This window comes from Fringilla coelebs (assembly GCF_963513975.1).
Source record: "Fringilla coelebs genome assembly, chromosome: 5".
Classification (NCBI taxonomy): Eukaryota; Metazoa; Chordata; class Aves; order Passeriformes; family Fringillidae; genus Fringilla; species Fringilla coelebs.
In genome coordinates, this window is record NC_140033.1 from 25,895,377 (window position 1) to 25,967,465 (window position 72,089).

At 38.3% G+C, this 72,089-nt stretch overlaps 1 protein-coding gene across 1 annotated transcript; it reads left to right on the top strand.

Annotated features, from left to right (window-relative positions):
* Window positions 1-33,282: 33,282 nt before the first annotated feature.
* On the top strand, window positions 33,283-59,525 carry PPP1R3A (protein phosphatase 1 regulatory subunit 3A; the record flags this gene model as incomplete). Its single annotated transcript, XM_084206655.1, has 4 exons — window positions 33,283-34,076; window positions 54,528-54,586; window positions 54,693-54,829; window positions 57,042-59,525. 4 exons carry the CDS (start codon window positions 33,283-33,285, stop codon window positions 59,523-59,525), a joined length of 3,474 nt encoding a protein of 1,157 aa, XP_084062781.1.
* Window positions 59,526-72,089: the final 12,564 nt, after the last annotated feature.

The following is a 72,089-nucleotide window of genomic DNA, read 5'->3' on the forward strand; positions in this document are numbered from 1 at the left end:
AAATTGCAAACAAACACTAAAGCATGAATGTCCTAGTGGAGCAACAGGGGTTGTCCACTGCAGAATATCAAATCATACTATTTGGCAGTACTTTAAGTACTACATCTGTAGCAATGGAGGGAGAATAATTGTTTTAAAACTAGGAAGATCAATACAAGCATAACAAAATAGCACTCACCACTGCCCTTTCCAACAAATGCAATAGAATTTAAAGGGAAATTTATTCTTACCAGAAATAATTTTTTAACTTAGACAGTTTTATCCACTGCAAGATAGAGTTAGGGGACAGCGTCATGTATGGAAAATGTGATCACAAAATTAAAAATATAAAGCAGAATGATTTGATCACAGCACATGATGAATAAACAACTTTCAATTTTACAGCAATAGAAGAGGACAATAAACAGCAGCTACAAAAGCTAGAGATTTTTAAATAAATAGACACAGATAACTGATATTCAAGAGACTTAGAAGAGTTGGATGAGGTTTTGCTTTAACACGAATATAGATTTCCAATAAATCTAAGAAAACAAATGAAGTTCTAAAAGAATGGGAGAATGCAAAATCTCTAACTGTATTTCTAAGTGGTAAACAGGACAGCATAGACAGGCTCGTCAATCTGATATCAGTACCAAACAATGAATGAAATACAGGCTTAAGTGATACATGGGAAAAAAGAAATGCAAAATGTGGAGAGGATATTTGCTGGAAGGGAATGGGTGTGAGACAAAAAACCTGTGTTGGAAAAGACCCAGCATTTTTAAAAACACACAGGGATCAGGATAGATAATCAACAAAACAAAATTCTTGCTCAGGCATCAGTGCTAGCTGTGATCAGAAGGAATGTGTGTCTGCTGTTGTAGAGAGATGGTTAAAACTTAGAAAAGGCTAATAGAAGGGTAATAAGAATTCAAATAAATTTCATAAACCTTTGTCGCAATATCTGCAATATGTGTTGCTAATAGTGGGGTCTTCACTGTAGCAGACAACCTGTAAGATATTCCAAAGGATGGCATCTGCAGTGAGACAAATCCAGACTAAAGCCAAGAGGAACAATTTTAACTGCAAGATTATTCTGGACAGTGAGAATATTCTGGAATTATTTCTTACATTCTGTCAGGGGCTCCCCATCATAATCAATTTTTAAAGCAAGCATGGATATTTTCCTAGGAATATACTAATATAAAATGAAAAAAATAATTCAGAAAAAAATGCATAGCCTAGGTGGTGCAGGTGTTAAGGCTCCATGATCACAAAAGCCAGGTCTGACTTTCCAGTCTATGAGCAGTGTTGAGTTAGAATTGTCATCAAAAGGTACTTATTGCCCCATGAAGATAAACGGGACCATACATGATATTCCTTATGGCTGCTCTTTAAGGCAGTTTAAAAATTCAGGAACACGGCTGTATTTTATTTCATAAAGGAAGATAAAGTGTGTTGTTGTTGTTGTTATTATGAATATTTAAGGTGTCTAAGTCAATAGCAGTTAACACTTGCAAGCTGAGAACTCTGTTGTACCACTCACTGCAAAAAGCCTATTTCAGTTGTTTCCAATGGATCTTATAACACAGTAAGACAACAGTAATCTGTAGCCAGGTAAAAGATATAGTCATAGCTGTTGAAGGTACACATCCTAGTACTTGGAAACTCTTCACTAATTCATGTGGCATGTCACTTTACTACAGCATGAAAAAATTCTGGGTTCAAAGCTTAGCTGGATTCAGTTTTGTAATTATTCTCTATCTTTTAATAATGTGCTGAAGTGAGTAGGAAAACACAAACATGAAATTACTGACAGCACATTTGCAAGTATTCAGTGGTTCATTTTGTTAAACAATAGTTTAAGACATACAATTTACAGGGTTTGGTAGTCCACAAAATATCTCTGTAGCAGTAGTAATGTTGGTTTTGCATTTGACATCTCTGTAATATTGCAGATGAGAGGAAAATTTTGCAATGAAACAAAGGATCTAACCTCTCAGGTAAAACAACAAAGGGATGTTCCTCACAGACTAAGATTCCAGGTATTAAAGAAATTTACAATTATTTCATCCCCCCACCCCCCCATTTCCCATTCCCTTATCAATTTAGCGTGAAGACTTGAGGGCTGAGTGCAAAAAGCTTCATTTGAACTAGCCTGAGCAACTTCTGTGTTCATCATTTTCTTAATTGCTTTTCACTGTCTTGTCCAAGGAAGACTTTGCAAAGCATAGCTGCATGGGCTATGATGTAATGAGATCTTATTAGTTAAACAAGACCAGACCTCAAGCTTAAGCAAAATAAATTCAGATAAAGTCTCTGCCCCTTGACCCAGCTATTTTGCAGTCTTTGAACAGTAAAGAAACTTGGAATCTGGTCACAGATGCCAGTGTGAAAATTCCCCTGGCTGAAGGGAGACTGTCAAACGGTGTAAAACCAGAGGAGCTAGTTCCCACTGCTTCCTGCCTTGTCCTGAAAAGCTTCTTAAGGGAGAAAAAAAGCTGAGAAATTCAAAGGGAAGATGAACTGTATCTTTATTGTGGTGATTTCTGGCCAGAATATGGTCCCGTAGGAGGCCAAAACCAGCATCATAAATTACAATCATATAGAGCTAACAAACTTACTCTATATTGTAACTTCAGCTGAGGGGGAAAACAAGACAGGATAGAGCAGACTATGAAAGAAGAAACTGTAACTAGTTCTGAAAAATCATCCAGCATATCCTCTCAGCACATTTTTGAAGAGGAACAAATATGCCCGTCTACAAAGCTTTTTTGCAAAATCCACTTTGTTTTTCCCCAGAAAAACCACAATAATAAATATATTTACATATATATGCATTATACAAATTGCAAATATGCAATTTGTATAAATTAAAATGCAAATAAAAATGAAAATATACATAACAACACATATATCATAAATATATCTGAATAACACCAAAGAAAATAAGGATTACAAAATAGAAAGAAAGCATCACATATCATGTATACAGTATTTTTAGTAAGAAGTACAATTAACCCATCCTCCTCTGCCTGCTGAAGGTTTCTTTCTCTTCTCGTTACCTAATGCTTTATTTGAGACAAGTTGGAGGGATAATGAATCAGTGATGTCTTGAGATTGTACACAGTCTCCTTACTTTAAAGATGGGACAGGATATTCCTACTCAGTATATTTGTAAAATCTGTAATTTTGCTCACAACTAGTTCAAATAGCATCTTTGGCTAAATACCAAATCTTACAGCTTAAGTAGTTTTTTAACAGAACTGTAAATTCTACATCTACTTTTCAAGTAAAACTCATCATATTATTAACTACTTTAACTAAGATGTGAGAAAGGTTGTTCTAACCAATAGCTGGGATTCAGGAGGACTAATCCTTGACACTGTGTCTTTGCAACCTACTTTGCAGAAGAAAATATAGTCCGAGGAGATTTAATTGGAATTTTTAGAATTGCAAAGATAATTTAAAGCTATTTAACCCAGTCATTGTATATGTTCTCATAATACATGTATTATTACAGTATCAGTGATGGGTTAATGAAGAACAGAGGAAAAACAATTCATTTTCACATAGCCAGTTTTTGAACTGTGGCATTCAATACCAGAATTATATTGACTACCTTTACTTTGAAAGGTCTTATCAACAGCAATGTGCAAATTTATAACTGGTGGAAGGAAGGTGACCACCTTCCTTACTTATCCCTGTGGTATTCAGATGTGCATCTTGCCAAGTTGTTCCTGAGAATTGTATCATTCTTATGGGAATATGTTTTGAAAGAATCTTCCTCCATGGACTGAAAATTAGGGCCCAGGTGATTCACCAGAGCTGGGCTATCAGTGCTCATATTTGACAACAAAACAGTGACTGAAGAAATGGTCATTACCCACATCAGGTAATCAAATCCCTTGTAAACAGTACCGAGCTTACTCTGGAAAATATATTTAACATAACTAAATATCTGAGAACTAGCATTTCAGCCTGTAATTAAGAGAGTTCTGGGAACCAGTACTTCTCAAAAAGAGTAGAGGATCGGAGTTCATAGCCATCTGGGTATAATTTCCCAATGTGACATGGTGCACAAAATGTCTAATATGAGCTTAATAAATAGGTATCAGAGGAATAATGAATGAAGATAGGTGTCGAAAGTTATTATGTTACTGTTGTATTTAGCACTGATGAAATCATTACTGTAATATTTTGTCCAGAGCTGGGGTCCATGGTTCAGGAATATTGTTGAAGAAGTTCAGAGAGGAGTCACAAGCCTGACTTGGCGACTGTTAATCATGATTCAGGGTAAAAGATTCAAAGTGCTCAATCTGCTTAGTTTATCAGCTGAGAATACTAAAGATTGATTTGGACCTAACCTCTAAGCTGTTACCATGGGGAATTATACAGATTTGATTATGGACTCTTAAATCTATCAAAACCATGAAATTAGCAATATAAGGAGGTAAAATAGAAAGAAAATCTGGACAAAACCATTTTAGAAATGAAGATGCATATTTTGCAAACTGAAGTGAGCAACTTCCTATGGTCTATGGCAGATAACCTTCTCAATAGAAATCTTTCAATATTTTTCTAAAAGATAGTTTGTAGCTCAAATAAGAATTAATGTAGACAGCTCTATCAGCTTGCTTTTTACAACAGCACTTCTGGTTTTATCATCTGCAAAATTTTGAAAAGACCAGGTTGAAATACTGAGCTTTGGGACCTCACAGCCATCAAAATAGATGCCTTCAAATGTATTTGCACAAAACCTGTGAGTCTAAGGAAGAAAAAGTGTTCTCACTGGTAGCATATTGTTCTCAGAACAAGATTTTAAGGAGATACTACTCTATTATTATTAAGGAAAAAAAAACTAAAAAAAAAAAAAAAAACCAAACCAAAACAAAAAAACCAAAAAAAACCCAAAAAACCAAAAAAAACCCCACCAAAACCAGAAAAATTCCAAGAAACTATAAAGTTATAGGTATGGCACTGGAAACTGTTTTACAAACATTAGAATAGTTTGTTAAGTGTATACTACTGTATAAATTATTAATAACTCTGTAAGTAAAATGTTGGACTTTCATATTACTTACCAGCAAAAACACCTCATAGACAACAACTAATGAGTCACATCATTCAGAAATCCTGAGAATTAGGAACTTTTATTATTTGTGCTATATAGAGAACAAATTGAAGAAGAAAGAGTGATAAAGGTTGAAGAGGAATTCTGGAAAGGAAACAGAAAAATGGTCTCAGAAAAATGTTTCTGCGACCTCTTCCTGGGCTTTTTTTTTTTTCCTCTTCTTTTTTTTTACTAGGCAAGCTGTAAAGATGCTGGCAGGTGATATTCCTGTTCATGTGTCAGTATCAAGCCAGTGCTGCTGTGTCCAGTGCAAGAAGACACACTGATGTTGAAAGTAGCATCTCTTTCCAACAACATACATAAAGTAAAGTCCTGAGCATTTATTCTGTAATTTATCCTTACTGCACTCATCTAAGGGAGAGGTAATATTGACCTTGGTGTCTTTTCAAAATGCCAGTTTAGGGCATTAGTTTTTTTTTACTTAAACTCCTTGAATTTCTCTATTGATTACACTTTTCATAAACCTTCTCACAGAAAAAAAAAGATCTGTAGTATTACAGATATTGAACAGAAAAGTTTGTAGTATTAAATGAACTAAACTGCAGAACAATATAATGTACTTTCAACTTTATATGATTTTTGTAAAGATGTCTGCAGGAAATCAATTAATGGTGCATTGGTGATTTGAAAAGGGTACAAATAAAATAAAATATTAAATTATATTTTTATGCCAGGTTGTTATGTGCCTGCAAATCTAAAATACATTTTTGTTCCTTTTCTTAGAAAATTTAGGAATTGCCTTCATGTTATCAAATGTCCATTCTTATGGTTATTTCATGGTTGGAAGACAAATTTAAAGATAAATTATGAAAATGACACAACAAATTAAGCAACAATCAGCTTCCTGCACTTAAAGCAGTTTTTCTTTACAAGAAAAAACTGAAGTCCCATAAGTTAGTAGCATTGAACAAAATCAACATAAAATGAACCAACAGTATTTTGGCCTTTGATCTCTTGGATGCTTTATGACAGAGGTCATAAAGAATGTAATTATTATTTGATATCAAGACAGCTTGAACTAACCTCATATTCCTAAGGCAGTCAGAGCCTTCATCGCAAGTCAAAATCTGCTTGTGTGGAATAAATAACCCTGCCGATGGAAACAAATCCCTTTTCTCTCAGTTTAATCTGGGCTTTTGAAAAGTTCTTAGTAGCTCAGAAATGGAAAACATCATACTGAAATTCACCACATCACAGGCACTATCGTTTGTTTCTGAAAGTTGCAGTTATGATTTGTAAATCACATCATCACTTAGGTTGCACTGCTTTTAATTGTAGAGTTCTTCATTCCTTTTGTTCCTCTTCATCAATGGAGGTCAGCTCAAGATGGCTCTATGTTTCGCTGCTAAGGCTCGGGAAAATTTGTAAGGCCTGTAATTCTGACATTTCATTCCTGACATTGATATGAAACAGCCTACATTTGATGAGCTTCAGAAAACACAGAAGAGAAAAGTACACACTTGGATTTTCTTTTCTCCAATAGGCAGTATTGAATAAGACCAGGCTTTGGTTTTTTACCTCCTTGAACAGAAAATTTCCAGGAATATCAGTGCTTCCTTTTTTTCTTTTAAACATTTTAAAAGTTTTTACTGTAAATTGCCCAGCAGGAATGATGGGCACATCATGATTAAAACACCTTATTTTTATGTATACAGCAGACAATCATTTGCAGCAGGCACCGTACATATATATTGTGAAAAACAGGCACACAATAGAAGTTCCTTCACAAAAGAAATGTACTTTTCCAAAAGAGTGATGTACCTGAAATACCATGTAACAAAAATATAGCAGCTAGACTAAGAACGTCAGAACCAGGTCACATAGAACCATGACCAATAATTCAGCATTTTGAGTACAAGAACAAGAAAAGAAGACAATACATAAGCTTCATAATGAAAAACAGAGCAGAATAAACAGAGAAGATTCTTTAACTGGCAACACTTGGAGCTGAAAGGCAGCTCAAAGGGAGATGGGCCGGGTTTTGTGCATGCCCTCACAGGATCAGGTACCTTATAGAATGGTCTGTGTCTGAAAAAGTTATGTGTAACTGCTGCCCAGGGAAGATGGCAGGTCCTGTTTTCAGGCAGCCCTTGCACTGGTTTCCCCAGCACTGAAATGAAAAACTAACAATAAACAAAAATTTGGTAATCAGGAGGTTTTTTTTCTAGTAACATGCTACTTTTACTCTGATCAGTGTCTTCATTTTAGATTTAACCTCTGTTACTATCCAATGTGGCCAAACACTTCTTTGCTGAATTCCACTTCCTGTTCTATTTATCACTATGCCTTAATGGTTCAATGATTATTTCTCTGCTTTTTAAATTTTGGACTTAAAATAATAAAGACGACTGTTCATATTTCTGAGTCCTTAGCCAGAATTTTACAGACAGATATTGCATTAGATATTCCCACAATGAGCACAGTCAGCTCCATGGCCTTGTGTCCAGCTGGATGCTACAAACTAGACCTGGAGCTCGAGGCAGCATGTGAGTTGTGCAGTGAGTTTCCACACGGACCAGAGCCTTGAGCCAACAGGGCAGCACAGGTGTACCCAGAAGCCAAGGTGCAGTGAAGTCAGGGCTACACTGAAACAACCCTTCTGTTTTCTGCAAATTCTGAATTTGTCAACACCTTGGCATTTGAAAGACATTCTTAGGATCTGAGAAAGTTTTTGATTGCTCTTTTGTTCTGCGTACATGCACAAAGTATAGGGACAGGCCCATCTAGTTCACAAAAATCCAGCCTACAAGGCACCAACTGTGAGCCATCTAATAATTTGTCCAGTGCATGGGCAATAAAGTCCTACACAAGTGAGCAAGCAAAGTTCAGCATTTTCATAACTGAGACAGCAAAAAGTTAGGAGATTTTCTGAAATATCGAAAGCTTAGTTCCACTGATTTGAACAGATAATTCTGGTGCTGGGGCCATCATCACTACTTCATGACTCAGTGTTCCTTCTTCATAACAAAGAAAGGGAAAGACAATGTACAGTACAGCAGAGGATCAGGTATCAATCTCATGCAGAGCTATGAAATTATGAATGAAATTACATAATTGGATATATATATATTTCATTATGTAATGAAATTATATGGTCAAGCTATGCAAATTATGGCATATTATAAAGTTTATTATAACCAGAAGGAATAAAAAAAGGACAAAATTTCTGAAAAAATTTACCATCACTATTACCTAGCTAAGACAGCTCTCCTTTAAACAAAGTCCTCCTTTGGCACACTAGTATAAATTAGGGTGAAAGCCCCTGAAAATATTAGACATACTATTAAAATCTGATGCAAAACACAGCAAAATATGACTTACAGTCATGGGACAATGTAGCAATAGCAGTTCTTTGATATATATTACATATTCTGAGCAGGCTAACATGAATTGATGCAACTTCTTGAGTTCCCACAAATCTTCAGAGGGGTGTTTGACAGTTCCTTATTCTGCTATGCAAGCTATGATAGAAAAGAAAAATGATAGTAAGAAATGTGTACACAATCTGCATTTGAGTCTGTGTAATGGTAGTTTCCCATGTGGAGTGTGTGTGATACACGAGAAGCACATGGCTTTATGCCAGATTTATCTTCTCCTGGAATTGGGGTTGACCTGAACATCAAGTTAAAATAACTTGTCCTTTATGCAAGTTGCATTTGGTCTAGCTACAAGTAAAAATGAAACTAAGGGAAGCATTGCTTTCTGCAGAAAATATGCTGGGCTCATCTTTATCTATTTCCTCAATAAATATTTTTTTGTAATCTAAGTTGCAAATATCTGAGAATGTCAGATGACCTCAGGCTTCTTTAAAGAGGTAATCCTGGGGTAGGCAATGTCTCATGATTAGAATGATTAATCACCAGAAAAAACAATGTAAAATCCCTAGAAATCAAAAGAAATCTATTGACTTCAGTGAATTTTAGTTCAGACTCTGGAATAACTTGGGGATTTAACTCCTCTTGCACATCACTTCATCCATCTGCTCAGCAACTACAACTACCTATACATTTTGTGACAAGTGAGAGTCAGTCAAGTAACTCCCACAGCATTTTCCCCTTTCATCCTGTAAACTCCTTCATTAGTGATAAGCCTCTGTGCCCTGGCATCCATGTACCAGCTGAAGGGAGGAACCTGTTTGTAAACCAGATTCTTTGACATAGTTGGAACTTGGAAGGGAGGGAGCAGTACTTGGCAAACAAACTTGTAATAAGTGCACTTTGCTTGAGATGTTTATAATTTGTTCTTGAAAAATATGCTGAGAAGATGGGCACTAGACATCCTGCTCAACTTTGAAGTTCAAGATTGAAGGTGGGGATCCTGAATACCTCCCAAAGAACATTTGAAAAAAAAAAAACAGCCTGGTGCTCTATAAAGTAAAGAATGTGCTTGAGGAGAGGGGGCAGAGAATGATACTAAGTCCCACTGCCATGCTGTCTGCAGAGAAATTACCAAGGTCCAGAGAAAGGCAGCTTCATTTATGAAGAAACAGGTTCATATGAAACTCTCTGAATTTGCTGGTAGATCCTTAATAGGAAGCACATAGGTATACCAAATGTCCCTTCCAATCCATGCGAATACTTTCAAGCTAGCAACACACTCAAAATTTAGGCAAATTTGTAAGCCAAAAAGGAGTCTCATTTTCTGCCTCTTGCTCTCTTGAAATTGGACATGTAAAGAAGGAGTTACTTTGCTTAGCTGAGATGTATGTGAGCATATATCTGAGATGCCTACTTATGATCCCCAAAGTGCAATTACCAAGGAAGATCAGCCTCTGGAGGTCCTCCAGGACACTGCCTAATCAAGAAGGAAAAAACCCTCAGGTGTTTAAAATGTGAAGATCTGAAGGTTTCTTCTCTTTGACGGTACCATTGTTCTGTGGACAGAGAAGAACAGCAGGTATGGAGGGTAACCTGAAAAATTTTCTGAAATCGGGCTCAGCAGACTTACTGACATGTAGAATTTGGCTAAATAAAAAGGGGGAAAGGCGTGGTACTTTCATAGCTTTTATCTTTATGAACAAAGGAATTCAGCTCAATGCAGATCTCAAGCTAGTAGGAGATGCTACCATATGAAGGGGAGTTGAGGGAAGTTCAAAACCCTCAGGAATATTGCATCCAGTTCATTCTCCATCCAGTTCCATCCATCCATCCACCTCCTATCAACTCCATCTCTTTTCCCTCTGTACCTACCTTTACTGCTTTGCACTCTTTTAATGACAGATCTCCTGCCTTTCCTGTAAGTCTGTAACAACCAGTGTGAGCCAGAAAGGAGAGAGAGACATGGAGCTTGCATAGCAAGTGGCTATCAAGACAGGAGATACCTCCTCAACAAGAAAGGTGGTTGGCTGAGCAGGGATTTGTCTTTGAAGATGCTGTGAAGCTCTGGAGGCAGGTGGAAGGCAGGAACCTGGCAGGCGCAAGGCGAGTTGGATGAGGCTGACTTGGTGGGCAAAGCAATAAAGGGGTCCAGAGGGCTTCTCTTGTAAGGTAACTGGCAGGATGTGGGGTAGGGCCAGGCTGGAAGGCTGGACTGAGGCATGTTAGCTGGACCTTGAACTGAATTTCATCAAGGAGAAACAGACTTTTGTACTCCAGGCATGGTCAGTGTGGCTGAAGGTTAGGGACCTAAAATCCCACAGAAAAAATAAAGAACTAAACGGCAGTGACCCAGGAATCACTGCCTTAGAGTCTAAGTCAAAAGATAGATAAGATGCAAAGAGCCAAGGAAAAGGATACCTGGGGATTAGCAGTTGCATAAAAAGCAAAATAATAATATCACAAAAAATTTCTGTGTTAAATTAGGCATGTGGCTAGTTTAAGTGATACCTAGTGGGACTGCATGAGTAAAAATAAATACACAAGATAGAAACCTAAAATAGGAAATGGAGCATAAAACTAGGAAGAACTAATACAGACTAGAAAGGGCTGAAGAAAACAAAATTGGAGAGACAAAAGAGAAGAGAAAACACAATTTTTAAAGGAAAAAAATTAGATGCAGGAAAAAAACCCCAAAACAACACTTTATTGATTAATTTCTGTTGATGGTTTAAATATACAAAAACATAAAGGCTCAACTTAGAATATATTAAAGAAAGTATATTCAGCTTCTTTGGATTAGTAAACCAGCAAGATTTGCATTTAAAATAAGTGTCCAGATCGTGCACCCTCTCAGGCAGGGTTAAACCAAACCAGAAAAAATGGCAGGGTCAGGGCCAAGGCAGCTGCCTGCACGCCTGTTATGTCTGTCATTGTTTGTTTTGTCTTTCTGGACTTGTAAGCCCTTCAGGCCTGGAGCACTCCCCATGGGGCCTGGCCAACCTCCACTGCCTTTGGTGGGCACCGAGGAAGGCTTTGTTTGTCCAGCATTTGGCTCAGGGGAGTCAGGGCCTGGCTGAGACTTGTAAATTATACATGTAATAGCAGCAAAATATCATATACATTCACTGAGATACGGCTGTGCTCGAATGCTTTTTCTGATATTGGGACTCCGTGCAGGCATGGAGTTGCATTCATGTAGAGCAAGACAGTATTGGGATCTTTGACGCCATTATGATTGGCTTGATTGCAATTTCACCCAGGACAAGTGAAAAGGCAGTTTAATATCTGCTTTTAAAAGCATGTACGTTTATTTTCTCTCAGTTATGGTGACAGGAGCTCTGCTGGCACTGGCACCATGGAGCAGCACTCAGAGGAGGAGGTTGTCCGGCGACTCCTTTGGTGGATACACAGATATATTGCTGTCCTGTTTCCACGTGCTAAGAACAAGTGCTACAAAGGCAGAGAAGAGCTATAAAAGCTGCTAGAGAAACTCTGCCAACACCCACACTCACACCCCGCCGCTGGGAAACGCTCCATTCACACGGGAAGGCGCAGTAAATGCGTCCCACCCGCGGCACCCTTCAGACAGCTCTTCCCTTCCTTCAATGACCTGCTGACGGGTTAGGGTTAAGGTGGAGCGCGGATGCGACCCGCGACCACCGTGCCCTCAGTGCTGCGCCGCATCCCGCTCGGCCGGGCCCTCAGCGCTCGGCCGGGCCCTCAGAGCGCCGCCGGGCCCTCAGCGCGGGCAGCACGGCGCTCTGGTGCCCCCGCGTGGCCGGCGGCGGAGCAGGGCGGGCGAGAGCCGCCCGGGCCCTTGCCCGCGTAGGTTGCTCCGCGCCCTGTCAGCGCGGCGCGGGGAGGTATCCAGGGTGGGCCTCTGAGGGGCATGCAGTTCAACAGCACTGAACAGAAGACCTCTAATTTGGCTTTGTGTAGTTTCGGTTTGGGTTCGAGCTGCTGCTGTTGTCTGTCTGTGCGGACTAACAGTGACCCTAAGGGCGGGGCTCGCAGGCACGCTGCTGCCCGGGGCGGTGGCGGTGCCGCGGTGCGGTCCTCGCGCCCGGCACCCCCGGACATAGGCACAGTGTCGGGTGGAGGGGGCTCGGGACAGCCCGCGGTGCCTGGAGTGCAGCAGGCCGAACTCAGCTTCTTTGTCTACTCTTGTTTTGTTTGGTTTGTTTTTTTTCAAACTTTGTATTCTCAGGACGTATCTTTTAGAGCCATTGGGTGCAACATTTCTTCTAGCGTCGTGCCAGAGATCAGGAATTGCTTCTAAAATGTTACAAATCTAGAGATTAAATCTCAAGGTAAATTTTTACTTCTGGAATTGGAAGAGTCTTGATGTGAATCAGGTCTGTGCCACCTTATTGGGTGTTTCATCTAGAAGCCTTGGACATAACGTGGGCAGTTTTTATTCTGTTTATCGGAGTAAACAGTGTCTGAATAAAGTCTGTCAGAGAAACTAGGAGTAAGCACAATGCTTGCTGGAAGGGTGACCTGTTATTTTATGATGCATCTGCAGAAAGAGTAGCAAAATCTGCTCATAGTGCAGCCATTTACCTTTTTGGCCCAGCTTTCCCCCTTCTTTTGTGGCAATTACCACATGAGGAGCAGTATCCACCTCCTTTTCAGTTAGGGCATGCAGAAAATCCTGTGGACAGCTGGTTAAAGGACCAGAGGGCCCAGAATAGTCTTCATTGCAGTCTCTATTCTTGGACCTTTAGAGTTGAAACTTAAAGTCTGAGTTCCTACTGCTGGAAGTATATTTCAAGTTTTACTCCCTGTGTGCAAATATGTATAATGTTAAGTGTAATTCAAGGCTGCCTTTACTGGGATTTTTTTTAGGCTTTTTTCCCCTCTTTTTTTTTTTTTAATTTTTATTGTAATTTTTCTACTTCTAAGGTGTACTTTGTGGCTGTCCTTTAAATTTATGCTCTGAATTTAAGAAAGCACACTGCAATGCTAGAACTAACAGTACAAAGTACTGCTGAGCATTTGAGCAATGCTCTCAGGCACTTAGTGTGATTCTTGGGGTGCCCTGCATGGGGGCAGGAGTTGGACTCGATCCTGATGTATCCCTTCCAACTCAGCATGTTCTACGATTCTATGAAAATTAAACTTCTGTGAGTTCAGTGATAAATTTCCTCTGCACCCAAGAAATTCAGATCCCATTGAAGGCAATGGCAGAAATTCCAGTGTTTTCAAGAGTGCAAGAAATTTGTGCTATCCTTTGCTTATACAAAATTGTTCAGAGGGAGTGACAAACATTGCAGAGTTTTAGAGCTGTTCTTGGAAATAAATTGTTCAGAAACCCACAGGTATTTTTTGTGGTCCTCTGTATTATTTCAACTAATGAATCAGCTTTGGGACTGCAGAAAAAGGCTAAAGGCTTGATCCTAAGGTTAAAGTCAATGTATAGTAGTATAAAGGCCATATCTAATCCATATATACATCTCATTTATGAACAAAGCCACTTTCTCAGAGAAATGGAAAAATGCATAAGTTTCATATTGGAAAAAGTTCAACCGTTGCAAGCTAAGAGAGAAAGAACTAATACTATGTATTGTCTTCAAGTGGAAGACTAGGACCTGTCACATTCTGGAAATTAGTGATGACCTATCTTGCATATCTGAACATCTCCACACTACTTAGAGCTGGCATTAGCTGAGTCACTTGCTACTTTCAGTTATAACTCCCTCACAGAGAAGGTATATTAGAAAAATCAATAGAGAAATCAATACATTTTACCCAAGTTATCAGATCTGCTCCGGATGCTTAAGTTGCTAAATAGTATTTGATTCAAATAAAACGGATCTCACATCCTTTCTATTAAACTGAAAGCTGGCATATATTTTTCTTCCCTCCCTTCACCATTCCCAGTTGAGAAGCATTTGCACTCTGGCACCAATTTATGTGGAATTTCAATGTGGTTTTGAAACAAAATTGATTAACATTTTCTCTTCTGAATAACTGTCTTAACATCATCCCAAAAATTATGGGAAATTAGATTGTGTAAAAAAATGCTTTTAGTTTATTTCCCAAATTAAGTAATAATGCAGCATAATGAGGGGTTGCGCAAGGGATCTCTAGGAGTACTTGGAAAAAGCAACAGTCAGTGAAGTAGAAAAATGAGGGAACAAAGACTGGATTTCACAGCAAACTGTTTCCATTGGATTTCATCTCTAGATATTACACTGATAGTTTATGTGCATACAAATTATGTTCCATGGGAACACTGTGGGGTAAATTAACAGTGTATTGCACATGGATTTAAGCATGCAAATGACAAAAATGGGAGATAAGTATGAAGAAATTGTGTCCCTAAACCACCATGTACTTAATTCACTGACAAACAGGAACATCAGGAAAGAATTTTTCGACATAGTACATTTTGCAGGAAGACACATAGCTTTAGCTAAAGGTGCTGGTGATGCTCTTATTTTTGGTAATGTCCTTAATCTTCAATTCTCTTACAACAGCATTAACCTTTAGTGTAAGGCTGATAAGCCTTTTCCTTTTTTTTTTTTTTTTTCTTTTTTTGGCAAACAAATTCTTATGGTAGATATATGAAAAAAGCTAAATCCAGTGACTGCATGGTTTCAGGGGTGGTAATGGGACAAAGTGCTTCTCATGTAGGTTACAATCACATCCTGGCACCCTATCAGTTAACTTCTAGTGAAATGGGAATTGCAGTTATTTCCAAAGCTTCATAACCATGTCACCAAAGAAACCCACTACTACAATTTGCAATGAAGACAACCCTTATAGACAGTGCTAAGCAAGTGCCCAATGTTTCAAGGAATGGAAGCACTGATGCTATGAAAATCTGGGGAAATGATGAGGTTATTATACTGCATGTGCAGTTCCTCCATGCAGTATGAATTGCATCTGTTTACACAGACTTGCAGGAGAGCTGGAGAAGAACTATTTACAAGGGCATGTAGTGACAGACCAAGGTGTTTCTGCTTTAAACTGAAAGAGGGTAGGTTTAGATTTGATATTAGGAAGAAATTCTTTACTATGACGATGGTGAGACACTGGAACAGGCTGCCCAGAGAAGTTGTGAATTCCCCATTCCTAGAAGCATTCAAGACCAGGTTGGATAGGACTTTGAGCAAGCTGGTCTAGTGTAAGGTATACCCTGCCCTGTCATGAATGTTGGAACTAAATGATCTTGAAGATTCCTTCCAAATCAAATAGTTCTATGATTCTGTAAGGTACTCGCAGAGTAACCTCTGAGTTAGACTGTTGTTGACACAGACTGCCAGCATAGCCCAGTATCTTGTTTCAGACACAGGCAATGCACAAAAGGGTTTCATCTTCCATCTCAGTCTCTTGTGTCAGTCTTGTCACTTGCCTCTGTGAAGACTGATATAAGGCACAATTTAGGATAGCAGGATCCTACTAATTCACTAGACCCGTCCAGAACCTCAGAAAGATTGACCCAGCATCCCCCCTTCTGACCCATTGCCAGCCAACCCTCTGCCTCTGAAAATATCTCATTTTGAGCTGAGTATTGCTGCTGAGAGGACTGAAAAGCATGATTGTACATGCTTTAATTAAAGGTCACAAGTCTGACAGGCTGTGATGTTATCTAATATATAGCTTTTTCTTTAGAGTGGCAGATCACCATTTTGTGAGGCTGTACATTTTCTGAGTTCTGAGCGCTGCTTGCAGTTCACTCATTCACACCGTTGACGGATCCAAAACAGTGATGAAACTTTGTGAGAATGCAGTAGCTCAGCTCCTGCTTGTGCCTGGTCACTGCCACTCTTCTTTTTTTACATTTTCTTCTGACTGAACCAGGTTTTTGAGAGGCAGTGGAGTTTGTGATAAGCCAGAGTGAGCAATCTCTCTGATTCAGGAATGAACAGACTTTATGCCAGAGCCTATCCCTCTCCACCCCACTGTCTGTCTTCTCCGCTTTGAACAAGTGGCCCTGTCCCTTCCACATACTTGGTTGGTGACTTCATCTAATTGAAGATAAGACTCACTAATGATAAGTCATAGGTAACATATAGATAAATTAAATAAATCACTCTTGTGGTGCCTCTTTATTTTTCGGAGATCCTGTTGGTTCCCACAATTCCCCTTACACTGGTGTGCAAACTGCAAAATATTAGAAAAACAACAAACAGTAGAAGCCTTGTGGAGCCTTCCAAATCCAAGTCCAAAGTAAAGAGAATTCTCAGATAGTAATTCAGAGGGCACAGAAGAAACAGGAAGGGCTCTTCACCTTCTCAGGGCCTCTTTCTGGGCAGGTAGCTGCCAGAGAAAGCATGCAGGACTGGAGTCCTGCCATGACACAGGAAAATGCCACAAAAGGCCAGAAAGATTTTAAGTCAGATGATGAGATAAAATAGAGGAAAACTTTAGAGAGGAACATGTACTGACATGCTGCTGTTGTCTTCTCCATCTCTTCACTTCAGCATCCCTTGAAAGTCACATTAACCTCGGCCCTCACTGGCTCCCATTCTACAAATTTGGGAGCATTTCTTTTGTTATCAGCCTTCAATAGTCATGCTGTTCTTACTTCTCTTTCCCTCATAACATGTATCCTTTTGACTCCTCCAATCAATCAGTGTCATTTTGATGCTATTAAAAGATTCTGACCTGCTCTGAAATACCTGTAAGAGGCTGGAATAATAGACAACTGTTCGATGATCCACACTGAACCAGGGCTAACACATTTTGAATTCTTCTTTTATTCAAAAATATGGTATTGGCATTTTTAGGAACATGGAGATGATTTGTTTCACTTATCAAATGAAATATTTGTCAAAAAGCCAGGTGTATTAGATGTGCTGGATAAATTTCTGCCACTTAATTAAGAAAATAGGCAGTTTGACATAGCAGGTACAGAAAACCCTGCATTTAGTCTCTCTCTCTTGTAAGCCACAGAACATAAAAATTCATAAAAGTATATTTGAGGCTGTTGTCTTCACTCATATAGGCGCAGAGAGCCTATTTTTTGTCCATAGTGGCTTACACTTTTCAGTAAATTCTGGAAGCTATTATTTCACAATAGATGTACATAGGTACTTTGCCTGAAAGAGCCAATCGCTAATGTGGAAGTCTTAAGTATTTTGTTAAGATACTACAGAGAAGTTTACCATTCTGCAGACAAAAGGGTAGTTTGGTTTTCAGAGTAGTTGCTGTAATAGTTTTCTGGAAAAAAGTTACTTTTTAAAAAATTCTGCTTTCCAATAGAATTAAAATTTTGTTTCTTTTTTCAACACTTGTTTCTTGTAGAGTACTGTTTAAATCACAGCCTAAATTCACAGTAACATCCACTGGCCATGTTTCTTCATTGGTCTTTTAAGTGACAGTGTTCTGTTGAAGTGCAGTTAGAAAAATTAGCCATTCTAGCTGCTTTTCATGTGCATACATCAAACTGCCATTCTAGGAAACAATTCACTGGCATGCTGGATGGATGCTGGAAACTTGAGTCTGCTTTTGTTTGCTAATAGATTACTTTATTAATTCCAAAGGTTTAGCAAGCACCTTCATTTTTTCCCAGCAAAATTTAATTAATCTGTTCTTGTTCTATATAAATTGATGTTTTCTGGTCACTGAAACATAGGACTATGCTTTCACATTCATTCCCCATACTAATTATTTGAAATTATTGAATTATTTGATACCCCAAATGTACAAACTGTCATTGGTCTCTGTGGAGTTTGTCAGATTGCACACTGATGGTAGATTTTAAAAAAAATTTGGGCATGTTCTGGGTCTGTAAAACAATGTATTTATTCACTGTTACACAGTGTGCCTGTTTTCTGACACCTTTCACAGTCACTTACATTGGCACAAAAGGTATAGATGACTTCCATAAGTTAAGAATCACGCTATTAGGGAAAAATATAAGCCAAAATATGAATCTGACAAATGAAATTTCAGGTTGTAGTCTCAGAGTTATGATGAAAGTGGTTTTTTTCTTGCCTTTTTTTTTAAATTTTTCTATTGTTTGGAGTCTTTTCTTAACAAGCCACAGTGCTACTAACGCTCAAACATTGAGAAGTTGGATGCCTAGAGGATCAAAAGATTGTCCTGAATTTGATTATATTCTGAAACAAAGAGGAAAGAAAGTTGGAGAAAGAAGGAGTGAGAGTCTGTATTTGTGAGTGTCTTTATAAAAACCCATTTGAGAGGCAGAGGAAGATCTCTTATCTGGCCCCTGCCATACCATGCATTTGGAGTGAATAGAGAAGGATGTGCTGCAGCAGAGACTGCATTTTCAGACATCCCTCCTTGCAGGAAGCTGCCCTGTCTACTGGACTGTGGGAACATAAAACATCCAGTTTAATTTTCACTGACTGTGAGTTCCAAACCTTTGCAGAGGGAACAGCTTCTGCAGGAAGATCAGCGTGCCTGGGAAATATCCCATGACCTGTTGGGTGGTGCATCTTCCTTAAACTGAGGTTCAAATATTTTGGATATAATAGAAATACAGTTAAATGCTCTGAAATTGCTGGAAAACAGATTTTGATTTTTAGTTTAAATATATACACACCAAAGAATAGCACTGTTTTTTTATCTAACCTTAAGGAACAACAGGTTTACCAAGGTCTTAATGTCCCTATGCTTTTGATGCACAGTAGTCATCAAGCCAGCTGCTAAATTATTTCCTTATAAGATCATTTAACTTCAAAACTTCATATTATACAGGTCACGTGCTCTGGTGATATTCAGAAGGGAATTGTCACTTTCAGACAACTAATATCAGTCATTCTTCTATCTATATTTGGATTGCAGGCTCAGGAAAGTGTGATGGCAGTTATTAACTGCTCTCAAGAAATCCACTTGCAAGATGGATTTATTTCTTGATTAATGATGGAGATTATTCAAGTATTAATTCCAGTTTTTTATATCGCAAACTTGATATCATCCTTGTTCTCTCCACCCTTAAAATTACTATGATTACTCTAATTGTTAGAAAGCTATTATTTGATTCAGATTTGCAAAGTAATTATCAGCTAGTAGCACATCTGCCATTTCTCACTAAATTTTGGTATGTATTGTTGTATCTCAATTAACAAAAGATCTACTAACTGAAGCATTGCTGTATGAATTCTAGTAAGGCTTTCAAGCATGACATAAATTTTGTCCTGATTGATTCTGACTCTTACTGTGTGCTCTTTAATTTGTTGCTTTGCATTTCAGAATTGTCTGTGAACCTGGTGCTTGATGTTTTAAACAATGATTTCTTCATCTGCAGCAATCAGATGTACATCTAGAGGTTTTAACTGATGGAGTATTCTTTATGACATTATTTCTACTTCTGCTCCATGAGTTGTATTCTCATTACCTTTTTTCTTTGATTGTGTCACAGGCTTCATGGATTAAACAGAATTACAGTTTTTAATCTCATCTTTGAGTTAGTACTACTGAGATGATGTGATAATCATCTGTACATATCTAGCTTTTCTGTGATGAATATGAGGAGCAGTGAAGGCAGCCAACACATCAGCTATTAATACTGGAGCATCATTGACGTGATTTTGACACCCACTGTACTTGCTATATAGATTTTTCAAGTTGTTGCATAGTTGTACCATTTAAAGATGAGATTTTGAGCACTCATAAATATGCACAAGTGCTTGTGGTCACAATCGAACACACATACTTCAAATGTCTGAAAACATTTCTGCATTAGATAAATAATCTCAACAGCCTTCTATTCATCTGCTTAAAATGTTTCTTGTACTGAAATATACTTAGCTCAGTTCATATGCAACATTACTTAGTTAATGCTGTAAACTCTTCTGGATTACCAAATTCAGTTGACATATGTTTTTTGTAAAAATACTCTCATGACCCTTTTTTAGAAACTATTATTGAGTCAAATTTACTATAGGTTGAGCTAAGAAATCTATCAGGCACACAGGAAAATTAGTGCAGTATGGTCTTATGATGGAAATAAAGTCTGGAAGCCTCAGTTTTACTCACTTTATGCTCTGTTGCTTCCAATGAAACTAGTTCTTTTTTCATTGCTTTTGAAAGAATCAGTATAAGTAGCTATAGCTTCTTTCTATATTGTTCTTTCAGGAGTTAAAGTCTTATTCCAGTAGGTTGGCATTAGCTCCATTTTGTCTGTGAACTGGGAATACTGGGGTCCAGGGTTCCTGTCTAGATGTTAGCTGAGCCATACATAAGAAGGTAGCAGAGTAGAGCCAAAGGAAAGCTTGAAAAGGGAAATTCAGATTGGAATGAAAGACAACAAAGGAACACAGAAACAGAAAGACAAGAGGAAATGCTGAAGGAGCACAAGGAGAATGAAAGGCTGGCATAATTAGTGCTGATGACCAGATCCTCAGTTGTACTGGGAACAGATGGAGTTGTTCAGGGAGATCATATCTAATGTCCTATTAATCATTTAGGACATTTTAGTCTGTGTAAATACAGACTAAAAGGCCTCAGGAGAGTTTGACCTCCAGCTTTTTTAGTCACATCATCGATGCCAACATATTACAGGGGCAAGGTGGTCCATGGCTTCTATGGTGGCTTTCAACCATTTCAGTAGCCTCTCCAAGGACATTTCTCACATGATGGTATGCACCTGGTCAGGAGTCAGTATTGACAAAAAGGTTCAAAACTTGGTCTGTGGTACAAAAATTGTCAGTTTAACTCATGTCTGCATGGTCCATTTGTCATTACACTACCCCTTACACAGAAAGAATTAAATTTGTAAGTGATTCTTGCTATTTTGTGTGTAGTATAAATAAGGAATACTCTTTACTTTTTTTCTTTTCATGTTTTAACGTAGACACATCAGATTATACCAACCTAGGATGATCCTAATTAAAATTACACTTCCAAGAAATTAAAAGAATTAGCTACAGGAGGGCATGCTTGAATAAACCAACCATATCTGTGTCCTTTATTGACCCCAAATAATTTCGGTGTGATTGGGACATTTTCATAATCTCGTTTCCAATTAGACCATCTCTTGAAGCTTTGAGTGTTTCCCTTTTTTTCTTTTTTTCCCTCATGGTGTCACTACAGGCCAAACCTGACAAATTCTTTATGTATCCATGTACATGAGCTTCAGCACGCTGGATGAGGCATTTCTGTTCTACTGCCTCCAAAGGTCAGCTTCTGTAGCCTGTTCAGGGGGTACAAGACATGGGTAACTGTTGGATGCGCATAAGTCAGTGTGCATAAGTGAGTGGCTAGTAAGTTTGTTGGCCTCTTTCCACAAAGCTTTCATTTGTGCTCCTGTACAGTGGCTATTTTCAATAGGAAAGAGGACAAGTCTCAGAGTCAGAAGTCTTGCTGGGCAGCAAATGTATCAGAAATTTAACTGTGTACAAAAATTCTGTGCTTATCAGGCAGATCTATCTTAAAACTTAAGTTTTAGAATAAATATTTGTAAAATCTGGTGAAGTTCAACTGCAAAGTTAGTGTTATTATCTGGCTTAAAATTGTTCCCTGTGTATTGTTACCTGAATTAAAGGTTCTCATGTTCAGGCCCAGTTCTCTTAGTGCTCCTCATTAAGACATAGTTTATTTAAAATGTTAGCAAATGTTCAAAATTTTGCTTAGTGCGAAAAGAAGATGAAAGCAATTGACAGTTTTTATTTGTGAGGGCATATTTGACCTCCATCCCAGCTATTTATGTCATTGCATTTGAGGACTCCTAAAGTAGATCTGCTGTAAAAAGATGACCTCTGTCTTATTTGTGTATATAACAGAGGATTATAGTCAAAATGCTACAATTCTGTCTTCCTGACATTTTTATCAACCTCAGTAATACATTTCAGCTGGAAAATGCTGAAGTTGTCAACATGCAGTTTTTAGATATTGTGTTCTAGTAGGTTTTTCTGTAATTCAGCATCTGTAACTGTTGGTTTTGCTTCTTAGGGAGTCTCTTACAGCATAAGTACTGCCTCATAAATTCCTGTACAAGCATGTAATTAATCTGTTTAATTTTCAAGAACATTTCTGTCTTCTCATTAAATGGTAATTTCCTGTATCAGAAATCCAATGTCCTCTCTAATTGGAGGGTTATATTTCAATATCAGAATGTTTTTTTCCTATGCTAAGTGTATTTGGGGGTTTAGAATTCAGGTAAAATACACAACTTGATTTTTTTTTTTCCAATTTCTTTGAAATTTCTACTTCAAGTTGTTTTCAAATTAGTACTTATACATTTTAATCACAAAATTACATACTAACCTTACTCCTTCAGCTGAAATTAAAAAAAAAATCATTATTAAGATCGCAATAAAGCTTTGTAAAGCTTTCAGACAGTAGGGCAGGGGAAAATGGCATGTTGTCTTAATAGTATATTCATAACTTGGCCCTTCCTTCAGCTGAAGGCATTAAATTATTGCCTGTAGTTGTATGAAAAATTCTGGTGTTTTGCCATATTTCATATTTTAAAGGTCCAAGGTGGACCTTTTTTCTGTATTAATTAAAATAATGCAATGAGGAAATTATGGGTGTTGTTTGTAAAATAACTTCAAATTCTATTGGGGTTTACAGGAAGAAATAGTGTTTTCTATTTTATAGTAGTTGCAGCTTGCCTTGGAGATATGGATTTGCCTCTTTCATCTGCTGCAGGACAAATTGTTGAAATCAAACTTATCAAGATGGTCACTTGTTTCCATGTTGCTTTGTGTCATGGGAGGCGTCTGCACACTCAAAGTGGAAAGCCAGGGCAATGGGAGCTCAGCTTCTGGGCTTTGAGAACAAAAAGTGCTACGCAGTGGTGTCACAAACCTGGGTCCAAAATGAATGTATACAGTTGACCTCTGACTTTTAGTTCTGTGCTTCGTGTTCCTCATCTCTCAGGTTATTTTGGAAATAAATTATATTATGGCTTCAAAGGATAATAATATAATAGTGATTGGGTAATTTTGTCTTCAGAGCAGTGTTTGAACTATGCACAGTTAGAAATCAATGGATACCCACTGACTGATGAGGATAAAAGAAACAGTTGCTTATTACTTGAAAAGAATCCTCCTCCTATGTGGCATGCAGTTGCTGTACAAACAAAAAGCTAAAACACATTGAATAAAAAAAAAAACATAAAAAAACATATGGACGGCTACATAATCATAGTGGAAATATCTAAGATGGGAGTTCTCATGCTGTGGTATGTGTATCACTAGTGGTATGAAAACTATTTCAAAGTGGTCTTCAAATAAAATCTGAGCATGTGAGCAGAAGAATGTCTCCTTCATATGATTTATTGTTATTGCATTCCCACAGGAAACTGGAAGAAAGATCTGCAAGCATAAGTAAGGACTGGTGCATGCCACATTTCCACCATCACCACTAATCTGGTAAAATACAATTCCTTTTTCCGAGCAAACTAAAATGGTTACTTCAGGCATAAAGGAAAACCTGGTAAGTGATAGGTCACAATAGCTCAAGCAGTGTGTCATGTTGTACACTATAATACCCTTCTCCAGCTCTTACTTAGCAGGAAAGATGAAGTTAAATGACATTGTGTCATTCTGGGAATATCCTCAGGTGTACTTCACAAGCTTTTGCCAGGTAAGGCCAGTGAGAACAAACTGGAATATATTGTTCTCTTGTGTAATTTTAAAGTAATTTGCTGACAGCTAAAGAACTATGAATATTAGACTTTATCCAATACATAAACTACAGCAGGCAGAGACTTTTCCCACATACTACTCATCAAACCTGCCCTGACTCTTATCCCTTGATTTCATTCTCATCTGTTTATAATTGCCTTGCATTCACAATGTGTGTTCCTTGGGCTTCTCACAGCTCCTTGATCAACATGTCTGAGCACTTTGTCCCAACTTCAGTTATCTCTCTTTCCTCTAGCCAGTCTCCCCATCCCACCTCCATCCCACCTTCCCCCCCTTTGTCCAGTTCTCTAGTTTTGTCCACGTGCAAGGGCATCTCATGACTGAGGCACTGCAGTGCCTTCATCTGCATTTTCTGTGAGCAAATGTGTCAAAGAAAGTTATTCTAGTTTTATAATTTAGCATAGCTGGGTTTTTTGACAATAATGCTTGTTACACTTCCCTGTGTGAAATTTCATAAGTTTCTGCTACTGTGAGGTTGCTGGATAGATACATACATTTTAAAAATATATATAAGTGAGCATTTTATATCATACACTCTGTAGCTATGTACATAAGTGTGACTATGTAAACTAAAAATATAGATATAAGCCTAAGCAATAGGTGAAAATATCTGAAAAATGAAAGTTTTTAAATGGATTATACCCTGCTAATGGGTAAATTCATGATTAGCCATGTTGCCTTTAAGTAATCATTTAAGCAGGTTAATAAGTATGTGGCCATGCATTTAAAAAGCAGATTTGAACTTAAAAACATATTTCAGAAAATATTGCAGTCCTATTTCACTTGGAATATTTATTAATCTGCACAGTTATTCAAACAAGTATACAACTTAACAGTTAAAGACATATAAATGTACAGAGATTTTTTTATCAATACAATGCATCAGAATTAATAGTGTTGATTGAGTACTAACCAATGTATAATATTAAATGAGTAGAAGAATAATTCAGTATTGCCAGCAGTATGGGAGGTGACAAGTATAATTTCAAAGACATTCTCAAATGACAAAGGAAAAATTTATTAATCCTTCCTATTCAATATAACATAAAAGTAAATATATGGTTGTACATATTTGAATATATAGTTATAAGTACACATACATGTGTATTAATTTGAATCCAATAGAGCGGTAGTATACAGTAATATGATTAATACAGAACAATTTAAAAATCATTTCACTGGGCAGCCAGTGTGAATGGATTTGCTTTTATACTGAAGTAATCTATGCCTAGCCATTGACTAGCAGAATTATTAAAAATTCATTTTTATGCTTTCAAAGCCAATACACTTAGGTAATATTCATGGATAATCAGTGGCCTGATAGTCAGTGGCAGAAAGAAAGCTTTTCTACTGTCTTTAAACATATACAAAAGTTAAAAATTGTGCAACATATATATTATATCTTGACAGAGTCCCAAGCTGCCTGTGAAGTTATTCAAGCACTTCAAATACTTTCTAGTACTTACAGATGGGTCTGAATGCTTCACTTTGGTGCTGTTTTTGAGAAAAAAATAAAAGGTGGTTAGGTAAACCTGGCTGAATATTTAGGAAAATATTCTGCTGCATAACTGAAGTGGCAGGAGATCCATAAAACCAGTCCCCAGAAGTGCTGTGGGGTTTATCTGTCTGTAATTGAGGAGGAAACTTCCCCATGATTGAGTGACTGTTTACATTCCACTTTTGGTATTCATGCACAAACTGCAGTCTGTCAGCATACAGAAGTTTCCACAGCGGATCCAGAAAATAATGCGTTTGGTGAAGCAAGTTTGGTGCTGGGCAGGAAGGATAGTGTCCCCATGGTGTGAAATCATTCACAGCAAGGCAGTGCCCTACCTCCTTTTGGTGCCCTCGCTTTCGTGACCTTCGATGTTGCCTGAAGTCCCCGTGAACAAAGTCATTTAAATTTGATGGGTGAATACTCCAGTAGTTTCCTTTGCCATCCTCACATCTTCCCACCTTGATGAAACAGTCATTTAGTGAAAGGTTGTGCCTTACACTGTTCCTCCAACCTCGACCTTTGTTCCTGTAAAAAGGAAAGTTATCTTCAATATATTTGTAGATAGCAGCTAAATTCAGTTTATTTGTGGGAGAAGAAAGTATCGCCTTTGCAATCAAAGCTATGTATGACAGAGGTGGTTTATCCAGAAATCTTCCTTCATCCACAGTCACAGGAAGACCCTTTTTGGCATGTATGTGAGAGCTGGGAATTCGGGGTGGAGTCACTTGAGCCTGTTTTCCTTCTTCTTCTCCTACTGTACAGATGTCTAGACTTCCTTCATTGTTTTCAGAAGAGTCTTCACTCATTTTAGCAGCCTAAACCCCAGCATTTATTTTAAGTGTTCTGATATTTTACTGCAAGTAGCCAGTTGAATAATTGCTCCACTGAATATAACCAGCAGGAGAAAAGAAAGTTGGTCTTCAAATGTGCTGCTCTCACGTACCCAGATTTCTATTTTATACTCTGTTAAGTCAACATCCTTAACAACGAAAACCGAACTGCCTATGTTTACAAAAGTCAAGGTGCAAGTCCTAGCTGAATGAGAAAAAAAACCCAAAATAATTATACTATGTTAAGTACAAAGATAAACAGACCATGACGTTAGCCTCTCATTTCATTATAATCTCAGAAAACACCCTTCAGTGTTCCCCATTGAAACATAATGATTAATGAGAAATTTATGGTGCCTAGATAGAATTGCGAAAGGATCAGACTTTCCAGTGATATGCAGAACAAACTGAAACCAACATGTTGGTTCCTGTGTTCTACACTTAGTCAAACATGTTGTATTTAGTACAACAAACATTTGTTTTACCTGGTAATAGAAAGTAGTGGGTGAAAGGAAACTACCTATCAAATTTTATAGCTGCAGTGCAGCTATTCTGGTGAAATTGAATTAAAGCAGGCAAAAACTCTCAAACACAACTTGCTCCCCTTTTTTTTCTTATTAACTCTCTGATAGCAACTAGCTTTCATGCTGAGTATGCAAGTGACCAGTTCTGCCAACCCAAGAAACCTCTTGAGGGAGCAATTACCACTCAGAGTCAGAGAGTTCTGTGCTCTGTCACCCCCAAAGCACAAACTGCCACATGAACTTTGACATGGCCCTCAGCCTCCTGAGGTCTGTTAAGGAAAAGGCAATCATCTCATCTTGGAAAAGGTTGCTCTGAGAAGTTGTGGATACTCCCTCCCCCTAAGTTTTCAAGGCCAAGTTGGACTGGGTCTAGTGGAAAGTGTCCCTGTCCATGGCAGTGGGGTTGAACCCCAAACATTTCCATGATTCAATGATTCTATGATGTCATATCAGATTAGTCTAGGAATGTTATTAAATATGTTGAAATATGTTCTAAAGCAAAATGAAACAACATGGAGGAAGTTTTGAAAGAGGATGTATCTTTTTTTGGGTCACTTTCCATGTCCAAAATGTGTATTATCAAATGAGGTCTGTGTTTTGAGGTGTCAACAATGGCATCAAAGATTTAACTTTACATGGCTGAAGTTGATGCTGCTCTTCAGGTTATTTTGGGTTCTGAAAACAACCCTTGGTTGCTCCTTTCAGATGCTAGTTCTATAAAAGAGAGAGGGACATTAGGGCATCTATTAAAGTGATCCCTTTCCTCCTGATCTTGAAGTTCATACCCTGACTGATCATCTTGATTGGGCCCTTGAAAGCCTTGTCTCAGGGTTTCAAATTGACCAACCAATGTTTCAGTTGGCAGCCTGATATTTTTAGATTAGAAAACAAGACTCATAATGCAAAACTACATGGGTTATCTGATATTTCTGTGCCACAGTAGAATTGCCACCTGTTTGCTTGCAAGATTTAATAGAGCACATTTTGAGTAATCATTGTGAATGCAATGTACCTGGTATTTTAACAGCCTTGACTGTTCAAAAATCCTAGTGATGACATGATGAGCTATTGAACAGGTTTTTTTCTTGGTCTTCAGTCTCAGCAATCATTTCTTTTTAAGGCATTCATTCGACCTGCTCTATCCCTACTAGAAATTGTCTCCCCGGAACATCCTGAAGTTGCCATCATCTTTCTGTTACTGGTAGTTTTTCATAACCTTCTGATGACTAATTTACCCAGTTTTTTCTCCTCCTCTCTTATTTGCAGCTGAATGGTTGTCAAGTCATAGCAGAAATTATTGAGATTATCTCTGAAATGTGTGATCTGGCACATTAGACTATTTATTACAATCATGCCATTTCTGCTGTTTCAACTTTAAGCAGGTTATACCTAAAGGGTTTCTTACAATAATAATATAAAAAACTTGATTTTAATTCAGAATACCAGATTATCTATATTAGGGTATTTCTATTGAAATTTGTGTTTTTGTGAAACACTGCAGTTGTATACTGGAGAATGAATGCTGCTCACTGTGACTAGGACTGTGTGTTCCTTTCCCCATAGCTCCAAGAAGGAAACACAGAATCATGCACATTTTCTGCTATTTTAGTAGTGACTTTTTAAATTGAAGGATTGTAAAGAAGGACAAAGCACAGAACCCAGATTTTGAGTGCCTACAAATACACAAATTAAATTAAGAATTAAGAAAACAATATTTGTTAGAGTTCTTAATTTTAAGGAGAGGCTTTCAGAAACTGAGGAAACAATAGTTATTAAAAGGAGCCAGTCTGAAGAATAAGAAATTTAAATGCAGTAAATGCTCAAAAGTCAAATGCATGATACTTGAACTCAAATCCTATAAAAGAAGAAAAATTGTATTGAAAGGGCTCCATATCTGTACAGGTGAACAGTTCTTTCAGTAAGTGAAGGAAGATCCTACAGGGAATGAAAGACAAAACGGTGAGCAGAAAACCCTACATTTGGAAGGGCTGCATCTCCAAGATCACAGTTTTTGGTTTTCAGATATGCCACCAAGGAAAATATTAATCCCAAACTCCTGGGTGTCTTGCTTGTTTCTTGTTTCTGAACATTATTTCTGACGTCAGCTTTTATTTTCCTCTGAGTCTTATCATTAAAGATGAAAATTCCTCCCTTTGCCCAAAACAAGATCCCTAAAGCTAAAAAAATAAGACAAGTTCCCTGTTTTATCCTTATCCTTTATGGGAGCCCTCTTGCCACTGTTTGAAATGTTTGCAAAGCTCTTACATTAGAGAAACAACCTTTTCTCACTGAATGTCCAGTTTTATCTGAAAAGAATAATGAGAGACAAGGACAGCATACTCTGTATTCTTACTATGCAAACTTTTTCCAACCTGAGGAAGCACATCCCTCTTCAAATGTCTGCACACACCTCACTAAAGCATCATTTCTGTTGCCACATTCTCTTCAAAGCTGCTAAAACACCGCATGGTTGGAAATCTGAGATTTCCCACAAAGCACCATAAAAAGAAGGGGCGGGCTTTATCAGCCAGACTAGTTAAATAGCTTATCCTGTAAATTTGTCAATAAATGATGTATTCTTGAAAAGATGACTGAGGATAAATGAGCGTTTGGAAATTCTGTTCCAGTAATGTAATCTGTTCTGAATTTTCACTGTACAAGGATTGTTTTTTTTTTCCTCTCCCCTTAATTTAGATTGAAGAGAGTTTTTTCAATGTCTTAGTATTGATTGTATGAATCCAAGGAATCCCCTTAATATAACTCCAATGTTTCTTTTTCTATACATATATTAACAAAGTCTGCAATTGTTCTGCTTGGTACTGTGAAAACAAGCACATGTTTTAGGAAGTGGTCTAGTTTCTACTTTGGGTCACAGAGTAGACCAGTTGCAGTCATAGGACAAAGTTTTGTTAAGAAGTCTGACAGTGCATACAATCTCTAACAAAGAGCAGAAAACAATTGAGGGCAGCCTTTGTCCTCACTCAGCCTTTATTACTAAAATTTAATTACAGTCATATGGGATTTAGAAATAAAATATTGCTTAATTGTAATACTATCTTTTCTTTCTTAGCTTGACATGCTTTAATGTAGAATTAAAGAATTAATTGTTGTTTCAAAATACCTCTCAAAATATGCCATCAATGTTTCTTTCTCCAGTATATTACCTTTAAAATATTTCTTCTACCTCTGGTTCAGCACTTTTGACCATTCAACAGTCAGCTGGAACAGCATTCTCTGCAAGGAGAATATGTATTTATGCCTTATCCTAATAGATTTATTTAATAGCAGTGCAGAAGGTAATACATCTCATACCGTTTGCTAAAGAAGTGCAGTTTTCTAGGGCACTGGGGAATACGCTGTTAGGAAGCCAAGTGGAACCAGGTTTTATATTGCTCATCTTTAGTCCATGCCTAAGACATAATTGTTTTCCACTTGTTGCAAAGGTATACCTCTTTTCTTCCAGTTAAGACAAAGAAAGAGCAACTGGTCAGTGCTAATAATAGATATGACAAAAAGCATTTGATTATAGTTCTTGTTGCTCTGTTGTGTGTTTAATTAGGTCCAAAGCCTGCTAATTCTGTAATGTTTTTCCTTCTAATGTTTACTATGCTGTTCAATAGAGCAGCTAACCCATGCAGAGCTTTTTTTTCTACACATTTTTAATTCTATCTGTTGTTTCCACTGTTGTTTAAAAAGTGTTTAAGGACACCTGGAAACTATTTGTTTTGATTCAACATTTGGTTTTGATGTGTTCAGAGGAATGAGGCTTCGGTAAAGAAGTTATTAAAGAAGTTGTCCCACTAAAATGTTCTAAAATGACCTGCTGCTGTTATACTTTGAAATGAAATAGCTACTCTGTTGCCTGATTTAGGTATTTTAGGACACCATTTTAAAAGATGCAGAGAACAAGTGATATTCTTTTTAATTGTATTATTTTTACAGTGTTAATGCAATTTTTATATGTATATGTGTGCTTGATTTGGTGTAGCTGTATATTTTTGATAAAAATATGTGGACTTCTATTAAAAGTGTAACTCAGTTCAAAATGTTCAGACTAGTAATAACTAAATTAAATGGAGAACAGACATAAACCTCTTCCCCTCTGCACTGAAGAAGATGAAGCTTGTAGATAGGACATTATTTTCAACTAGAGTGTGGTCTTCTGTTCCCAGTTGAGCTTGTTGGTCTACCTCCTTATAACCATTGGTATTTCTTTCTTATACAAAGGCAGAATCTTTTCCCTCTTTTATATTATTTCTTATACACCATTTTTCTGTTTCCTATTTCAACTGCCCTAGCTAATACATGTTCTTTCTCTAACTAGATAATGGCACGAGACTGGAGACTTGGTCTATCAGTGATCATTTGGATGTTGATTACTTAGACTAAACTAAAACTACACCTTTTCTCACCTTTTCTTCCCATCTCCCATACTTATTTACACCCAGGAAGAAGTAAAGGATTTGAACTGATTGAATGGCAAGATGGATAGAGATGTACAGAATAATATCCATTAATTAATGTCACTGACAACTATTGATTTAAACAAAATATGTCTTTTAATATGTCTTTGTTTTCAGAACATTCTGCAACCTGTCCTTTCTTCCTAAGCAGTCCTTGTCACAGCATGATGGAATGCAGTGATTTGTTTGTTAGCTCAGTCATAATGTCTAGTCTAATAGCTGCTGAAGCCTCTGGAAGGGTTCTCCTTAACTGGACTGGGCCAAGAAAAATCACTGTTTGGTTTCAGCAAGCATTAAGAATAGAAAAAATTGCAACAACATAAATCAATAAATCAAAACTCTCTTTAACCAGTTTTCAACCTATTTTCATGCAGTCTAGAGGCAAAACTAGTTTCCCCAAGTTTTCTTTTTGTTAAAAAATACAGCATTGTAAAGCACTAGCTCAAAGTCAGTAACATTAGTGGAGTGTAGGAGTTGTGTAGTTTATGGTGAAAAGCTATTTTTAAAATCTCTTCTGATATTCCTTTGTCTCAAAGTATGATTAGGGAATTAGGAATGTTTTTGCAATAGCAGGCGGGATGGCTGTTGAAGGGTTTTGAAGGAACGTTGGTAAGACCTGGAGATGTTCTCATGGTGTGGAGGGGATGCTTCATCAGAAAAGATGATTTGTGGTAAGGTGCTGTTTACCTTATTGTCTGGAAATAGACATACCCAGATGAGCTTTAAAATTACCAGTGAAACTATAACAACAGGAGGAAAGATTCAAAGTGTCCTAAATGAAGAATTAGGTTTCTAAACTGTACTGAAATCTGTGGTGATCCTACTAATGCTGTCAGTCTCTAGCATGGTTAATTTCAAGATAGTCTTGCTATATATCTTAACTTGTACTGTACTATTAGATTACAGTGTCAGCTTACACTTTGATATAGGCAAGGGAAATAGGAAACATTAAATTATGTGATGGAAAAAGGTGAAAAAGGTGACATTTTGAGATCAAGATCTTTGTTCTATAAAGGCTGAATCTTTCTATGCTTGGAGTGCCATGAAAGTGAAAGTCAAATGCTATCTGAATAAGTTGGTTAAGAAGCCACTGTTTCATTTCCTGTCATGGGGAGATGTCCTGCACAAAGGTTGAAGACACGGTAAGTTTAGTTCTTCCTTGCTCCTGTTTGTAGCTGTGTGAAACAGGTTTATGTTTCAGAGCTGGCTGCTAAAGTTAATTCTTTCAGTTGCTTTTCTCTCTGTTTGCCTGGATGATGCTAAATGCAGTGTAGCACAAGATAATTTCATAATCTAATTAATGGTGAGCTCAGCCATATTTACAATGGAACATTACAAGTTCATTTCCAGTGCACTCACCTCAATGTTTTATTGCATTCCTGGTTCATTGAAGTGGTGATGGCCACATCTTAGCTAGAAGAAGCTGACATAGTCCTAGTATCTGGCTCACTGGGTCAGCATAGTATGAAGCTGGGGCAGGATGTGATATTGCATTTTATATCTGAAAATATTGAAAAAATGGCCTTGAAAATATATATAGGGTTATTTCATCACTATAGAAACTTTTTACATTATGAAGTATACATCCTAATCAGAAAAGAATAGCTCCTCATAAGTGCAATATGATGATTTTCTTGTGCAACGTAAATTGATCATCTTAAAATAGTTCTGTGCAATTTAAATATGCAAAGAAGACAGTTTTTAAAGGCTTTTCTTCTTCTTAGCACATAGACCCGCATAAACATAGGGAATACAATATTTCAAATGTATCACCAAAATTGTAACATCTAATACTGTCAGATGGAGAAAGGCCAACATAGCTGGCACACCATAGCATCTATTAATAGACCTGACTCCCTTTTGCAATGTCAACTGTAACATTAATCCTTGTTTTAAGTCATAGTATCTCAAATAGCAGCTGCTACTAGTCGTACAGTTCTCTTTCAGTTTATATCAGAGAGCCCAATGGAGTCTTTTGAAGGACCTCGTCAGGTTAACAGGGCGAACTTACTACGAGTCCCCACTGGAAATGACTGCACTTCAGACGATGAAGATGTTAATATTGACATTAAACTTCGTTTCTCCCCATGTCCCCGAAGACGGAATTCTTCAGCTTCAGAGGAAGAGGAGGCAGATACTCCCACCAACATCTCAAGAAAAGTTTCATTTGCTGATGCATTTGGGTTTGATCTTGTGTCTGTTAAAGAGTTCGATATCTGGGAATTTCCTAATACAGGACAAGAAAATTCTATAGAAGATGAAGTTTTCCCTCAGGATGAATATTTTTTCTCTCAGCAGTTTACATTACCTGCTTCTCAAGAAGAACTTTTACAAAAAGTGCGAGAGCAGAAAGTAGCGTTGGAGTCAGTCGTTCTCCTGCCTGGGGTCACCTGTATGAACGGCATTATACGAGTCCTCAACGTATCCTTTGAAAAACAGGTGTATGTTCGAATGACACTGAATAACTGGCTCACTTACTATGACATCCTCGCAGAGTTCATGCCTAATTCTTGTGGCAGTGAGACAGATCAGTTTTGCTTTAAGATTTCTGTGGTGCCTCCTTTCCAGAAAGATGGAGTTAAGGTGGAATTCTGTATCCGCTACGAGACATCAGTTGGTACCTTCTGGGCAAATAATGATGACAAAAATTACACACTGATTTGTCACAAGAAAGAAACTGTGCCCAAGGTGGATAATAAATCCCAGAAAGAGGTTACAGATAAGAGTCTTAAAGGCTGCTTAAAGACAACACAAAGCAGGTGAGGCTACACCTTAATTTTTGGTAATTTAGGATATAGCTGGCTAATTCTGACTTTCTATGTGTGCTTACTTGAGTCAAGACTGCCCATGCTATTTTCTTCTTTTTTACTTTTTTTTTGGTAAATGAAAAATTAGACCAAGACTTGTTTCAGTAAAGTGTTTGTATATATCAACCAGTGATTTTCTGCAGGCAAATTAATTTAGATAATAATTTTATGCATGGCACTCATTTGAAAAGGGGTGTGAGGGTCTATAAACCCTCGATGCACTGTGTACCAATTCTGATCTCTGTAGTATAGAAACTGAGCTACGTCAATGGGATCTTTAATCCAGACTAAGGTAGCTGTACAGTTAAAAATTTGCATCCATTTCCTTTGTAAGTCAACAAAATTTTAAAAGCAAAACAAAATAAGGGTTTTCACACAATGTATTTCATGGATCTTTCTCTACATGCAATTATTAAGTCAGAAATGGTACTGGTGGGTCATGAGGCAGAAGTGGATAACTTAGGGAAGAATCCAGCAATTAAAATAGCTGATACAAACTTTTCTGCATGTGGTTGGGCTATTCTGCAAGTTGTATATTAGGGGTATCATTCCTTTTCCCTGCCACTGGTTCATGCTTCTGTTTCACAAATGGTGAAATGAAGTATGTTTTATAAGATAGAATCGGTAATATACTAAAGAAAAAATGTGTAGAATTTATCTTCTATATACTATACTTTTCTGATTAAATATAGACAAGTAATATGTTAATTAAAAAGTGGCAGTTGTTAACTTATACTTTAATTGCATATAAAGAGAGACACTTAAGAATAGTCACTTCTGTTTTCCTAATGTTTTTAACTATGTTCTTTCTGTTAGCAAAACAATGTTGCATGCAAAAATCTAATTCACATTTATTTTCCCCCCAAATTTACTATAAATCAGTTGGACTTCTGCAGAATTAAATCTGTATTTTACATGCAATGTCCTTTTCAATACTTAGATGCCAGAACTAAGTTAATGTTGTGGTTTTGAATTCATTTTGGGGTTTTAGTTCTTATACTCTTTCCAAACAAGACAGTACTGTTTGATATTGCTGGTGCTCTTCCACTGGACTGAAGTGGTAGGGAAGGGGGAACAGAGCTGTAGTAGTGGTGAGAGCTTAAGGAAGAGGGAGAAAGCCAGGGCTTCCTCTGTGCCGAACCTTCGTTCCCAAAACCAGACCTGCTGTGCTGGGAGCTTCTGCCAGCCCTAATCACATATTAGCCCTGTGAGGAGAGGTGCACAATATGGCTTAGGGCTTGTGTCAACACCACAGGGTAGGAGCCACCCCAAGCCTTGCCCAAAGTCTGGTTTATAGCCGATCCACAAAGCTCTCATGACAAGTGTCCTTTGAGCCAACTCTGGAGCCCTCATGATGGTAGTTCCAGAAAGGAACATCCCAGTATGTCAGAGCAGAGGGAACGATGCTTTTACATGTCCCGTGATCAAATCCTGACATTTGTGTCTGGTTTTATACACAATTTCTGTGTTTTAGGAGTGTCACATGACCCGTTCTGGATAGGTAGGATAGCCCGAGATGCCCTGCAGAGAAGGGCTGTGATATCAAACACCATAGGCATGTGCAGGCAGTATGACTCCAGCCTGAGATGAGGTAGCCCACAAGGAACAGATGATGGACATGGAGAGCTGAGTCTCGATTTAGTGAGCCCTGGGCTTCCAGATGGTTTCAGGAATAACTTGAACATTTGGTTACCATTGACATCTAAGATCAAAGGACTCCTACAGGTTTAATTCCCTAAAGTTTCTCATGACATGCATAGTGCTAGCAAAAGTTGTAGAAGCCTTTCTTCTGGGGGATATTCTTTTATATGAATATACTAAATGATTTATGGGTTTTTTAAACAGACACAGAGCTGTTTTAAAAAATGGAAAAAGAGATAACGCGTCGTCTTCTCAATATAAAATTACTTTGTCTCTAATCAGACTTTAAAAGTTGTCTCCCTCTATGTTAGACTGAAGAGGAATGCATCTGTGTGCATGTGTTTATACATACATGTATGTGTATGTATGTGTGTATGTATGTATACATTTATGTGAATATATTTGTTCATATAGACACATATACACATGTATGTTTAAAATATTTAAACAAAAGTGGTCAGATTCTTGTCTACGTTAGGATCTACTACACATTTCTGTCGAACAATTAATAACCATGCACTTTCAAGACTCTCTTTAGTGGCAGAAAAATGTACAGAGACCTTACAGTAAATTCAAAAATGAGCTGCAAGTATCTTTGGAATATTGTTTCAGTGGTCACCAAGGCTTCTGAAAGACAGTTCTGGCAGTAGGTAATCCAGGACTAATTTTATGCTACAGGGACTTCTTTGAATTCACAAGAGTCACAGCTTTTGCCAGTGTAAATGAGGTCAGCATCAGGGTCTGTTGTTTCAAAAGAACTAAGATGCCAACTTCCATTGCTCACTTGTTTTTCAAAGTGTCTTTGTACATGTTGCCCTTTGAGTGAGGAGGAACACCCTGCAGACATCTGCAAAAGTACCTCATTATTCTCCTTCAGACCCTCATTAAAACTCCTTTGCTTTGATATCCCCAAAAAAGCACAAGAAAAACAAACCCCCCAAAATTGGCAAAGTGAGGCTGCTGATGTGCTGTTACTCCTTCATCTTGCATTGAGAAGTGCTGCCCATTTACCAGCTCTCCTCCACCAGCTCTCCTCTTACTTTTAGTTTGGATGATAAATTCTGCAGCATTTATATGTGCTATGCTGGCTGGTTATAGAACATTTAGCAAAGTGGGGGAGTCCTCAGATATCACCAGCTTGTCCTTGGAGTTGCAGCATTGCAAATAGATTGAAGTAAAAGCAATTTTATCTATGATTCTCACAATAAAGTGACAGGTAAGGAGTATTGCTACCCTACTCATGAGTTGGATATCTTAAATTAAAGATTTCTTTATAGCAATCTGAAAGAAGGATAATTTTAAAGGACACTCATTTAGGACTCAGTTTCAAATTTAGAAACTTGTAATAACCTTTAATTTTTTTTTTAACTCTTGGCTCTGAGATATTTATACTTTCTCTTAAAATGTGCAATTTACCTCTGCAGTTATAAAATAAGACAGGACAGGATCATGGTTTTTAAGCAGAGAGTCTGATCCACTTTAGGGCATACTTGTGTGGCTCATTAAATGTCATTAGCAAGGATTAGTTGTGTTAGTTAAGTGAAAGGAATAATATTCACTTTCAGAGGAAGTTACTGGGAAACACAATAATATGACTATTTCAAGTTATGCTTAAGAACATGATCCAGGACTAAGATGAGTGAATGAGGCTAATAGGCTGAGTTCTGACACCATTATTAAGAAATAAATTTTTAAAATGAACTTAACCCTCAAAAGTTGTACCTGAAAAAAATTTATAGTAAAAAGCAAAACTGCATCAAATAATGAATACTGTCTATATTTGGATATTCAGAACCACATCACTTAAAAGTCTGCCTCTTCATTTCATGTTTCATTTGCTTTTGCTTCCATGTCTAGGTATGAACCAATAGTCTTTTCTTAAAGTTTCATAAAGTATTTGGTTCTAGCTGTATTTTAACAATCTAAAATTATTTCCTCATAAACTTTAACAATTTTTTGTGATTTTCAAAAGCCTTCAAAGCATGCACAGGGACAAAATACATTTTGGAAAAATAATGTTTAAATTAATTAATTTATGCTTGAATCTATGTGAAAGTGTTTGCTTAACTTGTACATAGTCATAGATATACTGTAGGAGAAAAACTGACTCCGAAAATTGTGAGACTCACTGGAAGAGGAAAAGCTTCTACTAGTAAACAGGCCTAATTTACATCCTATTTATATAAATATATACACATTAGAAATTTTTATTTAATTATATATACAAGTCAGAAAAATGTAAATTAATTGCATCAGTTCCACTCTTTTTTTCTTTTTTTTTGACTCTCATGCTTTTGGGATAGGAATAATGATTCTGAACATGAATTCTTCCCAGTCCTCAGATTTGGACCACATGATTTTATTGTGGACACCAGGCTCCTGCATTGGTCTGATCAGACAGGAGCTGGTTGGCTGCTGCGTGAGGCAGACTCCTGCAGATGATGCTGAAAGGCGCAGAGATAGAATTATGGAAGCCATGTCCCCTGTCACTGGGGATGCTACATCCCATTTCTGTGCTTGGCCTTGGTTTGCCATCTGTCAAGAGCAAAAGTGACAGCACCAGGAAAGTGGCTGATAAGCATGAGAATTGTTTTACAGGAGGGTTTTGTGTCCTCTGACAAGGAAGGGGAAGGCTAGTATTTTTGTCACAACTGTTAGAGTTCTGCCCCCTTAGCTCTCTGAGCCCACAAAAGATCGCTGAACTGATCCACGAGTGTATCACTGTGATCCAGCTGATATTGACCCTATGCCTTTTTTTTGTAATTGCTGAACTGTACCTTTTTGGAGTAATTGTTCATCAGTTTCCATTCCTCCATGATGTCACTTTAAAACACAACACAGAATAGGGCAATGGCTCTTACAAGAGCATGCTCTAGGAGCACAATGAGAAAGAAGAGATTAAAACCCATGCCTGTGGGCTGCCAATGCCAACTTTGACAGCATATATGCTGAATGGTCTCTAAGAAATTATCAGTGACACATTTTCTTCTGTGCATGAGTACCTTTCCTTCTTCAGCTGTTGATCATCTCCTTTCTGATGGGAGGCAGAGGAAGTAAAAGTTGCTGAAGACACAGCTTGGCAGGACTCACTGTGCTCACTGTGCTCTGTCTTCCCAGGCAGATGGCAGACCAGTGCCTGGGTTGGGCTGAAAAATGCAGTTTTGCTCCTCTTGGCCTTTCCCACAAGCTCATGATGTGATTAAAAAAAATATCAAAGGCTTCTGACAAAGTTGTTTGGAAATAATCTCTCACTCACTTTGGTATGAAGAACAACTGTATGATTCCCATCTGGTCCATTTAAAATATGGCATTTAAATTACATTCCCTTTTAATCCTTGTTCTTTTGATTGTGTGTCACCATAATCAGGAAGGGAAAAGAAGAGCCGGAAAGGTGTTAAAACACACATCTTCTTTGTGTACCTCTGTTCAATCTCAAGGTTGTTTCTGGCATTTTAAGTCATGAGTTACATCTTGATCAGCATACAGATATGGGATTTGACTAAAGTTTATTGCTATTAATAGGAAGTGACTGCAGTCACTGTTTTTACCAGAGAGCAGCTGCTAGAGAAGCTATCCATTCACAGGGAGCCAGCTATGAGGAACACTCCTCTCTCTGTGTTTAATGTGACTTAGTATTCCCAGACCTTCTCTTGCCTCCTGGTCATTGCCAGCCTTTCTCAGTTGTAGAATTAGGTAGGACTGGCACCAAAATAAGACTTTCCCACATACTTGAAAAACATGATTATCAGGGACACAGGATGATTATTTAAGGTGCTCTAAAATACATTATTCATCCAAGTGGGATAAAAGCAAGCTGTGGAACTGAATTTCACTCAGCATTAGGAATGCTTCTTAACAACAACTCAAGGGTTATCTTTTGAGGAAATTGCTGCAGCCTTACTCTCCAAAGTAATTTAAAATAAGCTAAAATAAACCACTTGAAAAATATTCTATAGAGAACAATCCTACTTGGCCAGAAACTACAATCAATGTTTCTTTTCTGTCTGTTTAATCATATTATTTCAAAATCTGGGCATGTATACTATTTGAAGTATGAAAATTATTAAATACCCTGAAGATAGATATTTAGGTTAATGGCTTAAGTCTTTGAATGCCATCACAGAAGTGTTAAAGAAAGAGGTGGAAGATGTGGATTAGAATGGCATGCACAGACAAATAGACACACTCTTCCTGTACTTGTGGTCCCCTAATTGGAGCGTACCTGAAAGCTGAAAACCTGTCACATTTTTGCTTTTGGTGGTTGCAAACTGTGCCACCCATCTGCCATCCATTTATTGCATTAGAAATATTTAAACAAGCTTCTAAAACTCAAGGGAACACCACATGAAAATAACATGTTGTTGTAATGACAATCCTAGCATAGTATTTACACTGGAATTTATTAGTTTCAGTGGTTTCTTGTTCATTTCCATGATCTGCTTTAGAAACTGCTCTCACCAATGCTACAGAACAGAAATTTGTGTTCCATTGTGTGGGAAATACTGGTTGTTACAAAGCTTTTTCAGTTGTTTGCATGAAATCATATAAAACCAGTGCTCTGTTATCTGGGTGTCATTTCTCAGCCATGATAAGTACTTGTATTATCCATGCATTGCTTGGCTTTACACTTCTAAGATTTTTTTCAGTTACTGCAATTTCATCAGCTTATTTAAATATACCAATACTGTAGCACTACATGGCTGACTCTTAGAACTTTTAAATTCAGCATCTGGCTTGATCCTGCAATAGATGAAATAAATAATTTAAAGAACATCAGGAGTCTCACTGAACTTTGTAAAATTCTTCATGTGTAAAACTATCCTTGAATGTTAATATTTACAGGACCAGATGCTCTTTCAGATTAGTGGTTAAGGACCTTTGGAAAAATAGAAGTACATTGCTAAATGAACTCCTGTGTGTTCAATGATTCTTTTGTTTAGGAAGATATCTATTTTGCAAATTGAAGGCTGTAAATGACTATTTCAATACTCTCTCCTGTCCGCCATTCAGGTACTACAGTTCATAAATGTTCAGTTGGAAAAAAAATTGTTCCATTACATTCAACTTGACTCTTCTAAATGTTAGTCTTGAAAAGATGTTTAAAGTTAGTGCAACATTAGCTGAGAGCACTGGAGTCATATTTAATCATTGCAATGACTACCAGTGTCATCTGAGCTGTTTATTCTGATTATGAACTTTAAGCTGTGACCCAGTCCCAGCACCTCAACTCTGACATTGAAGCAAAAGATTCAGCTGCAATGCAGGTCCAGAGAACCAATTGCCCATGGTATTTTTAATATAAAATGTGGATTATCTTCTCATCTACAAAAGGTGGGAAAAATGGTCCAAACAAATACTTTGAAAGTTAAATGAAGCCCCCGCCTCAGGGCAAAGGAGAGGGTAAGACCTTTTAAACACTGTGGGAGAATGTTAGAAGTGGCTATTTGATCTCTAGACCTTCAGTGACACACACAAGAAGTATTAGTTGACATGCCAAAGCATAATAAAGGGCTTAGTTTTCTGAGCATCTTTCCACTCTCCTCCTGATTAGTGAAACCAGCTGATTCTCTAACACTAAACCTGAAGATTTATTACTGCTGGTTACTAACTGTAGTCCTAAAGGGCGCTGGGCTACACAATTGAGTGGGAACTAGGCAAAGCTGGCAGGTTTTTCTTACCTTGCACTTAGGTGTACCCAGTGGAATGGCATTTACATTTTGTTTTGATGCACAATTGTTGTCCCTGCAACAACCTTTATAGATGCTGGGTGATGAATATAAGATTTGCTAGGCTGAAACACTTCATATTATGGTAGAGGGTTGGGGAGTTTGTCAGTCTCTGCAGCTACCCTAGTAAATCTGAACCAGTGTCTCCTAGGTTTTTTCCATGTCTTCTTGATAGAAATATTGATACCTATTACACAGTTGCCTTCTTGCTGTGTGGTAGTAAACATGTGAAAAATGAAAAAAAGGTTATAAAAGTCTCTTGTCTTGATGACACCTGGGATTTTCATCCTATTGAGATACTTACTTAATTTACAATTGCTTCCTGAGATTTAGATCATAGTTCCCTCTCTTAAGAGCAACTGTCTAAGGTTTTGTTTTTGTTGTCATCCTTTCTGTTTTCCCACCTAGGAGTGGTGTCTGTGTCTTAGTCTCACCTGACTGCCATCTATCTCTCTACAGCCTACCTAAGGCTCTTCACACCTTCTTGTAAACGTGCCTCAGCACACTGCAGGCAGCCTCTTGGAAAATACTCTCTTCTGACACACCAGAGAGAGAATCCTTCTTTATTTTTCCCCTGTGAGATTCAGAAAAAGACCAGAAGCAACATAGCTTAATGTTTTTCTCCTCTCAGATTTATCCAAAATAGACACAACTTGGAAGTTTCTTTCCCCCAATATTTTAAAGCAGTGGGAAAAAGAAGCATGAGAAGAACACTGGCCCCAGCTCCTTTCTACAAAACCATTTTAATATTTGATCATACCTCTTCCAGACAAAATAGTGACCTATGAAGCATATCCTCTCACATTAGGCCAAGCCTAGCCCTCAGAAAACTTGACTGCTCACTCACCTTTTCCTCTTTTTCAACAGCTTGGCCTGGAGATAGATATCCAAATAGAAAAGTCCTGCATTACTAATTCACAACAGATCTCTCAGTAGACTTTCTAACACTGCCCTGGAGAATCTCTTGGAAAGAGGTTCTCTGCTTATGAAATACTTAGCCCATTCTGTCAAAGGACTCAATGAATTTTCTGACCAATCCTCATGTAAAACAGGTGTGCAATACTTCTGAACAGGTACTGCTTCAACATGGCTACATGGATATCACAATGAGGTACCACAGTCATGACAGAGCTATGGAAGGATCTGAAAAAAGTGACAGTGTTTCTGTTTGTACTTGGTATAGCTCAGTTTGAGGTATGACTGACTTCTTATGCAATGGGCTCTTCTGCAGTCTTCATACCTATAGTCATGAGATTTGGGGATAGACAGTGCTAATATTAAAGGTTTGAGCCTGGCACCAAACTGGTGTTGGGCTCCTGGTTCAGACTGGATGGCACTAAAGTCTTCAAATGGACAGATATACATCTATATTTAAAAAAAAATTGTATGAATGTTTTGCTATTAAAACTCAAGGTCTTTTTTAATGAGCTGGAAAATAAAGACTAATTTCTTGGGACTTTGTTTGCTTTGAGGCAATGATTATTCTCATCCCAAGTCAGGCCAATGCATTTTGTTCTGTGCCACCCATGTCCCTGCTTCAATCATAAACTAAGACTGAAAAATGAAAATATTAGTAATTGGAAAATATAATCCCCTGGATAACACCAATCCAATAATCTTAATAAAAATAGATTTATTACAAACATTGTCTAAATCCTACTGGGAATTATCTTTGCAGAAAAAATGCTTAAATTCCCTTACAGCTACTCTCTTGATCAATTGTCCCCCTTGATACTATTAATCATAATACCATATATTGCTTATTCAGAGCATCTTTTTCAACTTCACTTTCTAAACTTTTCGAATTTCTCTTTGTGTAGAAGTTACTGACAGTCCTTTATTGTCCTTTTTCAGGCTCACCTTTTCTCCTCTTCTGGTAACAGACTATTGTCTTAGGTGAGGAGACAAAAAACTAAGGGGTATTTCCTCAAGGTGGAGAAATACCCCAGGTTAATACTGTCTTCCTCAAAATTCAAACATTTCAGTAGAGGTTCTTTGTGGTTCTGTTTTCATTCAAAATGCTTGTGAAGTTTGCTTGCCTGACTCTCCTGGAAGTGAAGTCTTCCATTCCCAGGGTAGTTTCCAAACAGCAGCCACAGTGCCAGCCTCCTCTGCCATCCATGCCAGGCAGCAAATGCCCTCACCTGCTGCTCTAACAATGAGTGCACCACGCCATCTCCTGCCTCTGTCCTCTGCTTCCCCACTATCAACAAGGCAGCTAATTAGTGTCAGTCCCATTTGTTGGGTGACACCTATTTACTAGGAACTAGGTTGAGCCTTCTCTAGCACTGCTGGTAGTTGAAGGTCATATAAGAAAATCAATCTTGCCTAGATTCACAATCAGGGCTCCTATTTTACATACAGCTTCATTTTAATAGGATCAGTTGCAATGGCAATGTTTTAAAATATTATTCAGTTATTTCTGCTTAGTGTTCACGCAGCTCTTCATTTATAGATGTTGATTTTTGTCTGCAGTTTTTGCTCCTGAATCTTTTCCTTTGTGGGCTCAATCAGTTTTGAATCTAACATAATTTTAATTTATGATTACCTGCATTGTTTACATTAAATTATTTTTCTGTTGTGCTTCTATTTTTTAAATGCCTCCTGAAATAAAATAGTTGCATAAACAGAAGGCCATGATACTGCCACGCATGACATACTAACAGTATTATGGTTCAGGCATGTATAACATGACATCTGCACAAGGAGGGATCATTTGAAGCCAAAATGCTTTTAGGTGGGAATTGGCCATATTTCAGGTAAAGCCACCTGAGAAGTCAGAATTTAGGAGTACCCATAAGGAGCTCAGAATTGAGGAATGGTACTGACTCTGTGCAGGCTTGAGCTGTCTCTAATTAGTGAGGCTGCTGGCTTCTGCTGTACTTAAGGTCTAGTCCCCAAGACTCTGCCTTGAGTTTTGGAAACAGGCAGTTATTTCAGCCTGAGGATGCAGCCACTGCCCAGGCCCACAGCTCTGCCACCTCCCCAGCTCTGCTCCCCAACACCTCCCTGAACTTCAGCGCAGCTCCATCAAATTCCAACACAGCTCTGACACCCCTACCTCATATTAAGATCATCCTTTTTTAACAGTATGTAAAAGCCTGAAAACGACCTAGAGCATTTCTCTGAAAAGTGTTTTAGATGAGTACTTAGTTTCCTTGCAACTTGCTTTCAGAGCCACTTTAGAGCTTTTTCCAGCTTCCCCTGACTAATGGGTTTGGTAGTTTAGAGCTCACACAGGCTGCTCACACCAATTGCCCTTTGCTCTGCTGCTCATTTTATCCTCTCCTCTAAACCCTGGGAAGACCCTTCCCTGTTCTGATTTTATGTGCCCAGTACCTCTGCCTTCTTGGACAGCCATAATTCTGTGTCCAGTTGTTTAGTGCTCTCTCTAGGGTCAAATATTAGAATTTTATTTCATTTTTTTTTATCCCTATTTCTTGTCTCTTAAAAAAAACCCAGAGGACTGCTTAATATTCTCACGCAGTAATGTCAATTTTCTTGCATTTTCTTTGTGTATACCACAGGTTATTGCAACACATCCTCTTGTAGGGTGCACATCTTTTTTTTTTTTATGCACCCTAATCTTCATACACTCCAAGTCTGGTTTGAATTACTGAAATTCTTCAGCAATCATAGCAATAACCCCTTTTTCTGAATTTAGATTATTTCTAAGAAAAAATATATTCCCTCAATTTCTGGCAAATTCTTATCAATACCTTTATATACAAGTTGCTATAAAGATTAGCTATTCTTATCTAATTGTTTCTTGGAGTTTAAGACTGTCTCAGCAGGAGTTGCTGAGGGATGAAACTTCTAATGATGATTTAAAGCAGTGAAGTGTGTAGGCTGAAACTGAAATAATTATTGCTGTAACCCTCTAAGCACTCCACGTTCCTCAAGAGAAAATACTTTGTTCAGAACAGACCCTGAACAACAAAATGCGAAGAAAGTAAAATAAAAAAAGAACCTCCAACCCTTGAAGCAGGATGATAATTTAGAAATAGAATCCGTATAATGTGTAGATGTTCTCAACAACTGCTCACAAATGCATCAGACATCACAATTAAAAGGAAATAATAATTATGGTCCCATTCTAAAGTATGGAATATTCTATTCCATTCAATAAGTCATGAACACTTTAAAACCATCAGTGTAATCTACAAACCTATATTTACAACATTAAACTGGATGTTCTGCCTTTTCAATAACTGTCATCTCATCTCTATTATTTTCACCTCAGACTCTAATTGTTTCTTTTATAGGAGCTAACCTACCAGTGTCCTTGGCAGTACAGTTTATGGCTCATGCATTTACAGTAATTGTTTGGGCAATTTGCCACACGGTATAACAATCTTCACATCACAATCAGTTTTTATAATAAACAGCATTAGTTGTGAAAAATACAAGTGATGCATGATTCTTATGGTAGATAAAGGGCACTGAAGATGCCCTTTAGAAAAAGAAAGAAAAACGTTCAAGCCTTGAACTACTTAAGAAAAATACCGGTGTCACAATAGAGCTAATTAATTTGATGGTACAAACAAGAGGGGGAAAGGGCCTTGCATTCATTAGTGTCAATTCCAAATGAGAGCGTACCATTCGTAAAAATAATATTCTGCCTTCATTTAGATGAAATATGCAGGTAAACAGATAAGAAGCACCAGGTCTGGCGATAACAATGATTTTTCTCCTTAGCTTTATCCAGGCTCTTTCTTTTCTACGGACGCAGGGAGCTCAAAGCCTGGGCAGATACACTTACAGGTGGAGCTCTGGGGACGGCCAGGTGCTGCTGCCCACCAGCTGGCTGGCTCCAGCCAGCCCAGCACTGCCGGGCACTACTGGAGCCTCTGTGCATGGCACAGGCTGCTCCTGGGGAGATGAAGCTTTATGGCTTCTCTCCATGGCACACAGGTGGTGGCACATAAACGTGTCTCGCTGCACGCCTCTCTGCTGCAGACATTTTGTGGCCTCTCAGTTTTCAAGAGTCCTGAAATAGGAGCTCAAGCTCTGATCGGTGCTGAGGCCATTGGACACACCTCCAGCAGGCAGGCAGGCAGTCTTCCATGTCAGAGACTTTCCAGAGGAGAAATAATATATTTGCCCTCTTAAGCCAGACAATGAGACAGACAGGTAACTCTGAGCCTCCTTGTCCTCTCCAGCCCACACCAGGGACCCCGGTGCGGCACAGCCCCGCAAGCCCCAGCAGGCACAAGGGTGGCTTCAAGCCCGGGCTGCAGCTCCTGAGCTGTTCCTGAGCTCAGCTGTGAATTCCCCAGCAGCACCAGGGCCTGCATGGGATAATAAATTGTGGAGTGGTTGTGGAGTATTCTCAAACTATAAGTTCAAATATCAGTTGAGATCGGTAGGGAGAATTGTCGCTGTAGTGGGTTTTGAGCTGAGCAGTATTGAAGCAAGGAATGAGTTTGTCTTTACTCATTAAATGTTTAGTTCAGATATCCAGTCAGTGAGATACAATAAAATTAACTATGGAGACACCATCACAAAAGAAGTCAAAGTCTATGCTTTGAAGGCCCACATCAGGATCTTTGGTGGCTCCCAAACCAGAATGAAGCTTTTTTTTTTTCCTTTTTTCTTTTTTTCTTTTTTTTTTCTTTTTTAAAATAGTACCGAGGGTTTTTTCCCTTCTTGCATTTTTCTCTCAGTGTGAATTGGTTTTGGAAATATTTTCTTCCATCTCCAACTGGTATTTTAGGACCAATACAAATAGAGCAATATTTTAAAGCAGGCCAGCTGTTATGGGGGTTATGTTAGTAAAAAAATACCTTGAATTCTTATTCTTCTGAGCCTTACAATCAATTGAATTGAACTTTAAAGCTCTTATTAGAACTTTACACATAAAAAAAAATCTTTCTTAATCCTTTCCAAAATTCCTTTTTCCTGAGAAATTTATTCTTGTTGCATGTTTGTGGATTTTGAATGATATTGCATATAATACTACTGAATTCTATACTTACATGTGGAAAACCCTTTCTCTAGTTTCTCACCCAGGTCTTCAAGACATTTTTCAGGCTTTCTGCTTTTGATGTGTACATAAACATTTTAAAATAATTGTTTTGTTGCTTGTTTAAATGCAGGTATTTCCTTCTCTACTTCTTTCTGAAATTACTGCTGCTAATGATACAAAAATAACCAAACTAAGCTGCCTGCCCTTCCCTCCCCATATTCCCTTTCCCAGCTCCGTAGTGTTACAGTTCTGTGCAGGATTGCCTGTTTGGCTCCACTGACAGCTCAAGCATGAGTACTTAACTGCCCTAATTTACTTTTTGCTCTTCTGCTTCTCAGTAAAGCACTGCTGACACATGTAACTACTTCATTTCAGGGATCTCACATGTTGTTTACATCCCAGCGGCATCATTCTTCAGCAGGGCTGGCTATTTTTGCCACTAGATCCAAAAGAACTAGTTGTATTGAAGGTTGCTGCTGTATGAGGCTACTTTCAGGCTTAGGAATCTGTCCTGAAATTAAAATGTAGCTATGGTTTGGTTAACAACTTCAGTCTTGTCAGGTCTTTTCATGAGGATGTTTTAGCTTCATCTTAACTTCAATACATTCAATTCTACCTTCAGGGTAGAATTTTGATTTGGTTTGATTTTGATTCTACAGTAAAATCAGAAGCATGAAAGAATCCATAAAACCTAAGACTATTTTTAAATAAAATAGTGTTAAAAACTTTTTTCCCTTTTACATATTTTAACTAAATATTAGAGAAATACATTTTTTGAATACTTTAACAACCTCATATCTCTCTGAATTTCAGACAAAATAATATTATCCCACGTTTTCTTTTAAATATGAGATAGTATAAAATTGATCAGGTTGCATTAATTTCAGAGTTTTTCAGACACATTTTCATCTCTCCATACTCCATAATCCAACAATTTTAGCTTTTTCTTTCACATTTTTAAAAATAAATATCATATGATTTATATAGTAAGATCTAGCATAAGTGTATATAGCACAGAAGAAAGTGACTGGTACCGTGAGTACCAAACATACAGACGCAACTTTAGCCAAATATTGGTGTGTGAATTAAAATCATGACAAGCTATGATAAACCCCACTCATTATGAAATAGTTTGTTACTCCTGGCCATAGTCCCAAACCTATTTCAGGCCAGACCAAAACACCTCCTGCTCCATAGTTAAAAGTCTTGGAAGCATAACTCTCAGGGCATATAGCTGCACAAAAGCATTTGAAATAGGGCTGGACTGTGACTGTGGGATCATGAAGTCTTATTCCCTTGGGAAATGTGTTGCATAATCTCATTCACAAACATGTATTCCTGTTTCCACACTTGAAACAGTTCCTTCTCAGTTTCTTGTGTCTGATACAGGATATACTTTTCTAATGCTTACAGATCTTCTCTTAAGTTTTCACAACAAATGTTTCTGTGAACTCTTTATATTAATGCATTAACAGTCTTGCTGGGGTTTTTTTGTCTTTTGAGTATTTACCCCTTTGCTGTATTAATAGAGGGCATTTATTTCTCCTCTCAGACTTTATCTTGTAATGCTGAAAATAGAACTACTCAATCTGTCTCCTTCATTAAAATAGATTTTTTCATCCTACCAGTCTTCCTCTAGTCCTCTTCTGAACATGTTTTAGTTTGAATCAATCTTTCTTGGACATTTTAGTCAAATTTTCTAGAGGAGTTCTTATTGTTGCCTGGTGCTACAACATGAACATTTCTTGGAAGTCTTTCGTAACCAGGGCTACCTTCCCTGAGACATTGCCGCTGAACTTGGTTTGCCTTTATATCACAGCGTCTATCTCACCTTGCACCAGTGGCCTGGAAATGGTTTCTGACAAAAAACCCTCCGATTTTTCTTGTTCACCTGTTTCTTCCAAGTTCTAAAGCCGAGTTTTGTGGCATAAACTCTTTCTAGTCCCTAAATGTATAACCTGACACTTTATAATTTTGAACTTCATCCCTTATCTATTATTCTGATCCTCCAGGCCACCGATTTCTTTCAATCCTCCTCTGTGTTGGTGATGTCTCCCAACTTCCTCTCTACCACGGATTTAATTTAACTGTGACTTCTTGTGCTTTGGTCTGTAATAACATGACTGAGTAAGTCTGATTACATGACTTGTCCTCTCTGATTCCCCAGCGATGCCTGCTAGCTCCAAGCCCAGCTCCTGGGACCCTGCTTGGCACCAAGCCCCTCTCCTACCGCCCAGCTCTTATGCTCATCTCCCTCTTCTCCTGTTTAATTAATAAATTTCCCATGTGGCTGCACAACAAATGCTTTAATGAAGTCCAGATAAATGATTTTTAGACAAGGGAAATATAGTAATCTTATCAAAGACAGATATTATCAGGTGAGTCTGGCATTTTTATGCCATTTTCCATTTATCTATATTTCTGTTCTCATTTTTGTTTTAAGTCTATTGTGAAAACTTTTCAAAGACACCTGGGCCTGTAGTTGCCTTGACACTATTTCTCTTCTTTTTCCTAAATATAGCTTCTATTTTTCAACTCTTCTGATATTGTTACATTATAGGACCACTTGAATAGATCTGAATAGCAAAGGTTTTAAATGAATATGTATTTTCCTCTGTTGAGTCTCTCATATTTGGGTTGGAGATTATCTGTTTCTCTTAATTGGAGCATATTTAAACAACAAGTTCTGCTCCCAAACTGCATGAAATAATTTAATTTTCTAAATTGCTGCTCCTATCATTTATGCCCTGCAAGATTTCTCATCCTTTAAGAATCTGCCCCACCACTAGAACTGTGGTAGAAGAATTGATGAGAAGTCTTTTGTTTGTGGGGTCATATATAAATTATCTGAAATTTTGATGAAACCTCACTTCTAAAACAGTGTTATTTTACTTGAAAGGGCTAGGTCAAAAGCCTTTACATGTCTGAGTTTATTCCAACCCTTTATGAAGTCAAAGAAATATTGTTTATTGGCTAACTTTTTTTCTTGCCACTTAGATATTTTCTGTCTACTCTTCACATCTTTAGGGTTCAAGTTTAGCATTTTCTCTCTGAGATGCCAATTCTACATAACTTTATGACTTCTGAACTCCTTCACATAATGTCAGTCACATTTTCAGTCCTCAGTCCTACTAACTAGCCCCTGAACTTCATATTTGTTCTTTCTAATACAAAATTACAACGATAACCTGTTTTCAGTTCTGACTTATTTTTTTGACTCAATACAAGTGAATGATAATTTCACCAAGAATGAATCATATAAGCATAGGTTTTGGGCATTTTAAGCTGGTAAAAATTCAGAAGTTCCTGTTGAACTTTATGAAAATGTGCCCCATTCAGCTGACTGAGAAAAAGCAACAGAGCTTCTGCAGGCTGAAGGCTGCTTATGATGGAATGGAATTGCGTAATCTGACATAATGGATCTTTTTTCTAGCTTGCACTGTTTTAAGAATGCCTGGATCACTTAAAAATAAAAGTAGACACTTTTTAATGGAATACAAATGTTGTGTCTCTCATCTTGTAGGCAAATTTAGAACGTACTTCACAGCAAAGAGCAATAATTAATTCCTGAAACAAAAACTTAATTATTATTCTAATTTAAAAGTCTGCTCGTGGAATTCTGATATTGTGCTAGGACCTTTACAGAGAAATATGGAGAAAAAACTTACAAACTAGACAAACACCTTTTAATTGCCCCTGTTTGATGAAGGGGCTAATTTTTATTGGCTTTTGGGAAGTATTTGATTCCTTAGGATATACAAATAGGTTTGAGATTGTCCTGTAGTTACATGCATCCATAGCCTCAAAGTATCATTTCTGAAATTGAAGTAGTGATTTAAATTACTTTTGTTTTATGCTCCTTGTGATCCTCAAACACTGTAGTATCAATATCCTCAATTTAAGCCAATTTTAAATTTCCCCTGAGAATAATTATATGAGGACAGATATTTCTGATCTAAAATTAAATTAAGTAAGATGACTGTTACATTGACATTCCCTGTACTCGGCTATTTGCAGGGCAGGTGTGCACAAATAATGGGCTATAAACCAGAAATCTTTATAAAATTGAGTGCAATAGGAAAGAAATTATGCTACAAGCCCTGCAGTGTAGCTGTGAGGCTATGTTATCATTGCCATACTTTAGCTGTGTTGCTGTTGTGAGAAGAAACTTGTTCATCAGGGCTCCAGATGCTACTAGAACAAAAGTTAAGGAAAAATTCTACTCTAATCACAGCAAAAGTAAAACTGAGGGGCTCAGATCACACATACATTGAGTGTTAGGGTCCCAGCCACTAAAACTCCATAACTACATTCCAGTTTGAATTTAGAGTTACGAGGTGAGAGTCATGCAGCTTTAGATAATGGCCCAAGATGTAGGTTCCCTTTATGGTCAGTCCCTTTCAGAATTAAAGAAACACCTTCGTAGGAAATGTCACTCCGTCTTACTCATGATTCCCATGTTAGAGGGAATGAACCTCCTTTTGGAAGTGATAATCTCTCACCTCTGATAATAGAGATGATATACAGGATGGCCTGAACACAGGTGCTTAGAATAATAAGGCTAGATAAGGGAGCACTCTCGTGGCACATACCCATAATTATCCATTTCAAAGCATATTTATACCTGTACATTTAAAGGTTTATAAAATAGGTACTCATCTTTAACATCCTTGTTCAAACACTGCACCTGTATTTTTTACCCTGAAAATTTTTTAATCAAAACAAAAAATATTCACTGCCTATGTAACGCAGGAAACTGGGCAGAATTCAGTTTCTCCTTTCTCCAAGGTATGAAAACTAAGCTAAAGAATAAGGATCCTGCTTGTACATCCAACTCCACTAGGAGTAGGACAATCTGCCCTCCAGTTTTCCCCAAAATGTTCTGTATTCTGGTAATCTGGGTATTTTTGCATGAATGATGTGCAGTGGGGGTTTTTGTCACATGAGGGTATGATAGAAGCTGAAAGTGGCACTGCTACTGGGATGTCACAGAAGTTGCTGTGAACTGTAGCTAGCGGTAGAATATTAAGCTAGATATAGGCATTAACAATTGCCCTTCTTCTGGGAATGCTTCTTGAATGAAAAAATTGTCAAACTCTTGTTCCTTTAAGAAATAGAAAAGAGTCCCTTCTATCAGCAAATGGTGCCAGCCCTGCTTTCCAAGAGTTGTGGCATCCATATGGCTGAAGGCTGTAGGTAGTCAGCTCCATTGAAAGAAATGCAGACAGTTTAGAATGGGTTTTTTTTCCCTCACCGGAAAGCAGTGGAAGGTTTCCTGCTGGGGCCATGTTGTTTTGGGATCATTGTTTTGGGGTGACAATTCAGTTCACGTGTTATACATGTCTTGGCTCCTAATTTGGGGCTTTTGCAGACACCTAAAAGTTTTGATGCACCTGTATTGTTGTTAAACCCCCAACCTACACAGTGTCCAGATTTATGGAAGCAGATGAGTGAAAAAGATGCAAAAGGGCAAAAGAAAATTAGGAACTAGATGTAACACTAAGCCAAGCCTTTGAACCATAAAAAAGCCCAACCAACAAACAAAAATCAGCCACACTCCCCAAACCCCTATGTAGAAATAATAAGCACAAATGGTTTACCTTAAAACCTCCACAGATCAATTAAAAAAGGTGTATCTGCCACATTTTGCAGAATGAAATGCAGATTATAGCAACTGCAGGCAGGGGAACATACAACTCAGTGTGAGTGGAAGAGTGAAGACCACATGGAGGTTATGCACATACCAGAATTCAAGAGGGACATGACATTCATAGAAATTGCAAGAATATTTAGCATTATTGCAATAAATGGTGAAAAAGATTCCCTGAGAGAGCAGTAAATCTTGTGCTTCAAGGACAGCTTCTAACAAAAAAAAATGGCAGAGAGGAAATTTAGGAGGGCAGTGCCAATTACTCCAAGTATTTTCCTACAACAATTCTACATCTTCCTCTGAAGCATCTGATAGTGGCCAGTGTCAGAGATCAGATGCAGGACTGGCAAGGGCTTCTGTCTGCTTAGGCTGGCAAACCCTATAAAGATTGGTTTTTAAAAAGTTGGTGACAATAGATGTCTACATTCTTTTAATAGGGTATAAATTTAGCATCCTCCTTCTGAATTAAGCATTTAGGTGGCAGAGTTAATGTTATATCAATTCAAATGAAAGACACTAGGAGAAAATAGAAGGGGAAAAGATTAATATTTGAAAATTAGAAAGTAATTTTCAGTAACAGAGGTGGACGGCTGGTGGAAAAATCACATAAATTAAGACCTACAGAAAAAAAATCTCCACATAGAGGAGTCATTAGGAGTGATAAAATAATTTACATTTTACATAAGTGACATTCTCTTAACATTTTTTTTTCCTTTTCCATGAAAAAATAGATCCCTATAAGCACACAATTCGAGCTGCTAGCGGTTCGATTGATATCAATTGATATTGATGAGGACTGCAGGCACTCAGCATCTCTCTGTAGGTGTTTTTTGTGTGGAACCTGGCCTTTTTTCTGCAGCCAGCAAAGCAACAGAAAAAATTGCACTGGCTGAGGGAAGCAGAATTCGTTCCTGCTGGCCAGGCATAGTTTAGCAACAGGATTAATACACATGCAGGGAGAATATTTTGATTTATTTCAGGTAACAAAGATGTCTTTTTCAGCCATCTCTGTAAATATATAAATGTTTGAAAAACACAAGCAAGAGAGAGCCCTGGCCTCTTGAACACATATATCCTTCCAGACCCTTGCCTGACCCCAAAATTATGCTCTCCTGTCACTGACCCATCTAATCACCTTTGTGCTGCTTTCTCAGAAAAGGCCTGGGAAAACCCATCAGATTTGCAATGTTATCTGAAGGTCAACACATTCTCATTTTCTCAGCCAATTCTTTCTTATGACCAAGCCTTAATATCAGGTCACTCAGAAAGCACTACATTTTATGTAGCTGTTATTTTCAGAATTTCAAACAGCATTAAAATGTTGTGTAATTAACCAGTAGTCTTTATATTTGAGTCTAAGGGGAATTAAAACAATAATTTTTGCAGAATAACACAAGAAGTTTCTTTTTGTTTCACAGAAAAGAAGAAATATTGGCAACGTCTGATGGTGGCACATGGAATAACTCAAGGACTTCAGGTACAACACCCGGTTTAATTAGTTCTTCCTTACTGCACATGTTAATTAAAAATAGTGTAACAACCGACATCATGGAAATTATTGAACTGTTTTTTTAACTCTTCAGACACAAACGTCCCAGAAATTGTTTATTCACAAGCAGAAGACAAAGACACGAAACCAGCGAAAGAAAATATAAAAGACAAAATTGCAGAATACAACCAGGGTGATCACAAAGATGATGAAAAAGAATTAGAGTTGCTGGTAAGTGTTATACAATTATATCTACAGTATTAAATGATTTGAATCCATTTACGCTTCAAAGCTGGTGAAATGCCCCCTTTTAACAGAGCTGACTGATGTACTAATTTACAAATGTAAAGCCTTGGTCTGTACTTACACTTAATCTCTAACTGATTCAACAATAGAAGGTGCTTTGATTTTGGTATAGTGCATCAACTTTTTCTGGTCTTAAATTAATGACATATCCCTTTTACTTCTTTACCTGAGGCTCTAAAAGACAGTTCTAAGGAATTAGAAGGGTAGCATTTAAAAAAATCTCCCCTCCTAGTCTCTAGGATGGGAATATTTTTAAATATGTGCATTCTATTTGCAAATTCTTTTATATTTATAATACCGTTTACTTATGAGATTTTTGAAATTATAACTATATGAGCATAGTATGTATATATATTTATATTAGCAGATTCTTCTGTATCAGTATTTTACATTATATTTTTTACAATGAATTTCACACTCGGTGAACATTCAATCTATTTGGATTTGTGTGCACGCATATGTGTGTGTGGTTTGCCTTGCATTTTTCAGTATGAAAGAAAAAATGGCAATAAATGGGACACATACAGCAATCTATTATTCCCAGTGTCTGTTCTCAGCTCATATCATTTGGGTGCACAGATTCATAATCATAGATTATAATAGCTATCACCTGTGAAAATGTGAATGCTGAATCAGATAAGAGAGGAAGATGGGAAGCATTCTTTTTTTTCTTGTTGATAGAGAGAAAATATTCCTCTCATTTGAATATAATTTTTTAATGTCTTTTACTTTAAAAAGTTGAAAATTGTTGCCTATTGTGGGACCTTTCACTGCCTGAAAGTTAACGTTTTGGTTCTTTTTTCTTTATGGCGAAATGTGCAAAGGAAGACCTCTAAAATCCCTTGTTGTTCTCAGTGCACCCTTTTACAAAAAAGAGGATCAAATATAACCATTTGTTTATCAATTGCCAGACTTGTCCGTACAATAAATGAAGGGGGAGCTATAATTTAGATGTTAATTTGCGCTGTGCGCTCTTTAATGAATTAAACAATGAAGGCTTATAATACATGGAAATAAAACCAAATCTTTGAAACACACAGGCATTGGCTCACAAGACAGCTGTGCAGTTGACAAGTAACATGAGCCTTATGTGAGAAGAAGGGGAAATCGTAAGATTTGCATATAATTATTGAGATCATGCAAATGTCAGTTATGAGGAGGGGAAAAAAACACAGGCATCTCACTGTTAAATCCTGACAGTTGGCATCACCGAAGAACTCAAATACACTTGAGCACTGGTTGGCAGAGGGTCATTAAAACAGAATTTGCAGAGACATTAGCTCCCTCACTTTTCTTTGAGTGACGTTTTACTATTAATAGTTTGCAGAGGCTTTGCAGAAAACATATTAATAAGAGAAACTGTAATGGGGGTATCTACAGCAAGTGCAAATGTATAAAGGGGTGCCCAAGAAGCTAGCCTCTAATTGATCAGCTAGTGCTATCAGTGTGACTGCTAAAGTGAGAAGAGAGTGCAGTGACAAGCAGGCATAGCTGAATAATACAATATGATATTTGGGAGCTGGGAGGGAGAATGATTAGTTTCTGGCCTTTTACTTTGCTAATCTCATTTCCAACTCATGTCTTACCAGATTGTCTAAAAACAGTCTGGTTTGAAGCCTGTAAAATGGTCCCTGAGAGAAATGAAGCACAGATAATCCTTACAGTATTTGTCAGTGTGAAATGTGTCTTTGTTTTACTGGACAATACTGTACATTACCGGACACCGATGTGCTGTATCAATGCCCTTGTTTAAGCACCAATCCTCCCCCCTCACGCCATGGCTTCCTCTCTCCAAATCTAGAATCAAATGCATAGTGAACAAATTAGCCTTCCTTTAAGGAAATATTCTATTCAGATTTAATTTGTATAAAATCCACTAGCAGCTTACTGAACTCATGAATAAAGAGAGAGGGTTCTGAACACTATTTTATTTCCTGCTCCTTTCAGCACCACTATAAAGCTCATTACCTATGTTAAAAAATACATGCAATGCAAATTTTGCAAATGGTTTGGAACATGTTTCCATAAAAGCTTTGTTACTGAAAACAAAACTTTCCATAATGAAATCCTGCCTCCTTCATTTGGCATATTTTTGCAAAGCACTTTTTCATCATTCTTTTCTATTCTATTGTTTCAGTTAAATCAGCACTTCACAGGAGCTAGAGGTACCTCTTCCAGAGATGAAAGGAATTTATATACAACAGAACCAATTAATTTTCCAAGTGAAACTGAAAGATTGGTGAAAAAGCTAACCTGTATAGAAAGAAGCAGTGACTTGCACCCCGTGCCTATCGGTTCCTCATCTGAAAACACTTCACATGCAATAGGAGAAGAATTAAAAGATAAAGCTAAGTATTCTGCAAGAGATTATAATAATCAGCTACCGGGGAAGGAAGTCACTGCTGGCTCAGTAAACAGCTATGAGCGGTCTTTGGAACATACTGGTACCAGTGAAAGCCTTTTATCAGGAAAACATTTTCCTCTGACACAGCAGAGTGGGGCTATCAGTGTTTTGGCTACTGGCTCAAGCCAACAAGGAGAGAGGCACACAGATATTTCAAAAGGTGAAATAGATAGCTCCTCAGGAAGTAAGATGATGGAGAGGTTATTCATCAGTGAGGATGCTGCTGGTACCTCAAAAGGGGCCTGTGAAACGAGACCAGAAGCCATTTCACCAGAGCATGATGAATCCATGCAATTAAATGCATACAAAGCAAGGACGCTGGATGGCAATGCTAATCCAGCTCTGGAGCACCAGGCACCACAAATGTCTCACCAAACTTTGGATTCATTGTCATCAGATGCTGACAAAAATGAAGGAAAAATAAAGATGATTGAAAGCAAAGCTCAGGTACACTTAAGAGGAGATTTATATGCCAGCACTTTTGCACATGCTGGTGTCTCAACAGATTCCACGCCAAAAAAAGGAGCTGGTGAAATGTCAGAAAGGAGCACTGATGTAGGGAAGCAGAAGAAAGTCATTGAAGTAGCGGACTTGACATCAATCGGTGAGGAGGAAGCTTCCAAGGCTTTCAAGGCACACAGGAAACACAATGTCAAAGCCCTGAACCCAGCACCTCTGCCACCTGAGAGCAAACAGGAGCCCAGGGCCACCAGGGGGGATGAAAGGCACCCTGAGGACATCCAGGAACACAGAGGATTCAGGAGGTTAAAAGACAGAGAGACAGACAACACAAATAAAGGGAGACCAATCGGAAGTGAAAGCGAAGCAAACTTTGCAGAGCAGAGGTGGCAAGAAATGGGGAGTGAGGTTTGGTGGAGAGTGAGAGGGAGCATGGAACCTCAGACCATGACTTCCACAAAGGAGCTGTTTACCTGCCAGGAGGCAGAGAGTTGTGAAAAGTCTTCGGTCTCTGAGCAGGGTATTACAGAGAAAGCAGAGGCAGGTACAGCTTATATAATTAAAAGAACATCAGAAAGTGCTCTAGAAAAGATGCCTGGCAGTGAAAAAGCAGTAATTGCTAAGCTACCTCAAGAGACTGCACTAAGTGACAGCCCCACAGAGGAAAAGGAAACAGCGTTTGATACACATGAAGGGAGAAATGATGGTTCACATTATGCTCTTTGTCAACTCAACACAGTGGGTGTATTATATGACACTGAATTTGAAAAGGAATCAGTTTTAGGTATTTATAATGCATGCGTACATGAAACAGTGCAAGGAGAAACGAAGTCTGTCTGCAAGAGCAGGGAAAAATGTGCCAAAGCACAAGCAGACAATATTCTACCTGCAGGAGAAGCAGTAAAGGCTTCTGCTATGGGAAGGAAAGATTTGCAGGAGGGTTTATGTTCAGAAGTACCTAAAAGTCCCCTGAGCACTCAGAAGCATCCATACCGTGAGAAAGCAGAAGAGCTCTACAGGGAAGAAAGCCATGGTGATCCACTTTCCTGTTTATGTTCTAAAGCTGAAACAAAAATGCCACCTTCTGGTACAAATACTGTGCCTAGTTACCATTATAAAAGCTCTTCAGTGCCATCTTCAGAAGGGCCCACTGTGGAGGAAGGCTGGAAGCACCCATATAGACACTCTGAATCCAAAGTCATTGACAAGGTTGCTGCTGAGTCAGGGTACAATTTAAATCGAACAAATGAAATAACATGTCTTAACAAAAGCTTCTCTCCTGAAGTTGAAAAAGGGGAAGTACCTTTTGCTTCAGACTCAGCAATTTCTGGAGAAGGAAGAGGAAGGAATACAGGTCAATTTTTCCATCAAGCAGAGCTCCAACAAGAGAGGTCATGGAGGCCAGAAGTTTTAATTAGTAAGTCTACCAAAGAAAATGCAGGAACAGACTCTCCAGCTGACCATTTAATAACAGGGGGGAAAACACTAAACTGGCTTGATGACTCACAGAAAGAATATCAACACGTTTCTGATTCTGCAGATATTTCTAACCAAAAGAGTGAAGCACTTAAGTTACCTAGTGAGTCTACAGGTTTAAAACATATTGCTTTCAAAATATTCTATTTCTTCCTGTTTCTTCTATTTGCTGCAACACTCTACCACTATGATTTGATGGTCTGTCTTGCACTCTACCTATTCTCCTTGTATTGGCTATACCATGAAGGAAGAAGAAACAAGGAATCCATTAAGAAGGAATAACATTGACTGTCAGCTGTGCTCAGGATCCATGGTCAATAATCTTCAATTCCACCAAAGCATTTTCACTGTTAAAGAGTTTATTCTTTGTTAGAACCAAAGCAAGATTTTCACAGCAGCATCTTTTATTAAGAGATTACATATGAAGTTGAGCCTTCATATAAGTAATTAAACTATGCAGGACCATTATATTTGGATCATTAAATACCTATATGAGTATGAGTTCTGAAGCACATCAAGTTAAAATGAAGTACAGCTGCTGCTTCTTAGCAGGATATGAAAAAGCAATGCTTCATGTCTCTGTAGTACTTAAACCCACCATTTACTTGCTTTAATTTCTTTTGCATTAAAGCTTCATATTTTTTCTGGGAATTTTTTTTCCAAGATTCTGTGTGGTACATGACAACACAAGAAACAATATGAAATATGTCAGTATTTTGGTGCTGACATTGCAGTTGATAATCTGCTAGTGTAATTAGCCAATGCTCTAAGCAATGCATCTGTTGATAGTTGAATATATTTTTCCATATTCTTATTTCATTGTTTCCACTTAGAGCTTCAGTAGTACTCCTGTTTGAAAAATGTAAGGCTTTGACTTCAGTAACATCATGTAACTTCCAGGATGTAGCTGAGTCGCAGAACAGATGTGCTGTTTCCACCCTGTAAAGATTGATGGTCACAGCCACAGGCCTCTTACTGATCACTCACATGCACAAAAGTTTTTGGGTTTTGCAAATGAGGACTGAGTAACGTGATTGAGAATTTTGCTGAACTTTTTATTCTGGGCAAAGCCTTTCAGTGATATTTTTCATCAGAATTGCTTGAGCATATCTCCAAAGCATTAAATAAATTTTACAAAGGAATGCTATAACTGCGTGGAGCATGTCTGAATTAAATTTACTGCTTTTTTTCCTATGGCTTGTGACCTAGAGCTAATCAAACACCAAGAGAAAACACTGGGCATGACCCTGCTGTTCAGTGAGGCTGCTTTGTCTGGTTTGGGTGAGGCAGAAAAGACTAGTTTCTGCCCTAAGGAGAGCCCAAACTGATCTTGTGCAGCAGTCCTGGGGGGCAGACACATGGGCAGCTTTGTTGGTCCAACACTGTGGGTGTCCCACACAAGATAAAGCCCAAATTTTCTCCAGAAAGAAAAGAATGGACAGGTTATGATGCTCTTCAGCCATTTCCCAGAGGATGGCCACAGGTGCTATCACAGGTAGGATATTAAAAGAAGCACCAAGACTGCATAATGTTGCTGAAGCCATAAAAATTAAAAAATAAAAAAAATTGTTTTAAAGCTCTGTTTGTTTCACTTTCCTTACTGCCACTGTGAAATACCAGAACTGTGAAAGTCTTGGTTGCAATATATGGCTGAAGCAATGTAATAGCAAAATTATTTCGCTGTTAGCTTAGCTCTTAAATAAATGTTTTAAAGTCCATGTAAAACTTATTCACATGTTTCAGGATGATAGGACACTCTGCTACAGGAGGCACCTTGGCATTCCTGTTCTGCTGGGGGGTAAAACTTCCAAACATTTTAATTTAGTAGTGCATTCAGCGGGGTGAGCAAGTATCTATATGTGTTTTGATGGCTGGATACCTTGGCAACTTTTGAAAGCAATCTATGAACGAGTTACAGCAATGAACTAGGGGCATTAAGGAGCTACATGGTAGGCTGTGTCCAGATGTTTAAAGGTATATATGAGGAAAATATTCATTGAGATAAGGAAATTAATTCAATAGGCATTAGGAGATGAATCCAATAAAAAGCTTAGGCTTAGACTTAAAGCAGGATTGAAGTTAAATCAGTGTAAGTCCAAAGTAATGATTGCAGACCTTCCTTTATCTGGAGACAACAAATGCTGAAAAAACCTATCCTTTTCATGATGTTTATACATCTTCAAAAGTCACAACATTGCCTTACTTCTGGTAGTTCACTTCCTGCAGTGTGACAAGTCCCTGGTCTAAGTGGATCAGATTTTCAGCTTCACTGGGATAGAGACATCAGGGGTTGCTTTACTTCCCAGTATGGTGAAAGCTCTGAAATAGCATCTAATATATTCTGATAGAATCAAGGTCCTCAGATAGAGGGATAAAAAGTGAAGAAAGCATCCTGCACCTGTCCTGCTGAAAGTGTCACAATGCAGTCAAGTAGCAGATTCCTCAAGTGAGAGAAATCAAGGACATTGGACACATTTCAATCTTACAGTTAAAACAACCATAGCAGAAATTAGAATCTTTACATTCAGCTAGCTGTTAAAAGCCCCTAAAATCTAATTTACCATATAGCTCTTTAAAGAAAAAATTAATAAACTTCAGAGCAAGGACCAAAGTCCAGGTTCCTGACCAGTTACGTAAAAGCTCTACACACTAAGTCACAGGATTCAAATGCATCTTTGAATATCTTCAGCTTTACCAAACCTGGGCCTTTCATCCAGCAGAATTTAGTTTAACCATTTAACCATTTAGTTTAACAAATTCGTAATGTCTGTTTTTTAGAGAGGTCTTAATCTGACACAGTCTAAATCCCTGAAATAGTTAAAGAACTTTAAATGTTTTGGACACATGCCTTATTTTAAGCAGAGCTGAGCAATTCAGTCAGCATGAAGGTAGAAAAGCCTGGTTGTGTTTTTGTATTGAATCTTGGGGATTCTAAGAAGTGTGTGCTTAAGGATCCTTTTGCTCTTTCACATGGAGGCACAGATATCCTTGAACGATAGTAGAACCATACATTTGTGTGTCTGTATGTAATCTGCAAGGTGAAAATTTTGTTTCTCATGCATTTCAACCCAAAATATTTGGTTCATTGTCAAAGGCTCACCTCAGCTGATTGCAGAGCAAGGAAAGGGGTCAGGGATGATTGATGGGCCCAGGACCATGGATGGAGGAAAGTCAATGAATTGAATCAGTTTCTGGACAGAAAAATGTTACAGAGAGCTCAGGAGAGCCAATATGACCTGAAAAAAAATGCAAGGGATAAATAGAGAGGATCTATTAATACAGAAATTCATTAAAAATTCATGGGCTTTTAATATGTGTCACAATATATTTTTAACAATTCCTAAATATCAGCTACCATTTGGCTAAATTACTTCAATCTCTACAGAAAGTGTGCTTTAAACAGCTGTATTCCTGTATCCAACAGGTTAAACATTAGAGTTTGCCATTTTAAAACATACAGTCATTCAGAGTTGGAATTTAGAGTAAATATTTGAGTGTTAGAGTAAGCCTATTTCATCTACACACAAGTGGAATACTGTTAGCATTTCTCAGATTTGGATTGGGATTTTATGTTCTATATTTAAAATATTTAATCAGTATATCGTACCTTATGATTGCAAAACAGGACTCTAGACCGATCTGTGAGCACAGGTGCCCCAACTTTAAAGTATGTATGTGCTTAAAACAGCAAAGCAAGTAATTTTATCTTTTTTTGTTTATCATTTGATAAGCTATCTTTTAAAAATCCTCTTACTTTTGTTTCTAGTATGGAAGAAACACCTTTATAACATTGGCAAAATATTGGGTTTGACTTACTTCAGGGAATAAGTGGTGTGTTGTGCTCTTGCAATGATTCATGATAAGCTTGCCTACAAGGTAGCTGTAACATATTTCTAGGTAATACTTTCATTTCTAGCATATTCTAGTTATTTCTTCAAGCAAAGCAACAGAAAGGTGTGATCCTATATGGTAGGGTAATCCTGTGCTCACAACGAGTTCAACTCTAGTAAAGTATAGTGATCAAAAAAAGTATAATTGCAAAAGACTTCCTTGCATTATTGCAAGGTATATGAGGTGTACCTACATTCCATATCATGGGAGGGATGTCCCATGGCTATTATCCAAACTGCATGTGTAACAAATAAATTAATTTCCATATTGAGGCATGTCTAATCTGTTGAATTGGCTTAAATATAAATTCAGGGCAGAAGAGAGAAGAGTGAGAAGAATTTCTACATCAGTTTAATTCTGCTTGGAGATAGCCAGAACAAGCTACATCATTAATGACCTAAGTACTTGTTGCTAATTGCTTGGTGGTTCTTATCAATTAGTGACTTTTGGCTCAACAGCAGATAGGCTCTGAAACAAGCTACAGCCTTTAAAGGCCTAGTTAATACTGGAAATGAAAAAATAAAGAGGACAGAGTATGAACTAGAGCCATAAAGGAAGGTTAATATGAAAATGTTCTGAGTCACTGTACTAAATTTTATATGCCTAGTGGTATCTACACCCCTGAATAACACCTAAACTCTCTAGTCATTGAACATATGAACAAGAATCAAAACAGACAATGTGTTGAATATGGAACTGCCATAATTTTCTAATAAAAACTCCTGATAGCAGAGTTAGGTCTTACATGCTTGCCCTTCCAGTGGGATTTAGTTGCTGGATGGCAGGGACATGCTTTTTTCAGGTCAGGTTCCATATTCTGCAGCCCTCTCATGCACTGAGATACCTAAACAGCTGCCATCAGAAACAGGACCCTTTGCAGAAAAAAAACCCAGAGTATTGGGACTGGAGAAAGTTTAACTCCTTAAGCCATAGATTGGAGGGATATTTGAATAAACTTTGTTCCAAGAATAACTCATGCATTTTATGTGAAATTCTATTTAGATAAAGTACAAAACCAACACCAAGACGTTTACGTGTCTTCAGTGAGGTCTATTTACAAAACCAACACCAAGACGTTTACGTGTCTTCAGTGAGGTCTATTTCTTAGACTATAAATTTACTTTTCCAGGCCTACATCACTGCCTCGTGAACCAGGACTGGGGAATTGTTCTAGCCATGAATTGTGAATTTCTCTCCTAGACCTACAAAGGTGCTTCAATCCCAGCACAGTTCCACTTCAGGCAGTCATGCCCTTTTGTGACTCCCAGCAGAGCTTTCTAGCACTTGCAGCTCCTCTGAGAGCACTGTCTGCAAAGGAGACCTTAGGGCTATACAGATAATGGCAGGACTCAGGATGTTTTTCTGATCTAGAAGGTCTTGATGTTGCTGAGGATTCAGAATTCAGGTAGGTGTCAGGGGAGATTTTTGGCCAAAACTCGACATGCCTGAGTGAGAACAGTATTTCTCAAAAACACGGGGAGAAGGAAAGGCATAGATAATTTCTGCATTCAGAGTAGGCATGAACTAGGTAAGCTGAGATATTCGACAAGTGTGATATGTGTCATTTGGTGGTACATATGAGATATGTGTGTTCATGTGTGTATGGGTGGCTCTAGGAAAAGGGAATGGAAAGGTGACAAGTAGATTCCATAGAAGAATGGAAAAGAAATAGTAAACAGAATGTCTAATTGGAAAGTTTCTGAACAGCTTTCTCTAGAGACGAGAAAGTTTAATAAGTTCTGAGTAGGTTGGACAGATAACACAAACACGTTATTAGCTATATAAAGTATAAAAATTGAAAAACACACGAACTTCTTTTTGTAACTTATCAACTGCCACTTAATGGAATTATAGTGGAGAATATCTTGCCCTTGACCTTAATATTCAATGATTCAAGATTAGAGCATTGCTCTGAGGACTAGAAAGACAGCCTCCTTCTCAGGATGGTGTAATCCTCCAGGGGAGGACAGCCTCAGGCTGGTGCCACAAACCTGCCTCATGGCTGTTTGTGCAGGTCAGTCCCCAATGACATGAAGCTATGTGTGTCAGGAGAAAACAAGAGTATGTGTCAGCCTGTTCTGCTTATTAGTGCGGAAATATAAAACTGTCTGCTCCCACAATCCCTGTGTTTTCTGGTCTAGTTCAGAGCCATGTAGGAGCTTTGATTTTCTAGCAGTATGCGTGGCTGCAGGAGGACATTTAGATTCCTGAGGACCACAGGGCATGAGCGTGTCTTGCGTATACGGGATGACAGGGAGATCATAGAGCATGCAGGCTCATTTAAACTGCTCTACAAGCTGTATCTCTGCAGAAATTTCTGCTCCTCTCTACCAGTGATCTTTCTGGGGCTGCCAGGTGCTTGTGCTCCTGGCACTACCTTCTCCAGTGGAGGACAGAAGGCAGTTCCATACTGCAAAATTTCCAGGGTCTCTGGAGGGGAAATGAGAACTGCTGAGGAAAAGACAAAAGCTACCTTATTAAGTGAGTCCCCTTTATTAGGGAGGAATCCTTCCTGCTTTTAGGGCAACCATGGACAATTAGGAGTGGCCTGAAAGATTTAAAGACAAAAAACAATGACTGGCTTGGGGGAAAGTCCTGATTAAGCTCCTCAGAAACTCCTTATTTATTCGTACAAGCTAGGTGCCTGTCTGTCCCTCTGTGGTAGGAATGAGCCGAGATCCATGACTGATCAAGGACAAGAGTAGGAGGCCTCTGTGCAGGTTCCTTACCTCCTTGAATGGCCTAGGCTGTTGAATGACTTGGGGCAGTTAGGCACACTTAGCAAAGCCTCTGGGAAGTGTCTCAGCAGTCACAAAAGGTCTTGGCTTGTAACCATTTAAATTCATGTTTTGGGAGACAGAAATCAGGCTTTTATAAGAGCTTTATAAGATTAGGTATGAAAGACAAATACTACTTGATAAACTACTGGTTTATGAAGTGGTTTTATACAATTTTGTGATGTAATTTTAGTGTGTAATCCCCCTATATAATGCAGCATTTTTGTAGAATTATGGCAGAATTACTAATAAAACTTATAGAATAGAGGAAAGAATGGAAGATAAAAATTGCTGGAAAAGAGAGGGAGAAAGCAAGAAAGCAAGCATGCACTTGCACTGTTCCATAGTAGACAAGAGATTTTATAAATGGGAAAATTATCTTTTTCTAAGTTCAGGTTGAATTTGTGATCACCACATCACTGTTCTGTAAGCCATGCTGCACTCCAGGAAAGGGCACAAACATAGGCAAGTCTTTTCATTTCCCTCCTTGTATGTTAGTAACAAAAAATTATTATCCGTATTAGAAAGCCAGTTAATAACGGCTTTGTTGCTGGGGGCAGAAGCAATGCCTCTGTTAACCTTGCAGGTGAGGTGGGCAGGCTGCTGTGAATGCAGTGTTTGGATGGGGCGGCCAGGACGTGCTCACAGTCTGCTCTGCTGGAACTCACCTCTGTGTGTTTCATGCACACCCACTCATGAGGCCATCAGTAACCACCTAAGCTACCTGTGTCCTTGCCTTCAATCCCATGCTGGTGTGCATGGTAAACTGCATGTACAGCAATTCACTGTGTTATTCATTACATGATATATAATTTGGTCTAAAGAAAGGTTTAAATAAACTGTTATTATCTTGAAATTATCAAACATTGGAAGACATACAGTGTAAGAAACTCAACACTATCAACTGCAGTCATGACCTTTTAGACTAACTAATCTGAACAGACTTACACCTGTAGCTGTACATCATCCTCTAATGTAGACATATCAAGTGAAAAGCAAACATGGTGTTTTTTATAAAGTGTGTTGTCTGATATTTCATAAGGCAAAAGCATGACTTGCCATGTGCTTTCCTTTTAATTCTGCAAAAGTCAAGAATTTATACATTCAATAAAAATTGATTATAAATTAGATCAATGACAACTGTAATCTCATTAATTATATTTTTAATAAACCAATGCTGAGCTGTGTTCAATTGTGTGGATGAAAAGCTACATTTTCTGCTAGGCACTAGGTATCACAATTTTCACCTTTGTTTGTTCCATGAGGTATTTTGGCCAGTCATATTGTTGTGGGCAAGTTTTCTTCACGGTCCACAAGGCCTGAAGCAATGGACAGCTCAGGTGCCCATCAGCTGGAAGTGCAACCCAGAGCCCTGAATAACGATTCTGTGTTCACTATCCAACGCGATGGAAAATGAGCTGTTCCAGAGTGACATCTCAGAAACCCACTGGATGTGAACTTTTGAAGAGAAAGGTACTCAGTGAATTTAAATAAATTCAGAATTAGGTAGAAGCTGCAGTCCAGTGTGCACAGTGTGGCTGATGTGCCAATAATCTGGGTAGTCCCAGCCCTAGAGAGCTTCCTGCTCCAAAGTCCAGGCTGGGGATGACTGGGCTGCCCCATCACTCTGCACATCTTCATTTCCTTCTCTGGGGTCATTGAGAGGAAATGACATCAGAATATGCCAGGTCTCCTTATTTGGGTGACCAGAAGACCATAACCTGGGGCACTCTCTGGACCCTGCCTTACACGATTCACTAGATTATGACCTTGGCTTTACATTACTCAGATCCACTTGGTTCTTTTTTTAAGCATTTGAGATCTTAATTATATTTAGATAGACATTATTTGGCCTGAGTGCATGAGAAGGGACAGTATTTTGAAAGAAAATTTAATGCTAATCTAAATTAAATTAGTAACAAAAACTTTCATCTACCTTTCAATACCTAACTTGTCTCTTTTCTTGACCTTATTTGCACCTCGTCTGGCTTTACAACTATAATGAAGACAACTTCCTTTTCAGTTGGTGAAAGATGGCTGGGGATACAATTAGAGGAAACCAAGAAGTTTTATTCACATCCTAATGTAAATTATAATGGTATAGAAATTATAAAATACAGTTGCTGGTTTCTGGATGGAATGAAGCTGGCATACTCAAAACCTATTCCATGATGATTTCCCACACCACAATCAGCAACCATAGCACCTGCTAAGGGGGATGGAATAGAGGGTGGAGCAGAATGGAGAGACTGTGGCCAGGCTCTGTTGGAATCTTTGCAGGGAGGTACTTTGCAGCTGAGAAGCTGCATAGCACCTGTCAACCAGGGGAGATGGGACATGTCTTGCTGTTGAGCCAACAGCTGTGGCAAAATCACTCTCCTCAGATTATACCCTAATTGTAATCTTAACACACACCTGCATCCCAAGGTTATCCACCTCCAAGGTATGACCACCCCTCACTGGGCATGCTCTTGCACTCCATATTCTTTTTGACAGTATCTTTAAAAGTGAATTTTATGCCCATCAGTAAACAAAGAATTTATTAATAAAGTCACTCAAGCTCCACCCAAACACAAAGAACTAGTATAAAAGTAAGTTGAGAATAGGGGGAAAATTAGGGAAGACTCCATTGCAACTGCTGAGGTCAGTCAATGGGCCTGTCTTCTTCCCTGTAGGGATGACTATTGGCATCACTATCTGTGCTAAATAATTTTACTGGAGCTTGTCTGTGTATTGCTTTGAATGCATTCTTGCAGTCAGCTACTATCACCAACAATCCTTGAACCTTAACCAGTCATAATTTTTTATTAATAAAGAGTGTTACTCTGTCAGTGTGAGTCCTTCATGAGCACTGACAGCTGCTGGCAGTGGGTTATACTCAAATAAAGAGGAAGATCCAGAGGGGTCATAAAGTGGAAAGACCGGCTGCAGGGTCTCCCTTATGCTGTTGGTGTGCTTCCCTGACTGAGTCAGTCAAACCACCCTCTGATCCAGCAGGACTGCTCAGTCAGAATGCTGACATCCTTGTTGGGCACAAGGGTCCTGCCTTTCCTAACAGATAAATTAAATACTAAGGTATTTAATTTGTCCCCGGACAAAGGGTCCAGGAAATCTCCCTTTTTTGCATGTTACCCATTCTTTAATACCTATGTACTTCTGTTTGTGTTCCACAAGCATTCCCATTCAATTTGACATTATGAAGACTGAATTTGTGGTTTTTAACTTTAATTTGGTACAATGACATATTTATGCAAATATATAGCAGATAATTTACATATATACAAATAAAATCATACCATAGTACAAATAATTGCCATTACATTAGTGGTAAGCAAATCATGGTTGAAAGCAGACAACTGCAAAATAAACTGGTGCTGGCGGTCAGGCAGATAGAGCTCTGCTAAAGTGAGTCTAGATAGAAGTGAGTACAAAAGCAGAGAATTCAAACTCCTGAGCCTAGAACACCTATGGAAAGGTTTGTCTTCTAAAGACACAGTCCTACAGTTTTTGAAGCTTTCAGGGAAAACCTCTCTAATTGCAACACTTAAAATTGCAACTCCCCTTCAAAAACCTACCTTGCTGTGTTCACAATACCTTTCCTCCTATTTAGCATCACAGACAGAGCTGTTTATTAATCACTCTGTAATTGCCCCTCCTGACATGAAGGCTCCTGCAGCTGTGCAGAGATGCAGGTGTGTCTAATCAGTGCATTGCAGGCAAGTGGAGGCTTGGTCTGCTCATAATCTGGGTCTGCACGGGGCTGCTCTCCTGCTGGGCAGAGGTGGCTGAGCACACTGCCAAGTTTGATCGCTGAGCCCTCCCTGGGATGGCTCCCTGCTCTGAACTACTGAGATGGGAAAGCACAAAGCATGGCTTGGAGGAAACAAAGACATAAAATACATACACAAACTAGGTAATGGTGAAGGTGCTGAAGAGCTGAAGGTGGATGGACAAAGTCAAGCCAGCCAAATGATTCCACAAATCTGAGTCTGAACTACATAAACTTTAGAAAAATTCTTCACATAGATTTGTTCATAATACCTTAATGATTTCATATAAATCTTAAAATGTGCATATTTAAGTTTCATTGTGTCATTTTGCAATGTCACAAATGCAGTTTCAAGAAATTGATGAAAATTTCATAGTGATGCTTACAACGAGTCACTCAAATTCACAGTGGTAAATCCTTCCAGTAAAAATTTGAGGATTGGACAGCAGAAATGAAAAAAAAAATCTTATTTAAAAGCCACATGCCTAAGACACAGCCTGTGGAGCAGGTTTGTGTTACCTGACAGTGAATGGAAGCTATAACAAATTGCACTGTAAGAGGCTTTTGGTAAGTTTGGCTATGGTTTGTTTTATATGTTACAGTGATAAACCATTTTGTTATACCTTACTAAGAGCCTCTCCTTGCTATTATTTCTTGTCCTCTGGATTGTGAAGACTATATATTTTGGGCTGAATATTTTCCCATATCAAAATTCTTATGGCTGCAGCTATATAATCATCTCTTGTAAATGAGTGGAAATTAAAAACACTGAATAAAATGACAGATACAACAAGGATATTTTCTGAGGTGCCTGCCTGCTGCCTAGGTGCAGCAGAAACCTCCCCTGAGCTATGATTTCATAGAATCACAGAATAAGCTAAGTTTGGAGGGTCCCATGAGGATCATTGAGTCCCAACCCTCTGCTCCCAAGCTGTCCCAACATGTGCCTGAGAGCACTGTCCAAACATATCTAGAACTCTTGGCTTGGTGCTGTGACCACTTCCCTGGAGAATCTGTTGGTTGCCCAAATACCCTTTTTCTAATATCCAACCTAAACCTCCCCTGACACAACTTCAGGCCATTGCCTCAGGTCCTGTCACTGGTTACCACAGAGCAGAGATCAGTGTCTGCCCTTCCTGTTCCCCTCATGAGGAAGCTGTACCTGAGTGAGGTCTCCCCTCAGTCTCCTCTTCTCCAGGCTGAACAGACCAAGTGACCTCAGCCACTCCTCACACAGCTTCCCTCAAGGCCCTTCACCATCCTTGTGGTTCTCCTTTGGATGCTCTCTAATAGTTTAATATCCTTCTTATATTGTGGCTCCCAAATCTGCCCCCAGCCCTGGAGGTGAGGCTGCCCCAGCTCAGAGCAGAGCAGGACAATCCCCTCCCTTGCCCAGCTGGCCATGCTGTGCCTGCTGCCCCCCAGGGCAGGGTTGGCCCTCCTGGCTGCCAGGGCACTGCTGGCTCACATTCAACTGGCCACACACTGACCAGGACCCCAAGGTCCCTTTCCATGGCACTGCTTTCCAGTGTCTCATTCCCCAGTCTGTCTGTACATCCAGGGTTGCCCCATCCCAGGCAGAATCCGGCACTTTCCGATGTTGAACTTCCTATGGTTGGTGATTGCCCTGTTCTCTGTGTGCTCAGGGTCTCTCTGCAGGGCCTCCCTGTCCTCAAAAGAGTCAACAGCTCCTCCCAGTTTTGTATCATTCTCAAACTTGCTCAGTACCCCTTCCTGTACAACATCCAAGTCATGTATGAGGATGCTGAAGAGCACAGGGCCAAGGATGGAGCCCTGTGGAACCCCACTAGTGACAGGTCCCCAGTCTGATGTCACCCCACTCACTGTAACCCCTTGTTCCTGACTCATGAGTCAGTTGCTCACCCATCACATAAAATGTTTATCCAGCTGAGTGCTGGACATTTTGTCCAGAAGGATCATGTGACAGACAGTATCAAAAACTGCGCTCAAATCCAAAGGGATTACATCAAGTGGCTTCCCTTGGTTAGCTGGGTGGGTTACCTTGTTATGGCTTGTCATGTCAGGTTTGAGCAGGACTCTCGTCTTGCTGGCTGTAAAAAATGACTGTGTTGTCTTTCATGTTTTTTTCAATACCTCCCAAAATAACCTTCTCCATATCTGTACCAAGCACCAAAATGAGACTGACAGTTAACAGACTACCCCTGTAGTCCGGGGTTCTCCTTCTTGTCCTTGAAAATCAGGACAATGTTTGCAGGGTTCCAGTCAGCCAGGACCTCTCTGGATTCCCTAGATTGCCCAAAAATCATCAAGAGAAGTTTTACAATGACATCAGCAGCTTTTTGAGGATTCTTGGATGAATCCCATTATGCCCCGTAGATTTATAGGGATCCAGCTGGAGAAGCAGATCCTGCACAATTTCAGGGTTGA